The 60,948-nt window shown below is 42.7% G+C and overlaps 1 pseudogene; it reads right to left on the reverse strand.

Moving 5' to 3' along the window:
* Positions 1 to 24,233: 24,233 nt before the first annotated feature.
* Positions 24,234 to 59,785, reverse strand: LOC145813844 (uncharacterized; annotated as a pseudogene).
* Between the last annotated feature and the right edge of the window lie 1,163 nt (positions 59,786 to 60,948).

Raw genomic sequence — 60,948 nt, forward strand, 5'->3', positions numbered from 1 at the left:
CAGGAGTGAGCACGGTCTGGATTGGGATAAAATCAGGACCAATCCGTTATTACGGTTTTTGAAAAATTAGAACCAACTTAATCCGTGTAAATCGTTGAACCAATCCGAACTAAACACGGATTGGATCGGTTTAGGACCACGGATTTACATAATTAAATAACAAATATATATATATATATATAGAACATTTTAATTCTATAAAAACATAAACATAGTATCATATATTAGTTTCACAATAGCAACATGTCTTTTCATAATAGTGACATGCTGTTTTAGAATATAAGCAATCATAAGAAAACTGGTTCCACAGAAGTATTTAGACCATTACAAATTAAAATTAAAAACCAACAAATAAAAACAATAAAAGAAGATACTATGCGGGTTTAGATTTGAGTTTAGGTTTTATATGGAATAAGTGAAGATACTATGCGAGAGGGCGTACAATATAATTGTAGGCTCTTTATATACGGTCCGGATCGATTCCAATCCGGAACTGTGGGGTTCAATTTGAAACCAACTCGTGGACTACGGATTTTTAATTTTTCAATCTGGAACTGAACCACGGATTCAAAAAATAATCTAAATCTACCAGATTTGTAACAACCCCAACCTATGATTAACTACTAAACCACGATTAAAGATGCCTAATAAGTAATTAAATGAAATTTTGAATTAAGTGCATGTGTGTTGTATTATTTGTAGAATAATGCTTGGGACCCCCAAAAGGGGGTCACCCCTCACCCCCCTTTGCCACGTGGCAGGGGTTGATTGGTGGAGCAGGAAAAAAAAGAAAAAGAAAAAGAAAAGGTGACCAATGAGAGAGAGAGGGGGTCAAAGGGGGTGGAGAAAAAAGGGGAGATGGATCATTACTCTTATTTGTATTTCTATCTGTCTATCGTAGAAAGATTTGTTCATGTTTCAATTTGTTCTGCGAATTGAAGGCCTTATTGGCCACAGAACATGAAATTGACTTGGTTTATATGTTATTTGGAATTTTTAAAATTTTATGGTCAGTTGAATTGAAATTCGATTCGGAACGAAATAATTTGAATATAATAATTGCCATTACTTAACTTAATCAAAGCTTAATTAGAGCTCCCTAATCAAGCCTATATAAGGCGCAAGTAAGTCCTTGATTTCATTTTACACTCTCATTCCCTTATCCTTGAGCTAAAAAACGTGGGAGAGAGAGAGAAGGAAGAAAATTAAGATCAAAAGCTAAAAAAAGGGAGAATTGCTAGGAATTGTTGGAGAATTGAAGGGAATTTAGGAGTTTAAGCTTCTATGCTTGTGATTTAAGACTCTAGATAAGAATTTGGACCTTAAACTTTGTGCAAGAATTCTAGAGAATGAAGTGTTTATTCATGAGAATTGAGCTTAAATTAGGGAATTTGAGAGCATTCCATGCATGCATGCATGCATATTTTCCTACATTTTGAGTTTAATTGTTAAGAATTTTCACATGCATGTCCCAATTCTACCTTAGTTTTGAGAATTTATCATGTTTTTCCATCAATTTATGTTGGTTGATTATGATTTGGAAGCTTTGAACTCAATTCATTACTTACACGTTATGTTTCAAAGTTTTGAGTTTGAATTTGCACAATAAGCATGCTTTTGGGCTTTGATTTTGCGAAATGATTTTGAATTCTCAATGTTTTGCAAGTTTTGACATATTTCCTCAAGTTTTGGGGCCCAAAGGTTGCATTTTGAGACTTTGAATTTGAGTTTTGAAGCTTGAAGCAAATCTGGAAATTCTAGAATTCTGTTTATCCGTTCGAGCGACAGAACCTGCACTCGAGCGACCACTCTTTGTTTTGCACTCTCGCTCAAGCGACCAAAAGTTGGCTCGAGCGTAAAATGCATGCTTCCAGAAGTTTACACATTTTGCAGACCGCTCGAGCGACCAGAGTTGCTCTCGAGCAAAGACCTCAGTCTCACGCTCAAGTGGCCGTCGAGCTTGTCGAGTGGAAAAATCAAGCAACCAATATTTTTACAGAAGTTTACAGACCGTTCGAGTGAGGAAAGTTGCGCTCGAGCAATTACCCTTATTTTTTACTCTCCGCTCGAACAAAGAAAGCTACGCTCGAGCGAGAACCCTGTTTTTAACAAATTTAACCAAGTGTTGAACAACATGTTTTGGCATCCTCATTGCATCCTAGGCATTTCTAAACCATGATTAAGATATAATAATGAGGATAAGGACTAGAAACACACAAAGATAAGAAAGAATTAAGTTAACGAATTTCGAGTGTGTGGTTTAATATGTGTCTCTGTTATTTTTGTGTAGGTCACGCGTTGTAAATTATCTGATTTGTTTGCTCTGTCTGTTTGCTTTGGAGCCATCAGTGAGTAGTAACTTTGTAAAGTTATGTTCACGTTAAGTATTTTCTTATATGCTATGATAAGACAAGCAAATGATCTATTTTTCTGAAATGCTATATTCTGTATCAATGAATGATTGTCCATATATTGAAAAGTATTCGTGGCATCTTTAACACAAGGCCTTTGCCTAGGGGTAACAATACCGTAGTCTATGAGCACATGGCCCTCGCCCAGGGATAATAATACTGTGGTCTCATGGCCCTCTTCCGGGGGTAACAATGCCGTGGCTTAAGCATGTTATCTATTCCCGGCACCAGAGGTTCTTTTATGGAACTGGTCAAGTATGACCCTTAATGCTCTGCATCTGATTTGTTAGTGCTAATGGATGTACCATGTGTGATTAAGCACGAATTCTGATTTCTGTATATGATTTTGGACAAGAATAAGAATTATGACTTTGTTTATGCTTTCTAAATCTGTAATGGGACATCATTCATTTAACCTTTTACTCTGTTATTATTCACTGGGCTTTCGCTCACTATTTATATTATATATGTAGGTGAGCAAGTGCGTGACCAGGTCTAGCTGCTACTTGGAGAGTTTTTTGAGTTAGCCAGCCACTGTGCCTCTCGGGGAGGTTCTCGTTTGGAGAAGTCAAGTTTTGCAAATCATGATGAAGATGTTTTCGTTTCGTTTTGTTTATATGTACATTGGGCTCAGTCCCTTTTGATGATACTTGTACGGTGTTGCATGACTTATTTGAACTTTTGACATTATATATATATATAAATTTAAATTATCTATCTCATGTATATTTGCACAGCTCAATGGATGTTGTATCTTTGTATAATTGCTTCTGCAGCCCCTTTATTTGTATGATTTTCAGGTCAGAGGCCTTTGGTAATCCCAGAATTACTGGCTGGTTACAACGCTAAAGCTATAGGGGCGGGTTTGGGTCGTGACAGGATTGGATTGAACCGCATCGAATTACAGATTTTACAAATTTGTTACTCAATCCTAATGGATGGAGCTAGAATTATTGGGATTGAAAAGAAAAAGAAAAAGAAAAAGAAAGGGTATTAAACAAGTTTTGTTACGAGAATGATGGCATTTTCATAACTCATATTGAGTTTAGAGTCATTATATGAGATACAAATTAAAAATTAGAAATAGTAATAACCTTTATATAAAAATAAACCTTCTCAATTTTTTTGGAATGTCCTTGTCCAATTCCAATTCCAATTCCAATCCCTTTCCTTCTCATTGGGAAATGACAGAAATGCCCTATCAAGGTGAAGTGGACTATTTTATTTTTGGAGGGTACTTTTGTCCATTCAATAGTTAATTGAAGCCCATATTAAAACCCGACCCGAGTGATTGAAGCCTGACCCGAATCTGCACGTCTATATACACATCATGGGTCACATAGGTTACAGAGTAGAGCATCAGTGTTGAATAGAAACTGGAGAGAGAGAAGAGGAGAGAGAGGTAGGATGAGAGATGGCATCCCGGAAAGCAGCAGGGATGACATATGACATAGGTGGGCCCATAGAGGTTTTTGGCCCACCACTTAGAGCCCAACACACAGTTCAAACACTAAAGCCCAACATTACTGGAACCCAACGTTACACCAAGAACTAATAGCATGTAAACGCTTGTCAAGAGGAGAACCAGCCACGTAAGCAGACAAAGATCCTGCAGAGTTATTGCACCACACATCAGCCATTAATGAAGCCCCTGCAACATTAAATGCGATAATCCCTTCACGTCGGAGCAGGCAACCTCACCATGAACAAGGCAAGTTAGAGCATAAACTTTCGGCCAATGTGAAAGGTCGAAGTGGACAAGGAAATGATGAACGAAGAATATAAGAAGGCTTCCAAGACACAAAAATGTTAGGTGCCGTATCGTTATTCTCCTACCATTCACCATAAATTCCTCTATCTTCTAACTTGACGGTCGGAGGGTCCGCTGGGGGACTCCCGTTCCCCGCTGGGCTTTTGTGCAGGTACCCCGGTGGGCTTAGTGATCAGTGAACGACGTTGGAAGTGTGGGCTTGCGATTAGCAGAACTATCAGTTGGCGTCGTCTGTGGGAACATTATTCCGCGTGGCAATTGTGCTCATTGTTATCGAAGACCCGTTCCCGATAATCCTTCCTCGCTGGCCATCAAGGTGAATGGTCACAACGAGATCCATGGTTTCTCAACACAACATCGTCGACCCCCAAACCGACCCTACCAATCCAAACAACCCACCTTAGTATTTCACAGAACTCACCAACAGCATCAACCGCTTGGTCGAGCAAAACCAGGCCTTGATCAACGCTTTGCTCCAACGAAACCTCCCTATACCTCCTCCACCGCCACATGATGCCCCTCCCAATCGAGAACAAACACCGAGCCATCCTTTCCAGCAAGCTTACCTCTCCAATTTAGAGGGTCGGTAAGCTCCACCCCAAGACATAAACCCGCCACCTCGAGGTTTACATCCGTCCGGTCAAACACTTGCCCCTAAAGGAGAGGCTAGTAGTGTTCAGCCTCTACTGCCCTCGGGGGATGATAATGTTCCTATCTGGGATGCGGAACTTCGAGCCATGAAACTCCAACTTCAAGGAGTTACGCAGAACATACAGAATAAACCCTCCATAACAGCCAACTCCCTATTTGTCGCCTCCATCAGAGACAAACCCCTACCTCCCAAGTTCAAAATGCCCTCGAGCGACTCTTTCGACAGCACAACGGACCCAGTTGACCATTTGGAGACTTACAGAACCCTAATGATCCTCCATATTTTTCCTGATGAGATCATGTGTCGGGATTTCCCCGTGACGCTTAAGGGGTCGGTTTGACTGTGGTCTAGTTAGCTACCACCGGACTCCGTTTCTACTTTCCAACACCTAAGCGATTCCTTCCTGAGCCATTTCATTGGCACTCAACGCTAGCGGCGTCCGGCAAGACAGTTTCTTAACATCCGCCAGATGGAGGGGGAGTCGCTACGTAGTTTTATCACCCGTTTCAACACTGAAGCCCTACAAGTGGCGAAAAACGACGACAAGGTCATCCTCATGGCTTTCATGGCTGGTTTACGATCATCTGATTTCCTCTTCTCTCTCTCCAAAGACCCTCAACCTCCATGGCCACCCTCATTTCCAAAGCCCAAAAATATATTAACGCCGAAGACTCTCTGGCAGCTCGCCAAGATACTACAACTAAAAACCCAACCTCTAGGGAGAAGAGAAAGGAATCTGAAACCAGAACCACCCAATATACATAGCAAACCCCTCAGTATACCGACTGACCCGCTCCCCTTGATCGATCGACACTTACCCGACCGCCCAGTCGGTTCGAGCGGTATACTCCTCTTAATTCCCCCATAGAACAAGTCTTGAACCAGATCCAGCGAGATTACAACTTGAAATGGCCCTAACCCTCACGGTCTCCTTCAAACTGGCGAGATCAATCCAAGTACTTCCGTTTCCATCAGGACCACGGCTACAACACTAAGGAATGTGTTAATCTCAAAGACCAAGTAGAGAATCTGATACATCAGGGTCACCTCAGTCGGTTCACGGCAGCCTGTCCCCAACAGCAGCCAACGACCAAACCCACCGGGGGCCACTGCCGACAAATCTCTCCCCGACAACCCCCACAACCTAACCGAGACAATGATCGGCCCCCATTACAACCTTGACCCCAAGGCAACCCCCCCTCATCTTTCAAGCACTCCCAGGCGAAACTCTCGTCCTCTACTTAGCCGTGTCAAACACTGTAGTCAGCGCCACCCCCATCAGGGACGATAGCTCAGTACAACGTCCAATCTACTATATCAGCCGCGCTCTCAGAGGGGCGGAACAGAACTATCGTTTGTTGAAGAAAATGGCCCTCGCCTTGGTCATAGCCTTAAGATGCCTCTGGCCTTACTTCCAAGCTCACTCTATAGTGGTTCTCATTGACCAGCCTTTGAAAATGGTCATCCAACAGCTAGAGTTATCAGGCAGACTGATGCAGTGGTCCATCGAGCTCAGTCAATTTGAAATCTCTTATCGGCCTCGAACGCCGATCAAAGGACAGGCCGTTGCCAATTTTATCTTGGAATTCACAAATCTCACATCGAACGTGCCCCCTTTGCCAATGTAATTCAACTCCGAGACAGAAGACCCCCATTCCTAGACCCTTCATGTTGATAGGTCATCCCGCAAAGAAAGAAGTGGGGCCGGTCTTATCCTAACCACCCCCGAGGGCGGGTACTTCAAGTGCGCTCTTCGTTTCTTATTCGACGCGAGCAATAATGAAGCCGAATACGAGGCCTTGATAGTGAGTCTTCGTCTGGCCAGAGACATTGGTGTAAGCCATCTTCATGTGTTCAGTGATTCCCAACTGATCGTCGGGCAGATTACTGGGGAATTCGATACAAAGGAAGACACGATGCGGGCCTACAGGGACATTGCAGTCCCTCTTGTTCGCCTTTTCAATACTTTCCAGATCAAACATATCCATAGGTCAGAAAGCTCCAAGGCAGACGAAATGGCCCAATTAGCCTCGGCTGACCAGTCAGACCTTGACCATAGCATTCGCATTGAATACCTGACCCATCCGGCTACTTTGCCAAATTAGCAAGAGGTTCACTTCCTCAAAAACGAACCTATCCCATGGGCTACAGACATCCTTCTGTTTTTGACACAAGGGGAGTTGCCCGACGATAAATAGCAGGCCGCCAAAGTTAGATCCTGGTCATCTAATTACATCCTCATCAACGACCTACTGTACAAACGAGGATTCTCACGCCCATTCCTCAAGTGTCTCAGTCTTACTCAAGCAACCTATGTGATGAGAGAAGTCCACGAGCGCATCTGTGGCAATCATTTGGGGTGCAAGGTCTTTGGTTCATAAAATCCTTCGCACCGGCTACTTCTGGCCTACTCTTAACCAAGATGTCACCGAATTTGTACTCAAGTGCGATAAATGCCAATGCTTTGTCAACATCCTCTATGCTCCATCAACAAAGCTGATTACGTTCAGCAGTCCCTACCCCTTCGCCAAATGGGGCATCGACTTAGTCGGTCCCTTGCCCGCTGGTAGAGGCCAAACCAAGTTCGCTGTTGTTGCCATTGACTACTTCACCAAATGGGTGGAAGCAGAACCTCTTATAACAATCCCTGAACGAAACACCACCAGGTTATTTGGCAGTCGATCGTTTGCTGATTTGGAATCCCCTAAGCCATTGTTTTGGACAATGGCAAGTAATTCGACAATGCTAAGTTCAGGAAATTCTGTGCAGAGCTCCACATTAGGCCATGTTTCTCTTCCCTAGGTCATCCCCAAGCTAATGAGCAAGTTGAAGTCACTAATCACTCCACTATGAAGATCATAATATTAAGCTAGAAGCCGCTAAAGGACTCTGGGCTGAGGAATTACTGAACATGCTTTGGGCTTATCGGACGATTGCCTGAACCCCTACTGGGGAGACCCCTTTCAGCCTAACATACGGTGCTGAGGCCATCATCCCAGTGGAAATCAGCCTGCTGACCCCTTGGGTTTTACACCCGAATCCAGAACTAAACGAAGAGTTGCGTCGGGCTGACTTGGACCTGATTGAAGAACTCCGGGAGACAACTGTTGTGAAACGGGCGTCATATCAGCAGAAAATGAGAACACATTATAACCGCAAGGTCTGACCTTGAGAGTTCGCTGTGGGCGACCTAGTCTTGTGTGAAGCAACCCTTGCCACTAAAAATCCGACTGAGGGCAAGCTAGCAGCCAAATGGGAAGGACCCTATGTTGTTAAGGCTAGACCTCGCTCAGGCACTTACAGTCTCCAAGATATGGAAGGCAAAGACCTCCCCCATCCATGAAATGCCGAGCATTTAAAGCGTTACTTCCAGTGAAATGACGTCTCCTATTTTTGTATTTTTCAATTGTTGTATGTGCTCTTTTCCTGATCTGCACAATTTTTCATTTACGCTCTTTCCATACATGGTGTAAACTTGTGATCACAGACTGTGCCTTAAATGATAATAATCTGGCATCTCCATTATCTGTGTTGCATTTCAATGACAACTTTTTGACCAAGCTTTAGCCAGGCTGAGCATGAAGAACTCAATCGCGACTGAGATAACTAAAGCCTCAGCCTGACTGAGCCCTTCAAGCCTCAGCCAGACTGAGCGTGAAGAACTCAACCAGACTGAGATAACTAAAGGCTCAGCTCGATTGAGCCCTTCAAGCCTCAGCCAGACTGAGCATGAAGAACTCAGCCAGATGAGATAACTAAAGCCTCAGCCCGACTAAGCCCTTCAAGCCTCAACTAGACTAAGCATGAAGAATTCAGCCAGACTGAGATAACTAAAGCCTCAACCCGACTGAGCCTGTAACGCCCTCAAAATAATAACATTAAACCCATCAAATGAGACATTCATTGACATAAGAAATAACCACATTCTTCCATATATCAGAGTTTCATTACAAAAGTATTACATGTTAACAACAAAAGCAAATGCCCTATGGGCTTACAGCTTTCCAAGTTAACACTTGGTTACAACAAAAGAGTGCTAACTCATTTACACATTAAGCCCTTGGCTTGAATTTACATGTAATACATCAAAATAAACAAAACGACGAAAGTATGTCCGCCTCTAGCCTCCCAAGCTATGTCCTTGGAGGTGGCATGCTACCTGTACCTGAAAATGATATCTCATATAGGGTGAGCCACAGCCCAGTAGAAATATACTAAACCAACCATGAACAATGACTAAAAGATTGGCAATTGATAGATGACCAACACTGATACATTCACATAAATCACATATTTATGTCATACAACTTATGAGTCCAAGTTACCTTTTATTTTCTCTTTTTCAACAGATAAGCATGTTAGCTCTATCATCATTTCAACAGATATGTATAACAACAATATCCCATATTCACAGATAAGTATATAAGCTATATCCACATTCTCAACAGATATGTATAACAACAATATCCCATATTCACAGATAAGCATATAAGCTATATCCACATTCTCAACAGATATGTATAACAACAATATCCCATATTCACAGATAAGCATATAAGCTGTATCCACACTTCACAAAGATAAACATATGAGCTCTATCTTCACTTCTCTAGACAAGCATATGAGCTGTATCTACGGAGTTCATCCCCTATCTTCTTCCTACACTATCCGGTTTAGAGCTACATTCCTCATCTTCCCCTAAACCGCGGTGTACATCCCCCATCTCCTCCTCTACACATAACGTATACAAACACATTGGTTCTATATACAATCACTCAATACATACAGTTAATGTATTCTATCAACCGTCAAATTCCATGACACATTCCATTGATTAGTTTCCGTTTGCCTAATCATCATGCATTGTCTACAACAATCACGACTATCCTCCACCGATAGCCCAAAGCAATTATTTCTAAACAGAAAATAAATGCACAAATGGATATTCAATCAACATTTCAATTCGGTGTGTGATAACAATTCAACTACACCCTTTAACCCCATACATTTCCAATCTCAACAATTCCATTTCATCTCCTCATTTCTCACAATTAATTATCCCAATTAATCAAACAATGTAATTAGGTCATTCTTCATAATTAACATTTCAACCCTTAGGTCCCATTCTCATCAATGATTCAACATTTATTTCATTTCTCTATGCCGAACATGCTTCTAGGTTTATTATAAATAAAACCCCAACTTTTGTAAAATAACACAAAAGCCCCAAATTTTCACAAGATTACCAAACCAACCCCAACATCTCAAAATACCAAAATTTAAAGGCAAAATCCATAGAGAAGAGTAGGATATCCCTACCTCAAATTCGGAGCTCTAAGGGAGAAGAAGACAAAACCCAACGTGCTCCAAATCTCGAAATTTTCAGATTAAAAAGTAACCCTCGACAATCAACAACCTTTTTGTAAAGGCCAAAGGTGAGCAAATCACTCATACTAGATCAAAACCTAGAGAGAAGGTAGAGTTCTAGAGTGAGAGGCTCAACAATGGTGTTTTTGGAAAAGTAGGAGAGAGAAGAGAAAGTGAAAAAGTGATTTGAAAAGTCAAAACACGGAACTTAAACCCAGTCGACCCGCTCGAGCGTCAAACACCCCACTCGAGCGTCACTCACAGACTCCCGCTCGAGCGCCAACAATCCCGCTCGAGCGGCGAATACACACTCCCAGAACTTTTACAGAACCAGGTCTTCGCTCGAGCTTCCAACTCCCCGCTCGAGCGGCACTCACACAACCCCGCTCGAGCGGCCAACTCCACGCTCGAGCGTCCAACACTGCACAGGAAATACTGGATGGGTGCAATTCCCGCTCGAGCGCTAAAACCCCCGCTCGAGCGGACAGGCCAAAATCTGGGCAACTAGTTTTGGTTTCTAAACTCAACCAACCTGTAACAAACCTGCCCAACACATCCTATAACTCAAATATGAAGTAAAAAGGATGCAAACAAGATAATAATCAACTACCAACACCTACGGACACATGTCCGGATCACTATACAACAAGGGTAAACCCGGGATCGCTATAGAGCCCTTTAAGCCTTAGCCAGACTGAGCATGAAGAACTTAGCCAGACTGAGCATGAAGAACTCAACCAGACTGAGATACCTAAAGCCTCAGCTTGACTGAACCCTTCAAGCCTCAGCCTGACTGAGCGCGAAGAACTCATCCAGACCAAGTATGTAATTACAATCAGTCGCTGCCAAACTTGGTTGAAATCAGTCCATAATTATCCACTTTTACGGTTCGTACTATTTGTACAAGATAGCTTGCTTGTCTATTTTTACCAAATTTATCAAATTTCACATTCCCAATTTTTCTTATCCATTTTTATCCAATTCTACTCAGCCATTTTTTCCATTAAAACTTTACAAATCCAAGTAATAACAACAATAACAACACTAAGAGAACTCGTCGTTTTATTAACACACTTGCACTTTTATACAATTCATTACAAAAATTACATGTACAAAAAAAAAAATAAAAATTTACAACAATTAATCCCCCTCGCTGGATGCGAGATCTTCCTCTTCAATACCCTTATCCAAGGAAGTCTGGGCCATGTCGTCTTCCCTTACCTTCATGCTACTGAAGTCCACGTTTGGAAACTGCTCTTGTGCCTTATACGTGAAGCTTATCCAGCTACTGTCCCAGTGCTGGCTCATCTCGTGCTTCTAGAAATCTGATCGCTGAAAGCTTTGGATCACTTCTTCTTCACTCCTACCTTCAGCGGCCACTCCCGACGGCCTAGCACCCTCTTCCCTTTCCTTCGCCAAGCTCCGTGCGACCGCAACATTAATGGCCATCTGGAATTCGGCGGACCCCTTAAATTGCTCCACAGCAGCCACACATAAATTGGGGTACGCCGCCCTCTTAGATGCCAATTTGGCCCTCTCTTCTGCCAAGGCCTTCTCCAAGTCCGCAATTCGCCTATCTGCTTCTTCCTTCTTTTTAATCGCTTGGTCCCACAGCTCTTCATTGTTAACCAGGGCTTCCTCTAACATTTCCTTGGCAGTGGTATTGGCTCCTGGATTTTGCCTACCTTCTTCTGCTCGCCCACCAACTCAAACTCCAGCGATACCGCCTTGTGGCGCACCACTTCCAGCTCTGATTTGGTCTGGGCGAGCTCGGCAGCAGCACGATCTGCTAAGTAGTTCTGCACCACCGCCAGTATCTCTATCTTCTTTGCCCTCTGAGCATACTCCAGCCCCTTGGCACACGCATTCCGCGCGATTTTCCTCTAGCCCGCTGTCTCCGCTCTTAAATTTTGCAACTGTGCCTTCACCCCTTCCAGCTGGGCCCTTAGCAACTTTCCTTCCATCTTCGCGCGCTTTGCCTTGTTCATCAGGGTAGTTGCAAGGGTCGTCGCCTCCATCTGCGCTGAGCAGAACCCTCTCAGGAGGTTGGCGTCTGTTAATGGCGCCATCGATCGTATGGCCGCATCCTCCACTACTCCAACGAGACGGTCGGCAGCGACCCTGGCTTCCCTCCCTTCTTCTACCGATCGACCTGCCAGCGTGAGTGCGTGGTACATGGCAGTCTTCAGCGCGACACTCGTCTCTGGTTTGCTAACCCCAGCTTTCCCTTCACTAGGACTAGGGAATACTTCTGGTGCAGGCCCCACCGTCGTCACCATTTGGGCACTTGGGCCCATGTCTTCCTTCCCCACTTGGGTACTTGAGCCCATGTCTTCTTTCAACACTTGGGCACTTGGGCCCATGTTTTCTTTCACCACTTGGGCATTCTCCCTTTCTGGAGCTTTCTTCGCCCTCCACTCCTTCATCTTCTTTAAAACAGGGGCACCCTTACTCCCCTCTACCGCTGCCCTCTTTTTCTTCGTCTTCTTTAACATTGCCTCCACCTCCTGTTTGCCCCTCTTCTTCAGCGGGTCTACTGGGGACAGCAGTGGAGCAAAGTCAGTTAGGTCTTTGTCTCGTAATGGTTTGGGCCGTGGTTGGACCCCTCTCCCTCATCACCAGTTTAGACGCAGGCCCCAACTGTGTTTTTTTATACCTGTTCGCCTTGGCGAACACTCTCCACTATTCCACCTCCTCTACCTTCCTCCTTGCCTCCAATTCCTCCCGCGTAGAATCCTTCTTCGTTGGTTGTTGCCCCAAGCTCAAGGCAAACAGGGTTAAAGATCAGATCAGGTCGTCACACTTTGCATCCTCCTTCTCCCTCCACTCCCTCACCTGCTTCACCCTGTTCTCAGCCTCCACGTTTAGCCTTGGCTCTACTAACTTCGTGGGGACTTTCCATGTTGTGCGAACACTCCTCCCACTATTCGCCGACACATAGAACCATTTTAGCCTCCACCCCTTCACTGAAGATGGTAAGCCTGCCACTAGACCTCGGCCCGTCACCGCTTGTAAGGTCACTCACGTTTCTCGTTGGCCGGAGGCCTTGTAGTAAGAGAAAAATTCCTTCACTGACATAGCCGCCCCCCCAGTCGCCTGTGGCCATGTGATCACACAGGCCATTAGTATTTTCCAGGCATTGGGCATCAGCTACCCTGGCGTCACTTCCAGTCGGTTCAGTACGTCCACCACTATTTGGGAGAGCGGCAGCCTCAACCCCTCCCGCAATGCCTTTTCATACAACGTAAATTCTGTCAGCCATGCATCCGACGCCCTCTCCGTAGACGTGGGCAACCTCAGCTTTATCTCCGCCGAAATTTGGTACTTCCTTCGTATCTTCTCCAACTCCTCCGCCGTGAACGTAGACTTGTCAGCCTTGGTGTGCCAATGGTTCGGTTCCACTTGGCTAATTGGCCTAGCAGCTACGATCATCGTCGCTGGGCGAGTCCGCGCCGCTTGCCCAGCCCCCCTCTCCTCCCTCTCCTCTACTCTGTATTGTTCAGCCAACTCCACTACGTCGTCCTCTCCCAATGCCTCTAGCCTCATGGCTGGCACTTCATCTCGAGCCATCCCTCCTACGTGTCTGCGTATCACTTCGGATGTTGGCTCTAGGAAGTTCACAAAGTGTTGCAAAGGCGTGTCACACAAAACAAATGAGTTCACCTCTGGGATGTGTTGGTTTTTCGCGAAAAGATAAGTAAAACAAATAACTCCAAATGCTCACGGTTTGCCTATATTCCAAGGATCGGGATTAAATTTCGCCAGTTTGAAAAATTTCGAAAGCTTCCACCCTCGCCTTTTCCACGCCCTATATTAATCCCACCCTTTTGTTTCCTGCCAACGTATCACCTCCCTTATTACGGGATCATGCCACGTGTACGACCACGATTCATTACCCTCTTCCCCTTCCTTGTTTATTCCACTTCACATCACCATGTGCCCCGCCGCTCCTCGAGCCCTACGCACCGTCACTTTCTCCCTCGGCCCCCTTTGCGATCGGCCGTCCTCTCAGTCGGTCTTCTCGATCTGTATCCCTTTGCGGTCGGCCTTCCTCCCAGTCAGTCGGTCTTCTCGCTCGGTAACCCTTTGTGGTCGGCCCTCCTTACAGTCGGTCTTCTCGCTCGGTCCCTTTTTATGGTTGGCCTCCTCTCGGTCGGTCTTACCCCTCGGTCCCCCTTTGCGGTCGGCCTTCCTCTCGATCGGTCTTCTTTCCTGGTGGCCCTTCGCCGTCGGCCTTCTCTCACTCGGCCACCTACAATCCCCATCTTCTTCCTTATTCCCTTCGTTGGACTGAAGCTACACTTAGGAATGGGGGACTACTGACATAGATGGGCCCATTTTGGCCCACCACTTAGAACCCAACACACGGTTCAAACACTAAATCCCAACATTACTAGAACCCAACGTTACACCAAGAGCTAATAGCATCTAAACACTTGTCAAGATGAGAACCAGCCACGTAAGCAGACAAAGATCCTGCAGAGTTGTTGCACCACACATCAGCCATTAATGAAGCCCCTACAACATTAAATGCGATAGTCCCTTCATGTTGGAGCAGACAGCCTCACCATGAACAAGGAAAGCTAGAGCGTAGACTTTCGGCCAACGTGGTAGGTTGGAGTGGACAAGGAAATGATGAACGAAGAATATAAGAAGGCTTCCAAGACACAAAAAGGTTAGGTGCCCTATTGGTATTCTCCTACCATTTGCCATAAACTCCTTTCTCTTCTTACTTGACCATCGGAGGGTCTGCTAGGGGACTCTCGTTCCCTGTTGGGCTTTTGTGCAGGTACCCCGGTGGGCTCAGTGATCAGGGAACGACGTTGGAAGTGTGGGCTTGTGATTAGCAGCACTATCAACATACATAACGTACTCGAACATATGCGTGAACATGGTGAGGAACTACCTTAAAGAACCCTACAAATATGAAGCCTTAGTTCGCTAGAAGGTCCATTTCTCCGTCGCCAAATGGGTCGATAGCAAACCCCAAAAACCCAATAATTTCTTCTTCTTCATTCATCTGATTTTAATTGCAATCTCAGATCTTGGGCTTTTATTGATTTGTCCCATTTTACTTATTTGTTTGTTTGATTTCTTGATTACATTATGTGAAAGATGGGTTTTTGATTTGAGGGTTTCTATTAGTGATTTGATGAAAGGGACTTTTATTTGGAGAATGAAGATCATGATTTTAACAAATTGGGCATTGTAGATATCCTGGTTAACTGTGAAACATTTCACAATTGGAATCTTGTTTGAGGTTTGGGGAAAAGGGATTGGCTTTACAATTCTGTTCTGATTTTAGTTGCATTGTAATTTTGTGGAAAACTTTGCATGAGGATTTACGTATAGATATTCTTGGAATTTTTAGTTGTTCTGTCTTTTTATGGTAAAGAAAGGGAGAGTCTATCTATATATATATATATATATATTATATAGTGAAAATGATTTTACTTGATAAGCAATTGGTTGTTTTTGCATTACTTCTCTGATTCTTGATCAAGAAGGGCATTAACTTTGATTGCCCCTTTTAATTGAGATTGCGATAAGCCCATGGCACATTTGGACCTTAGTAGGCTTATCACCATGGTTTATCAAGTTAGGAATGGTCTCTTCTTGTCTTATGTTGCCCAACTTAAGTAGGTTGAGCCTCCTTCGATTTGCAACTCATGTTATTATTTTTCAATGGAGCTATTAACCTTGGTAACATTTTGATTTGTTCACACTCTTGAGGTAATTTAATACATATGTGGAGGGATAACACTTTTATCTTTGTAATTAGTAATTACGCAAAGATGTTTGGGTAGCGTTTTCGTTTTTGATTTATGTTTATAAAATTTTTATAAACTTTTTGTTTATTTTTTAAAAAATATAAATTATAAATACGTTTGGTTTGAACAAAATGTTTAAAATTTTTTTGAAAACATAAATTAAAAAATATGTTTGTTCAGGCCTAAAATATTTATATTTGTTTTTTATTATTTATGACAATGGGATCATACACATTACAATTGGAAAAAAATATTTAAAAAAAATTAATTGGGAAAAAAAATTTATTTGAAAAAAAAAGAATTGAAAAAAAAAATTAATTGGAAAAAAACTTAATTGAAAAAAAAATTTGTTAGTCAAATTTTAAAATTTCTGTTTAAAAATCAACGTGAACTTATTTTTTGAATTTATGTTTTTTTCTTAAATTTACAAATTGAGACAATTATTTATAAACTTAAAAAATTATCAAATATGTTTCTATGGCAAATTTTAAATTTTTTATAAATATAAATTAAAAATTAAAAACGAAATAGTTAGGTGTCGTTTGGTAACACTTACGTTTTCTGTTTTCTGTTTATATTTACAAAACTTTTAAAAACTCAAACAAAAACTTGTTTGGTAAAATTTTTGATTTATAAATCAGTAGTTTCAGTTTATAAATTTGGCCAAAAAATAAAATACAAAAAATGTGTTTCCGTTTTGAGTTTACAGTTTTTTTTTTACTACCCAACACTAGCCACCACTCGCCACCATTTTCCACCACCGTCTTCCGCCACCACCACCGACCACCCACCCCCCACCACCACTTGCCACCACCACTCACCACCCACCTGCCACCACCAGCCACCACTCGCTCGCCACCCACTCGCCACCATCACCCACCTCTCGCCACCGCCGCCACCCACCTGCTATCCACCTGCCACTACCTACCACCCGCCACTCGCCACCTACTTGCCACCACTACTCACAACCCACCTGCCACTACCATCCACCACTTGCCACCCACCACCACCAGCCATCTGCCACCCACTCGCCACCACCACCCACCACCACACCACCACCACCACCACCACTATCACCCGCCACCCACCTGCCACCACCCGCCACTACCACCACCCACTCGCTACCACCTACCACCCGCCACCACCCACCACCACCCGCCACCCACCTACTACCACCACCACCACCACCACCCGCCACCACCACCCACTCGCTACCACCCGCCACCGTCACCCACCCACCCACCCACCCACCATCACCGCTCACCACCACCCGCCATCCACTACCCACCTGCCACCACCACTATCACCCACTCGTTACCACCCAGCACCCGCCACCACCACCCATCCGCTACCACCCACCACTACCCCACATCCGCCACCCACCTGCCACCACCCACCACCACCATCACCACCACCCACCACCCGCTACCGTTACCCACCCACCACCACTAGCTACCCACCACCCACCATCACCACTTTCCACCACCGTTTTCTGCCGCCACTTGCCACCACTTGCTATTTCTCACTATTTTTTATATTTTTAAATTTTTTTAAACATTTTATCAATTACCAAACGCGTTTGTAGTTTATGTTTTTCTAAAAATAAATAAAAACCAATTTATAAAATTTTTATAAATATAAACTGAAAACGTAAACGTTACCAAACACACCCAGTAAACATGCCCTTCGTTTTGGCATGTAGAAAGCTTACAAATAGGGTATATTTTGAAAATTTTATGAGTGTGTTGTGGTAGTAGTATCTAATTTTTTTTTTTTTATTTTTTTTTTATCCATTGATTATTATCACATGACATGATATATAGCGTAGTGTGACAGTTTGCAAGTGAGACTTTTAATTCATCGTAGCTGGAGAAAGAAGTGATATATTTAACTCAGCATTTTATAAAAAGCTATGAAGTATTGATTGCACTATTGATTACATCACATTTTATCTCTCTAATTTTTATTCTTGTATCTGATTTTTACTTTTTATGTATATTTAAGAATCGTGTTTGGTTTTTGATGTAATTCAGTTTTTAAGATTTATGGTAAATTGTGTATATTAGGGGTAACTATTAGTTCAATTGTTAAGACTTGGCCTAATAACCTTAAGGTCATGAATTCAAGTCTTAAAGTCACCACTTTGTGCATTATGCCAAAGGTTAGGTGTATATTCAATATTTCTCCTTTCAAACACACATTAATATATACTTATTAGGCGTTATTTTTTTGGTGTATACGAGTATTGTATTAATTGTGTTCGTAACAATGCATGTATTTTCTTCCTTGCACACCTCATATTTCTCAGATATACATAACGTGTTTAGCATTTCCATTAACATTTCCTTATTTTACATATTTATCATCTTTTAACAAAATCAGTATCCAAATCATTGCGATACATTCTGTAGTGTATACCTGTTTCAAGGTTGTTGCACATCCTTTTTTTCATGTTATTTTCCGCGTTTGTGCCTTAGTACTGTGAACACTAATTGAACAAGTTGTCTTACTTTATGGTAAGGTGGTGACCTTAGACAAAAAAAAAAAAGTGTTGATTTAATGAATTTACAATTTTGAGGGTGTCCGTTGTCACTGCTGGAAATGAGGGTTTTAGCGGCGCTATAGGTCTCAAAAACGTCATCTAAACCTTTTGTGACGTTTTGCACCAAGCGCTGAAGATGCGGCCGTCGCTATAACTTTGTGACGCTTTAGAAACGTCGCTATATTACTATAGGGCTAAAAGTTCTACTATGTCATCACCAAGGTATTTAGCGACGTTTTTAAAATGTCGTCGTATCTCTTTTTAAAAAATCTAACCGTTGATATAATATTTAGTGACGTTTTTAGAAACGTTGTGATAGCCTCTTTTTTTAAAAAAAAAAATTGTGCTAATTTTATGTGATTGAACTAAAAAAATTGAAAAATAACACTAACATGAAATAATAACTCTCATTCAAATATCAAATACAACATTAGTTCACTTTCCCATTCAATTTAATATCCAATCACCATTAATCACAAAATAACATATTCACAAATCATGTGTTAACAAAGACATTAACAGAGAAAGAAGTGTTTAACTCAAATTGATTCAAATTGATGAGAGAGTTCACTGTAAGTCTTCATTGGTCTATATACCTGCATCAGAACATAAATTACAATCAGATTCACCAAAATAAACATAAATTCAAGAATTTGTAAACTTAATTTTCTTAATCACTTGATTGCATTTATTTATTTTTAATTGTTTAATTTTTTTGGTAAAGGTGGTTAGAGTTTTGCGCCTGACACAAATCTATGATTTAAGTTACAACTTTACTCCTTCAATAGTATTTAAACAAAAACTAGGGCTAAAACTTTTGTTTTCGTCCAGAATTGAAAAGAAGCTTTAAAAACAATTTAGATTTTAACAAAAGGCTCTGTTTGATGGATTTATTACATTTCTTTATTTATTATTTTTCCAAAAAAGACTAAAGCCCATCAATATAAACTTTAAGCCTATTGTTGGCATCTATAATTGAGCTCTATATTCCCTTTCTTATTTGAAATCCCAATTTTGTCCATTAACAAACAAAAGTTCATATGCCAGAATCCTCTCCTTAAAGAGGACCTACAAAAATTTTGTTGTGTTATAGAAATTAGGCTATCAAATCCTAAGGATTTTAACAACAGCAAATTATTTTCACAACCCCATCAACATAAACTATAAGCCTACTGTTGGCAAGTCGCCAACCAAAAAATGAAGGGGAAAACACTGACCAGCCCACATACCCTTCTCTCAAAATGCAATATTTATCACAATATCCAGTAACATAACTAAAATGGCGATGACTCAAAGGAGGAGAAAAGGCAAAAGTGAACCTGCAAGAGAGTCCAAGCATGCTGCAGTAATAGGGCAACCTTCCATGTTCAATAGAGAGAGCTTGTGCAAACCTGCAATGCACACAGAATAAGAGAGACTATTATTACAAAGAATTGCAACACTTGTTTGCTTTTCTTGTTGATAAATGAAAAGTGCTTTAATACACTATTGTAGAGAAAAACTATTCAAAAAACTATTCATGGAAATCACATATGCTCTGCAACATATTCGAAGATAAAAAACTCACTCACTTAGAATGACCAAGGCAAAAGGTCTGTATCTCATGAGCTCCATCTAAAGTCTTCTTTGGAAATAGGGTAACTTGTCACAAAATAACATTGTTGAAAACAAATTGAAATGGAATTCAATATTTAATAATTTATTTGTTTCAATGGGTAAGAATCGTCAATTACACGAATTTTAAAATCCCGATCAGCATTAATAATGAATCGTCCATTCGGTGAGAATTCTTGCAAAAACATAAAATTGTTTAGAAAAAGCCCAGCTTACAAGTAAAGGTCATTCATGCATCCACACAAATGTAGCCCTAATTTCAAAGACTTTTATGTAATAACTCATAAGAATTTAACAATGTGTATAGGAGTAAACAAAGAATACATATATATATATATATATATACCTCAAAAACATTGGCAGGAAAAATTGTAGAAAAAAGATAATGATAAAATCTATTATGTCCAATTTATTCCTGTTATTCATGGGAAAATGGAGGGAATAATCCATGATTCACCAAAAATAAAAACTAAAAAATAAAACTTAGCAGAAATGTTTAGGACAATAAACTTGGGTCTGGCCAATTCACAATCAATTTATATTCACCTCATCTATTTAACTTATGCTGCTATAGAATAGTTTTGAATTGAGGTTCTAATTTGAATGATCATAGAGATAACTTTCCAGCATCATGTATAAAGCTATTTTATATATTTGAAACTTGAACCAAATTCCTATGCAGCAAAAGGATTATAAGTATCAATTCAAAACAAAGTCATATATTGGTAAAAGATTTCCTTTCTCGTGTTATACAGTTGCAGGAAACCCATAATTATATTTAATCTGAATTGGGTTCAAGGAGGCAAAAGCATCGTTACCTCTACTAACAGTGTCAACTTTTTGTGGTCTGCAATGAAGAAAATTGAGGTTCAGGATTGATTCTTTTGGATGCAAATATCATATCATATTCAGATTCATATGAGAGAGAGAGAGAGAGAGAGAGAGAGAGAGAGAGAAAACAACCGATAACAGAAGTGACACAATGTGTACATGCATAAAACTCCCTACCCACACATCAAAATTTGTACATTATTATCTTGATTTTGAGTTCATGAAGTGTAAATAAATATTTTGAAAGCACATTGGTAAGGGCATTCAATTTCAAAATAAAGGCCAAATTGATTAAATGGTGAGTTCCTTAATAATTGTAGTCACACAGCAGGATAGACAATTTTTTCAAAAATATCCTTCTAGTTCTGGATAAAATCAACTGGAACAAAAATACAACCTGTTCTGGATAAATTAAGACATGCACACTATAGGCTTTTAATATAAGTTAGTATTCTACAAACACTGAAATTATCAATAGAAATATTTCAGCTCAGCCACATGCTTGCAACTGTGCACCTAATTACTATGTAAGCCCGAATTTATCAGGACTTCCATTGATATCATGCAAAATTTCAGCATGCATCACACACAGCTTAATATGACTGAGAAAAGTGTAGGAAATGAGTAAATGTAAGGGCACAGATCAACACTTACTGCACTCCACTATAGTTGGTGCAAACAAAGGTCCAGAAAGTAGTGCACACATATTGTGGCCACTAATTGAAGAACACATGTCAGCCATAGTATTGAACCAAACAAAGGACTTTTAGAATTATGAACAACCTTCGATGTGGAACTATAATTTCATTTGTTGAACCATAGAGGAACCAAAAATGAACTTATAGAATTGGAGCTGTAGCTGTTCATATGCAAATGGCACAGAAAGGTGAGGTGACAATTCAAGTATAGAAACAGAGAATGAGGTCTAGCATTGACTTTTGTATTAAATATTATGGAATCTCACAAAAATGAAAAGCTGCTGCACAGTATAAGACTGGAAGGTTTAGAGTTCAGATTGTATACTACTTGGAACCAATTGGGGTTCTCCGGGCTTTGCTGAGCAGCAAGAACTTCAACAAAACCTTCATTCTTGTAGCCACCCATGTTACTTGCGTATGCCCGTGAAAGGTGACGATTTAGAGATGCAGAATTGAATTGTGTAAGAACATAGATCTTTGATATGTTGCTGTTCAGGCAATTGCTGATCGGAATGTCAATCAGGTGATAATTTGCTCCTAAAGGAACAACTGGATTTCTCTTCTTTGTAAGAGGGTAAAGGCGAGTCCCAGCTCCACCTCCAAGTATAATTCCCAGAACACTCTGTGAAGAATACAAAACCACTTAATCATTCTCTTCCTCAAATCAACTCATTATAAAAATTAAAGTTTCTAAATATACATAAGCATAAAATTCCACCATACAAGTTTAAAAAAGAAAGAGCAGAGCAACAAAACCCACATTATCCAAGCATTTTTTACTAGGACATGAGGAACCCAAAGTCATGGATCCAATGCTACACATATTTCAGCTGATTTTACATAAACATCCAACAATGTAGTCCTCTGCATCACAATGATTGACCATGAAATTTGAAGATTTTAAGGTCCATAGTGAGGTTACCTTATTTTATTTTGAGCAAATGTGCCAAATTAGTGCAAAATTCCCAGAAATAAATGCATTCAGTAACCAATGAAAAGCAAAACACATTTAATGGTCCTTGAGAGCAACTCCAACCATACTCTTCATTTTTTACTAGTTAAAATACAAAAAAAGTAATCTTTATTTTGTCTAATCCTTTTTTTTGATCTACATACTTTATTTTACCGATTTACACCCACAAACTATTTAAAGAAACCTCCCAAAGCTTTTAAAATGTAGCTAGCCTTAAAAGGATTATGTTAAAATAGCTATTGTAATAACTAGTCTTAAAGAATTTTGTTAAAATAGTTATTGTAATAACTAACCGTTTGGATGACTAAAATATGATAATATTAGTATAATATTCTACAAGCAGAGTTTCATCCCATCCTCGTATGCCTTTTCTTATGCTTTCTTAGCAAGTAAACGGAGCACAGAAAACAGCAAAAGCATCAAGCAAAACACCAAGTTCTAAATTCTAATCTAACCATACTGACATTTTATAGTGTGATCTGCAAGAATATACTGTTCCATTCACTAAAAATTTTTAGTAATAAATGATTAATCTAAAAGAGAATGTAGTTCATTCCAAAAGACAAATAGTATCCTGGATCTATAACTAGTGACTACACAGTCAAATCAGTCAAATCTTACATTTTTGGGAATTCGGTTGCAAGTAGGCTGGCCCTGCTTGGATAGAATGATAATGCTGGCCATCATATCTAACTAGCTGAGTCCTGTTTCCGATATGTCCAATAATTTGCACACAGAAAAAGAAATATCCAGTAAGAAACATTTGCACTTAATACACTCTTCTGACGGGTATTTTAGTATCCAATCAAAGAGAACAAGTTGGAGAACAAAAGGCCCCCTTGTTTAGACTTAGGTATAGTATCAAAAATAAATAAATAAATAACAGATAATACTAAGAAAACATTAAACAAATGAAATTGTCATGCCCTGATGAAATTTTTTATGGGTCACAGATACATTTTTTTTTTTTTTTGGATCAACAACAAGGAACCCTTTATTGATGATGGAAAACCTTACAGAAAGGAAGAAAACATCAACAAAAAGAGAGGGATGATGCAAGCCATCACATGGCAGCACCAAACCAAGACCCTGTTGGTGAGAAACCAACAGAGAGAGCAACCTAGACAATACAGCAACCAATAGAGGCAGCAATATAGCATATACAAATCAAAATAGAGGCATGCAACCTAATCCAAATACAAACAAATCAAATAGAGGCATGCAACCTAGTGCTAGCAGAGGCCAAAAACAGCAACAGATACACAGTAGATTAGCATTAGATACAGAGTAGCAGACTAGCCACACAGTAGCAGAAAAATAGATTAACAGATACTGATACATAACGAAATTTTTTATGGGTCACAGATACTAAATACTTATTTCGGCATACCCTGATGAAATCAAATTGGTTCAAATTTTTTAGAAGACTTGCCATTTCAAATTTTGCTTCATTATTAAAGTCAAAAAAAATTATAAAAAGATATAGGAAGGAGAAAGAATAATTACCTCTGAAATTATTCAATAAGACATTTGATCGGGCTAGACGTTGGGTTGTTGTTGAACAATGCGAGACCATAACCAAATTGCCCCTTATCATGATCACTTAATTACTCAATTTTATAGCTATTCTATATCAACTTACTGCTACTTCACTAGTCGTCTAACAGAGTTGAGACTAGCAGATCCTAGAGAAAAACAGCTCTTTTGGTAGCCTGTCTCTTCCTTTTTTCCCGCTCTTCATAACTCAATGATGGATCAAAATTGCACAGTAAAGAGAGAGAGATGTTCAAATTAGGACTTAAAAAGAGCAATGTTTACATCAGCTTAGGTGAATCAAATATGAGAAAATAGGTATTTCAACAAGTAGAAAATTCAATCTCTCGAGAACTTATTGAGTAGTATGCGTCTCTAGGTGCATCACAGCAACGGTTTTACCCAACCTTGCTTTGAGAAGATACATTTAAGAAGCAGAATGTTTAACATGATTTAAAGGCACTAAAAAAACATCCAGAACAAGTGAAGTTTTTCAGTAAGAACGATATATTTTCCTAAAAATAAAAATGCCCAAGGCTGGACTAGGGAAACTGCCAATAGCCTATAAACAAAGCCACATGTTTCCTAAAAGTTGTAAAAGTCACACGCAAATTATCTTTGGAACATTAGCTGAGAGGATAGGCCTATTAATCTGTAATTTAATGATTCCAATTTCTCCTAAAAAATTATCGAAACCCTTTATTTAGCTTAAAATTTAAATAACAAACTATATTTGGATAGCAATGAAGGTGGTCAAGAATCACAATCTACCAGTTTCATTTTTTTTTGTTCACTTAAAACAAAAAATATGTTATCGTTTATTTTTGCGAAAGGCAATAACAAATAGCATGTTTGGTACATATGTTTTCAAAAAAAAAAAAACATGTTTGGTGATTGTGGGGGAGTGGCCAGAAAGTGTTTTGTAGAGGGGAAGGGGAGAATAGGCAGCAGGGGTTGCCGGAGGGCAAGGGAGAGGGAATGAAAACTTGTTTTTTTCAATCATTTTTTGACAAAAAAATTTGAAAATTGTTCCATTACCCCACAAAATGATAGAGTGTTTAACAATTGAAGGTTCTCTCTTATCATAGAAAATGATATAATCCACTACCTTGCTTTCCATATATGCGATGATGCCACACTCTTAACGAAACTGTCATCAGCACTGGATAACATGGATTTCAAAATGTCTTCTGATTCAGATGAAGGGAAATTCAAAACAGGAGAGGAAAGGAATGGATTAGTAACTGCATTAGACGAATTTGCATTGCTCGATCGATATCCACTGCCTCCTAAAAGAACCTGCAGATGCGCCTCACAAAGATCCCTTCCCAAGAGAGAGAGTGCCTGACTGTTGGGAATCGCAACTCTACGTAATCTGCGACGTCTCTGCATGTAATATATAGTTAAAGAAAACCTCAATTGGTACCGAACATGGTTCTAAGGTTAACCATACAGCAATTATGAATGATGTTTAATGCTAAGAAGGCAATAAATACACAATAAAACATTTCAAAGGATATCTTGAATAAATGTCCATGTTGCAGAGTGATATGGCTTAACATGTTGCTCACAACTTTTATGGAGCATATGGGACAAACCTGCAAGGAAACAGTGAAAGCAGTGTGAGTTTCTTGTGACCAGATGTTGATTGAAAAACACTATCATCAATCACTCCTAGGGGTAAGAATTATAAATAAAATAAACCTCCAAGAACAATCAAGATGTTCACTTCTGTCTAGTTTCATTTTTATTTTTTTCAGAGGGATTGATGAACAATATACAACATGGACCATCTCAATCAATATTTCACTTTCACACATCAGGAAGAAAATGAGGACTATTTAAATTTGTCTACAAAATATATGAAGTTTTCTTTGGGGCTTTCAAGAGACCAAGTGCCTCAAACTTTTTCATTCACATGCCTGTGCTTACCAGTTTTTTTAGAAGATGATATGATTGCAAGCATCACAAGGATAAAAGTAAACTCGGGAAGCCAGAAGGGAAGAGCCAGGTTAAGTTGAGAATTGTTGCCGTTCAAAGATATGGGAAGATAACACATACCACTAATAAGAGATGGTAGCAGGTTTCACCATCTGCGTGTTCAAGGAGTATGAACTGAGACCAAATTTTCAAAACACTGATTCAGCATTTTTCAAAACACTGATCCAAAACAAAGATAAATCACAAACAGAAAAACTAACCTTTGATCGAAGAAGACGAAGAGTCCCAAATCCATGGAGCTGTGCTTAAAATCGAACTTCGAAATCACAATCCCGAGATGAATCACTGACCTGTAGAAGAATCGAAGATGAATCACTGACCTGTAGAAGAATCGAAGAAGAATCACTGAGTAAAAGAGTGAAGAAGAATCTAGAGCCCTAAGGGCTTAAGACCTATATAGAGCCCTAAACAAAAGTATTCACTAAGCAAAACATTGATCCAAAACAGAGATAAATCACAAACAGAACAACTAACCTCTGATCGAAGAAGACGAAGAGTTCCAAATCCATGGAGATAAATCACGGAGCTGTGCTCAAAATTGAACTTCGAAATCGCAATCCCGAGATGAATCACCGAACTTAAGAAGAATCGAAGAAGAATCACTGAGTAAGAGACTAAAGAAGAATCGATCCTCTGAGAGAGAGATTTAGAGAAACAGATTCGATTCTCTGTGAGAGAGAAAGAGACAGCAAGAGAGTGAGTGAGACATGATTCAATCGTCTAGACGGCGGTGCTCAAAATAGGGTTTTCAAAATAAAGGTTTGGAAAGACAAAAGTGGGTGTGAAGAGAGACCGGATTTGAAGGCGCTTTTCAAACGTCTTCCACTCACAAAACGGTACCGTTTTAATTTATAACAAATGTGACGTTTAAAAAATACCGTTAATTGTTAGAAAAAGTGATGTTTATTTAAACACTGTTAAATAAACACCGTTAAATCCCTAATTTCCTGTAGTGTGTAGATATCTCATAACTTGCCTTATTTCATACACATGTAACTTGTAAGCAATGAAGTGTGCTTTACACATCGTCAACCTTCTAAGGATACATGCGTGATATAGCACCAAGAAGAAGAGAATGAGGAGAATAGAGAAGACAGAAAAATATGGCGAACACCATCCCAATCAATATATCACTTAATTAATATCTAAGAAAATTTGATAATATCAATACACTTAACCTTATATATATATGTGTGTGTGTTGTAGCACTATCTAATTAGGCAACAAAAAAAGATAAGGAAACTATGAAGCACGAACACGGACACGGACACGCATATGGACATGGACACAGACACAGAACACGGCAATTTCTAAAAAATAGGGATATGGACACGGCATGGGACATGGCAAATTTTTTAATTTTTTCATAAATATTTTTATTTTAATATACATTAATTATTTTATTTATTTATTATATTTTTTAAATAATGTGTTCCAATTAATTTTTTATTTTATTTTACATACATGTGTTTATTTTTTATATTAATATCTATAAGTATATATCATCTTATAATATGTATTATATATTATCTTATAAATATATTATATGTTATATAATAATTATTATATAATATATAATAATAATAGTTATTAACTATTATTATTATTATTATTATAGATAGATAGATAGATACGAATAGATATGAATCAAGAGATAGAGATATGAATCAAGTCAAGAAGATAAAATGATAGAGAGAGAGAGAGAGAGAGAGAGAGAGAGGCTTTTTGAAGTCGTTTGGGTGTTCGACTGTTCGATCGACTGATGGAGCTTCGATCTTCGACTGGATCGACCGGATGGAGCTTTGATTGAAGGTCTTCGATCTTCGACTGGATGGAGCTTCGACTGGATCGACTGGATGGAGCTTCGATCGAACATGATATCGCATGACAGGTTTGTCTCTTCACTCTTTTCCTTCACGCTCCCTCTCCTTTGTCTTTCCCTCCTCACTATGTCTCATGCCGTGTCCAGATCTAGACACGTGTTGCCTAAAAAAAACAATTAAATTAAAGGGACACGGCAGATGGCGTGTCCCGTACGTGTCCTTGGGTCCAACACCGCCACGCTGATGATTTTGCCGTGTCCATGCTTCATAGTAAGGAAACATAAAATAATAACTAAAATCCTAATGAAATAAGCTCTCCAGAATAAATAAATTTCCTAATCTTCTATAATGTCATACAATCACTACAAGAAATATGGGTTGTGGTGGCGTATTTTTAACAGCGTTTTTTTAAAATATCACTCCTTATAATATTTAATGGCGTTTCATAAACGTCACATTTTCTTTAAGTAAAACGATGCCGTTTCATAAATAGAAGACACTTATAAACGCCTTCAAATGGGTTATTTCTCACGCGCTTCCTCTCTCTCTCTCTGTTGTCTAAACCCCATTAATAGCTCGGAGCCATTTTGAACTCCATTGTCTCAAAATCGAAGTTGATCTCAAGAACGATTCAAATCGGTGAGCTCCAATCTCTCTCTCTCTCTCTCTCTCTCTCTCTGTGTTGTCTAAACCCTAATTGGATTCATAGATTCAGATCGGTCTCAGGGAAACAAATCAGTGATTCAGATCATTTCGAAGTTCGAAGTTCTCTCTTAAAATGGAAGTACATATCGGTGATTCCGATCATTTCGAAGTTCAAAGTTCTCTTTCGAAATCGAAGTTTAGATCATCTCAGATTGGTTATTCAGATCATTTTAGATCGGTGATTCAACCATTTCGAAGTTCTCTCTCGAAATCGAAATTGAAGTTCATATCAGCGATTCAGATTGGTGAGCTCCACTGTCTCTCTCTCTCTCTCTCTCTCTCTCTCTCTCAAGCTGAACTGATGGTGCAATGTCGATTTATGTGTGAGTGATTTTCTGACCACACTGCCCGTCTAGTAATTAGTTGGAGAGCACTGGCAGAATAGATGGCTTCAGCTAACCTGCAACAGAAAGAAAAGGCTCCGGCAGTGGCTCTTCCACCCGGGGGCACTCCGACGATTAAGTCAGTATATCTCTCAAAGATAATCAAGTGTTAAACTTACTGTTTAAAGCATAAAATTGTGTACCATAGACCCATGGGGGTGCTTTTCTTTTATAGTTTACTTAATCCAAGTCCCACTAGAAGCCTGACTTCTATGGACTCCAATTTAGTGCTTACTTTGGATTCCTCAAGAGATAAGGATAAACTCCCTAAGAGTTTTATCCTTATCTTAGCAACCCTTATCCATTATCCGCTTATCTCGGATTCCGATATCATCGTAGATAACCTCGGCCTCGCCGAGATGACCTCGGCGTCTCAACCAGGACACGTGGCATTTCGGCTGACATGTCGGTGTCACCTTGCCACGTGTTGGTATTCAGAAAATATATCCCCACAACTGCCCCCTAGGTTCTATTACCTCGGCATTCTGAGGTGATGGAACCTATATCTGTTTTATCTTCCAGTAAATTGGCTTAAGATTTGATAGCTGAGATCATTCATTTCTGGCCGACATGCTTTCCCTAAAAAATCAAAGATTTTTAAGAAACTTTTTACGCGCATGGGCTGTCATGCACTTCAATTCAACCGTTTTAGACACGCGTTTCTTTCTTACTGGTTCGTGCCTATGACGTGCCCATAAGTCATCTCTTTTTCATATGCGCCATCTGACATATGCGTTCTTTTAGGCGCATTGATTGCTTTTGCCGCCGTTTTCATTTTTTGACAAAATCTTTCCCCCTTTCTTTCGTTTCTTCACTTTTACGTCTGAGTTCTCTTGCTTTTTTCTCTCTCTAAAACTCTTTCTTTCAAATCCTCCATTGTTCAAGCTCCAGGCTCTGCAACTTCATTCGTCTCTCTGGTGAGGCTCTTGCTACTCTGTCACTTCTGTAACCGTCGTCTGTCTTCGGCGAACTTTATTCCGGCTTCAATTTCTCTGGTAAGCCACTATTCTTTATGTATTCAGTTTACTGATGTTCTTCTATCTTCTTGCTGCCATTACTGTTCTGTTTAAACTGTTAATTTCGTGAATCATATTTATTGTTCACTACTTCTTGCATTTTTGCCACTGTTCTTAGCCCTGTAGTTCTTGTTTTCTTTATGCTTTTGAGAATCCCATTTCTGTTCTTCATTCTGAAACTGCGTTCTGGTTTCTTGTTTCCTGTGTTGTTTTCCAGATCTCTGCCTTCAATTTTTGCTTTCAATCTTTGCCTTTATAGATTTAGGTTTGGGATTTGTCTATAGAACCTATCAATTCTTAGGAAAAAACTGAAACAATCCTTACCAGCAAATACCTAAGGTTTCGCCGAGGTCTCGATAACCCCTTAAGAGCATCTTCTTTTTGAAACCTAGCCCTCTGATTTTAGGCCGACGTTATGGGTATGTGGAGGCACAGGGTAGATACCCCGACCAAACTTGAGTACTTTAGGCGGGAGTTCTCCATCCCTGCCGATGTCCACCTGAGACTTGCTGGGGATGATGACTCCATGATGCCTACAGAAAACACCATGCCTCTTCCCATTGTAGCTTTTACTGAGTGCAGACTCCGGCTCCCACTCAACATTCTTTTCCGCGAGATCCTTCATTATTATAAGTTGAACCCCATGCAACTGGCAATCAATTCTTATCGAGTGATTTTTGGTATTATCGCTTTAGCTAGGCAGGAGAACGTTAGGATCACCCTTGCCAACATCCAATACTGTTATACCATGTGCGCCCTTAACCTGAAGGAAAAAGGTTACGTCTATTACCTCAAGCCGAGGTCCACTGAATTCAAAATCGTAGCCGACCTTCCAGACTCCAACAAGGGGGCTGGAAATGATTATGTTATTGCTTCGGGAAATTGGGAGTTTGGCGCAGACGAGGACGCCCATCTCTACCCTCTTCCCCGATCAGTTAAAGAGGGTAAGGGTAAGAGCCCAGTGTCAATACTTAGTTGTTTCTGTTCTAGTCTTCAATATTTTATCTGTTTCTAATGTCTGTTTCTTCTTGCAGACGTTCGCAAGCCAGCGAAAAACTTCCGCCAATCTTACGTTCCCAGTAAGGACCTGAAAAAACTCCTGGACTTGCCAGTTCACAAAAGAAAAACACCTTTTCTTCTCAACTTTATTCCTACATACAAATCGATTTTGCCCGACGTCCCCAAAAGAAAGAAGAAAAGCCTTTCTCCTCCTACTACCACAACTCAAACCGCCTCTACATCACGAACAGATCAAGAGTTAACATCTGACCCAACCAATCAACCATCTACTTCGGCCCCATACTTGGTCCCAATACAAGAACGAAAACGTCGGCGAAGACTTGTCAAAACTGCTGAGATGGGTCGCCCAAAGCCCGTTGCTCAAGACCTCCTTGCCGATCTCCCTGTTGACATCGATGCTCAGCCGACGCAAACCATGCCCCCACCAAAGCCGAAACGAACCAAGAAAGCCCAGCCAAAGGCTAAAGCCACTGAAGTTGAGGCTGAGGATACCTTGACAATTTCATAATTGGCAGGGAGTGAGAAGACGACTTCTGTTCCCAAAAAAAGGTCTGCTAAGACACAGCCATCATAGTCCACACAATCAAAGAAGCCGAGGTCATCGTCTGCGACGACCTCGGGGTCCAGAATACCAAAAGTCCCCTGGACGCCTGAAATTACTTTAGAAGATAAGCCTGTTCTTGCTAGAGATAGTGCCGACGACATTAATGTCGGCGTAGCACTCAGTACCGCCCTACTTCTCCCAGGTGATCTTGAGCGGAATGCCAAGATGAGTGAGTACGAGAACTATGCCTTTATGCTCCAACGTTCTGTCCAAGTAAGTGTCTTTACATGGAAACTTGTCTTCTCTTTTACTTTGTAAAATTTTGTAATAATTTTTGCCCTGTGCTCTTTCAGGCCATTCAACATGCCCACTCTCTCTCTATGCAAGCTTTTGAAAACAGGGCAAAGTTGGCCGATATGAAGAGGGAGGTTTCTGCCCTTAAAAAGGAGAACAAAACTCTTCAATCAAAAATGAAAAAACTGGAAGACCAGGCTGAGGCTGCCACCAAAGCCCAAACCCTAGCCGAAGAAAAGGCCGAATCTGCTGAGGCCATCAAGAAGGTTGCCGAGGCCGAGAAGAGAGAAGTTGAGGACAAAAAGGCCCAAGCCGAAAAGGAACTTCTGGAGGCCTTGGCCACTAAAGACGCTGAAATCAAAGCGGCTGACGAAAAAGCCTATGCCCAAGGAATGGCCGATGTTACAGAGGAATACAAATTACAAGTTAGGCAGGCATGCAACAGGGGCTTTTCCCTTGATTGGATGTCCCTGGCCAAAAAGCTCAATATTCTTGAAGATTCACCTCTGCACAAGGCCGAAGCTATTCCTCTCCCATTCCCTCCTGTAGACACCCCATTTTTGACCGTCCTCAAGACTTGGACATCACCGTTTGAACACACGGTGATTATCCATGTTTGTGTTCGTTTGGAGTTCCCGGAGGTCTTGGCTACGCGCCTTGCCTCAGGATCTCCGAACTTGACTGTTTAGTGTCTGGTTTCACACCAAACACTTGTGTTTTGCCTTGGAAGGGGAGGGAATGCCTTGTGAGACATTCCCACACACCACCGGCAGTAGCTAGGGGTCACCGGCTGGTTTTTGCTTCCATCGGCAATCTTTTCTGCCGGTCGGCACATTTTGTTGCCGGTCGGCACATTTTGTTGCCGGTCGGCACTCTTTTTTGTCAAAATGACATTTTTGGGCAGCCGACCACTGTTCATCTACTTTATGTAGATATTTTGTGCCAGCTGTGATAGCTGGCACCAACTCGGCCTCCCTCCATACACGTGTATGGAGGGATCTCCCTCTAAGCAAGCTTGTTGTATAAGCTTTGCAAGAGGAGTTCTATAAGAGGAAGGCGCTCCTCTTGGCTCTAGGTTAGAGACTTGGAAGCAAAAACCAGAGGTTCTACATATAGATACATCCTATCTCTATATCTCCCTCTCTCTCCTCCTTTGTGTGTGTTTCTTGGCCTAAAAGTGTGTTTTTACCTTACTTTTGCACCAATACACACACTATTACACCTAGCTCCGAGATTGAGGGACTTGGGAGGTTGATTATTGAGTTTTTGGACTAATTTTGATCAAAAGAAGAGGGCTGGACCATTTGTTCTTCAAAGGATCTTCAAGGGTGAGCACTTTACTTTAGATTCTCCAAACTTGCAATAGTTTTTAACCTATCTTGCTTGCTGATTTAGCTTTTGTGCATAACATAAAAAAGGCTTACATTTTCATGCTTTAGAACTTTCATTAAGGTTGTTTTGTGGTTTGAGTGCAAACTCACCTTGTTAGGCTTTATTTGGCCCCTTTTGTGCTTCCCTTGTGAGGCCTTGTTTTCTTGAGTGTGTTGGTCTTTTCACCACTAAAAACCAGTTGATTTTCAGTGATAAAGAAGGTGGTTTGAGGTCTTGCATAGGAGAGGGACACCCCTCTCCCTTGGTCCCTCTTTTGTCCTCATTTATGGCTTAATATGGTAGCATGTATGCTCAGTTGTTTATGACTGCTTTTCAGAGGTTTTTTGGGTGTTTTGGATCATGTTATACCTCTGTCCTATGTTGGGTTTATTGGCCTTTTACATGAATAACATACTTGCTTTGAAATCCTATTACTTGGCTTAAAGAGTGCCATGTTGTAACACATCATTTGAGCATGATTTTGGTTCGGCACTAAGAAGTTTTTAGCATTGTTTTTCCATGCTTAAAGTCTGTTGGTTATCAATTTGGTCATGTTTGACATGTTTGTTATGGTTGCTATGCATCTTGGCTTGTGAGCCCTCAAGTGCATGAGTCATAAGTATGCCTTAGTTGGTCTACTTTGATGAGTTGAAGTTGTTTGCCATGTCATTTCAGTCTATAAATCATGCTAGCATGCTTGCATTCATCGTTCCTTTCATGCTTAGAAGATGTGCCCTTTTTATGCTTTGAAATGAATATTATGCATGCCTAAGTATTTGAGCCTTCAAGGTTGCCATATCATTGGGTTTTAGGGCTGATTTCAGTGTATTCAAACTCCGTTTTGGTTGCATAGCTCATACCATGTTGGCTTGGGGTAGTGATAGTAAGATGCTCCTTTGTTGTGCCTTAACTTTGGGCCTATTAGTGTGTATGCTTCCATGCTTGATTGTCCATTACTTTGGCATCTTTGGCCACTGTTTTGGGGTGTGGTCGAGGCCTCCCATTTCAACCTAAATCGACTCTTGTTTATGGCTACATGTTTGAATTGTTGCCTCTAGTTATATGCTTGCATTGTGCCATGTTTGCATCTCATTTTAGGTTGCATTGTATCGCATTTTGCATGCTTAATACATCACCTTTGCATGTTTGGTTTGCATTGCATTTGGCATGTTTTGCATTTTAACTTCATGTTGCATCTTTAAGTCAAGCTTGTATACATGCATTCCATTGTTTGGTTTGGGGTGTCAAACCAAACTCGAGGGGCGAGGAATGTTTGTACTTCAAGTGACAAAACACGTCTCAACCCTCGGTCGCCAATCCCCTTGACTCTAACATGATAGGTTCTTGGCATTCATATATTTGTTGCATGCATCTTTACATCAAGTGGCAAATTTGATCCCTTGAGCTATCATGCACCATTGATGGCTCGAGGATCGAGGGCCATGCTTCCCTGAGCTCAAAGCATGATAGGAAGCATGACCATGCTTGCATATGCCTGAAATCCCATGCCATACTGTCTGTGCTCTGTTTGCTATCAAAACTGTCTTATGCAGGAGGTTTTTGCCGACCGGCATAATTCTGCGCCGGCCGGCAATCTGTTTACAGCCGATAGCTCCAAAAACGGCCGGTGGAGATTGTGCATTGCCGGTGGGAATTTCCCCTAGCCGGTGGTACTCTGCAGCATGTAAGGAACCTGTCCTGGGGCTTTGGAAATTTTCAGAGAAGCAGGGCAGTATAAACAGAGGTGGCAGTGGTGTGGTACGGGTTTTTCAGGCGAGCCGGGTTTCGAGCATGCATCATTCGCGCATCCCGAGGCAGAGGCTGTGGTCATCCTTTTCCTTTCTTTTTGCATTTCTCCTATTAAGCAAATTAGAAATTCTGTAATAATTTTATTTGCTTATTATTTGGACTGTAATATTTATTTGTACCCTCCGAGCGAGGGCAAATCTGTAATAAGTGTGCGTGAGTGTGTGTATGTCTTCCAATCCCCACTTCTTTCTTCCCTTTTATTTACCTGCTTATGATGGTAGACTAGGGCATATTTTAAAGTTAGCATACCTTATGCAATGCATGCGTGCATTCATACATTTGTCCTGCATGCACCGGGCTCGGTACATCATGCTAACTGCATTTGTATTTCAAATTTCAAATTGAATACGTGAATCAATTGGTTGCATTTCACATGCCATATTTAGGTTAGCCGAGCCTACTCTAATTGCATCTTGCATGTGTTGCATTAGTCAACTTGACATGGACTAGGACACGCATGTTTGCTAACTAGTTTATTGTTTTGGCACGGAGTACGATGTAAGTATTTATGTTTTAGCATCCTGCATGCATGTGAGTGTTGCCATGACAGTATGTTTACCATGCGGCTAAATGCTTATATGATAAATTGTTTGAATGCCTGTGGGTGAAGGTTAGATTGTTTGAGTTGGAGAAACTCGTTGAAATCCGTATTTTAGCCTACTTGTGAGTAGCAAATTTCAAAGTGTTTTCTAAAACAAACGGATATGCAATGCTTATTTCCAAATTAGGCAATCTAGTCTATACTTGTTTACTGCGCACATAACATAGTAATTCTAGGCTAACAATTGGAATAAGAACACATAATGTTTTCAAAAACGGGTATCACGGTTAGTAGAGGCCGATCTTCGGATCGGGCGAGAGGGGGTGCTCATAGCTGACCTTCCCCAATCGTACCCTAGCTCCCGAGCCGAGAAACTCCGGTGATGACGGACATGTGGCCTTTGGCACCGAGTCAGGGTTTCCTAAATTCCCCCATAAAAATATTTAGGTGGCGACTCTGTATCTGGCAAAGCAGTCCATGTTTGGCACTTCTTTTCAAAAAAATCTATTTCTCAAAAACGATTTGCCAGATTTGGACTCTTTGGTTCAAGATTAAGAACCGTGACTACAAATCGAGTCCGAACTGTAGCGAGGGCCCCACGCGGGCGCGTCTACAATTTTTGGCGACTCTGCTGGGGAAAATTAGAGAGCTTGACTCGAACTCGTGATATCCCATTTTGACTTCATCTATGTGTCTCTTTGCATTGCATTTGCATTGGTGCGCCTAGGAACACAGTGTTTGCCATCTGCCATTCCAGAACGGTTCGCCGGAGGCTTGTCTTGTCAAGGCATGACCATAAGGCTGACCGGTTATGGGCTCTGACAGCATGGGAACACAAACCCCGGTTTACCGGGGCACCCTTTTCGACCATTCGACCTAGTGCATATTCGGATCCGTAGTGACCATCCCAAATTAGGACAGGCTGCTTACCCGATGTTAGGTTGTTTGAGAACCGCTGCGTGCATAGTGAAACCCTAGCTCCTAACAAAATAGGACAGGGAAACCCTACCCTAACATAGGGGTGTTTTGGCTCTCTTTACTTGCTATGTGCTTTTAGAGTGTTGCTCTACAGGAACGTGCATATCAGTTTGCAAGATTGAGTATTAGGCCTGAGGGTATCAGCGTCAGTTTATGAGAATCAGTTATCTGCGGGTATCAGGGTTCAGTTTTGGGAACAGAAATTTGGGGAACAGTGATCAGTATCGAGGAACAGTGTGTTCGGCTTACCGACTATATATTATGAATATCCAACTGTGTATTGTGCGTTTATTTTATGTCGTTATGCTGTCCGGCTGTTAGTTTATTTACTGCTTTATTTATCTTTTTGCTAGGTAGTTTAGCATCATTGCTTCCAACCCGGTAGATATTCCCCAAGCACTCTGGATCAGAGGTCGTCGGCTCCATCGATCTGAGGATCTGATAGAAGGACAACCGGTGTACCACTCTCTACCCCCGATTACTAAACGGAAGGCAACTAGGCAGAGGGCATCGGTTCAACAGTCAGTACAAAGGGCTTTATCTACCCCACATGTGTACAGTAGGAATCAGGATCCTGTTTCACCCACAGAAAGGGAACATATACCAACAATTCAGTCAGAACAGAGCAGCATGGCTAGTCTAGAAGAGATGGTGCGCCAACTCCAAGAAAGCATGAAAATGATGCAACAGGATGCTGTCCGACAGGCAGAATTCGCCAGACAACAAGCCACAGTTATGGGTGAGCAAGCGGAGTTAATTGTGAGATTGCAGCAGCAAACTGGGGCGTCAGCTTCACAGCAAGTCCCTCCCCCACTAAGGGTTCCAATACCCGAAGAGACGCCAAACGCCCGGAATGTCCAAGAAGATACAGACATCCCAACGGGGCCGGCTCCACCCCCGATTCTGCCTCAACAATCCAAGGCACCCACTCCTATCAATCTATCGGATTCTCTCTTCGAGTCCGAGGTAGACCCCGTGGCATTAAAAATGCACAAGCTTGAAAAGCTATTCAAGAAATCTCAAGGTGTGAAGTCCATTCCGGACATTGGAGACGGATACACTGACGCAGCCGTGACGCTGCCAGATCAGTTTAAGATGCCACAAATTGATCGTTTTGACGGATCTGAGGATCCCATGGTACACCTGCGACTATTTTCAGACGTCCTAAGGCCAATGGGCCTCACTAGATTGCAGAAGCTGTCTTTATTTGGCCGGACCCTGTCGGGTGTAGCGGCCCAGTATGCCAAATTGGAGGATGATATCAAGAGAAGTTGGGACGAGATGGCTGAGACCTTCATCCTGTAGTACTCGTATAACACACAAATCGAGATCACGACCCGGGATCTCGAGACAACGAGGCAAGAAACCAAGGAGAGCTTCTCAGAATTTGTAACCAGATGGCGGGCTAAGGCTTCGATGATGACCTTAAGACCCACGGACAAAGACCAGATTCAGATGATTGTGCGCAATCTTCAGCCGAAGCTAATGCAAAAGATGATTGTAATCCCCTTCCCTACCTTTGCTGATCTGCATGAAATGGGGGTGCAGATCGAGGATGCCATATGACAAGGATTGATTGATAATGACCGGGAGCAACCCCGCAGAACTTTCAATCGTAATACTAATGCAGGCCCGAGTGGAGCTACAACTACCAGGACCTCCGAAGTAAGTATGGTCACCACCAATCCTTCCCCGAGAACTATGGCAGCCACACCATTCTCCGGTGCGTCCGGAAGCAACCCACAAACAGCCAAATACCCTCCAAAAAATACCAGAACCTTCGCTCCACTTTATATGCCCCTGTCCAAAGCTTTGGGGGTTTTGATCAGAAAAGGACATCTGAAGCCCCTAGAGCCGCGGCCCTTACCGGAAAGACTTCCCGCTGCCCACAATCCAGCCAAGTATTGTGCGTTCCATCAGCAGCACGGTCACGATACCGACCTGTGTTTTCGATTGCGCCATGAGATCCAAGATCTCATTGATAATGGGGTGATTTTACCTCCTGAGAAACCCAATGTTACTACAAATCCTCTCCCCACACATAACCAAGCTCCACCACCCAAAAGAATCAATTTCATCCACATTGGGGTCGCATCCTACGATCCTAGTATCTATATCACACCCTCCTACCTGCCTAAGCCGGAGGTTTCCCTTCCTGATTGCACCGATTTGTGCATGATGGACGTCTCCATAACCCAACCCAAGCCAGTGGTGGTGACCATCGAGAGCAGGAGGGAGAAGACTCCGAAGGAAAAGGGGGTTGTCAAGCCAGAGTCTGCGGAATCTGGGAGTGATGTTGGGAACGCTTACAGTCCGAGTGACTACATTTCACCAGTGGGCCAGAATAGACCAGATGTCGAATTTCCAGCCGGGGGAGAGCTGTGTGCAATCCAAGGGGACAGTCCAGGACAGGGAACGGATGATTTGACAGCTGTGGAAGAGGATCTTGCCAAGTTCCAGTTTTACGATAACCAAGATCCAGAAGACTCAGCCATCAACTGGTTCGATTATGAAGAATCGGCGGAGGCCACGGGATGGTTGGACGATCAGCCAGATGTGGTAGAAGGGTTTCAGTCAGAACAAGGCCCGGCAGGGGCAGAAATGTCAATAACAGCCGGGATGGTTGAAAAGCAGAATACATCGCCGGAGAGCGCCGGTGTCGAGAGTTTCGCTCGGGAATGGAGCATTTTGAGTACAGGGATCATTGAGTAATCTACTACATTGACACAGTCAGAACAGGAAAGATTCGAAAATTCTGAGAGGATCAGGAAGGCAAAAGGCCACGTGGGGGTTGAGACTGCCACAAGTACAGAAATGGAGAATGCTGTGAGCATAGGGATAAAAGGTACTGCAAGTATCGGGACAGTTATGCCAGAACCGGACGGGTGCCTGTCAGCTGCAGATGGCATGTGGTGGGAAGACGATGATCTATGTCTTGCCCACACGGACAAGGATTAGGAGGGTGACCAACCAGATGATACCTGGTATATCGGCGAAGTCGATCACATGACTAGGAGTGGACGGTATTTCAAGCCTCCACACCTAGATCAACCAGAGGCGTCTGGAAAAGATAAGGAGGCAGAGAAGCAAAAGGAAAAGCAACTCGAGGATGAGGCCGTATTGAGACAATTGAAAAAGATACAAGCAGACATCTCCATCTGGGGACTGCTTATGGCTTCTCGAGTACATAGACAAGCCGTCCTTACAGCCATGGACAAAGCCAAGCTTTCTATAGACACCACGCCCGAACAGCTGGTGGGCTTAGTCTTTTCGGGAGGAAGTTCCCCGGCATTGAGTTTTTCTGACAAAGAACTGCCACCCGAGGGTGCGAACCATAACAAGCGACTCTACATCTCTGTGGAGTGCAGAGATAAAAGGATACCCGTGGTGCTTGTTGACACGGGGTCCGCAATCAACGTCTGCCCGGCAAGGACAGCTTATGCGATTGGTTTGAAAGTCGCGGATTTTGTGCCAACGGCCCAAGTGATTCGGGCGTATGACAACACAAGCCGGGAAGTAATGGGAACGGTTAAGATTCAAACAAAGGTTGGGCCGGGACAGCATGGGATAGATTTCCATGTCTTGGAGGTTCCTGCAACTTTCAACCTGCTTCTAGGGCGGCCGTGGCTGCATCAGGCAAAGGCAGTCTCCTCCACCCTACATCAAGTGGTGAAATACCCCTATGGGAAGGGAGTAGCCATCGTCTTCGGAAACTTATCGATTCATCCGCCGCCAGAAGTATCCACGCCTGTTTTAGAAATTGAACACGGTATGGAAGATGTGTTCATATCGGGTTTTACCTTGGCTGAGGCTCGGGTTGTTCAGGACATTATGGCTGCTAGTGAAGGGGTATATGTTAGTGCTCAGGCAGTCTATCTCATGAACAACTCCAACATATCCCCGGGATGGGATTGGGCAAGAGCGGCCGGAAAGGCGTCGCAGCATTGGCCGAAGTGCCGCACAACCCTCATACCTTTGGATTGGGTTATCTACCCACCAAAGAGGACTGGATAAGGAAAGGAAAGGAAATGGCCGGAAGAGCCAGAGCAAAGAAGGCTGGGAAGCCTTTCGAGTTGATGCATAGGCCCATTCAGGGTACCCTAAACGGACGCTTCGTCCGGGAGGGGGAGGACTTTCCGTTTTGTGGCTTCCCAGAGCCATGGCTGAACGTGGAAAAGAAACGCGTGCCAGGTTTCGAGATCTTCTTTGACCTGCAGCTACCTGAGAATGACGACGTCGAAGGGGAGGCAAATCTATCGGTTGAGGCTGAGCAAAGTAAGGAAGTGCCGTCTGAGGATGCTGAAAATGAAATGGGGGCAGCACTGGCGTGTTTGCTTTCAGATCCTCCGATCGAACAGAAGTGCTTAGGAGATAGCTCCTCCGTATGTGTGATCGGGAACGAAACGGCTGCGAGCCTACCAACAACTATTTTGGATGCATCCATCGCACCCTCTCTCATCTGGCAATATGAAGAAGGATTTTTTTCCAGCAGCACCAGGTCAGGTAGTGAGCCGGAATCTGATTCCACCGAGTCCTGTGAGTCGGAATCAGGTTCCAGCTTGACTGAGTCTGAGTCCAGTATTCCTGGGGGTGATAACCCAGATACCACAGTCCTGTCTAGGTCGTCATTTTCTTTCTCTTTTGAGTCTGTTGTAACAGAAGAATCAGATGGCTCAGAAGTGTTTAATGAGAACGACGTGGATGTGGTTTCTGAGTATTTTTCTGTGCCTTTGATTTATTGCTTAAATCAGGATTTTCAAAATTTTGATGAAAACGACGAGGAAGAAATTCCTCCGGTTTTGCAACGATTAATTGATCAAGAGCAAGAAAGATTTGTTAAACCCTTAGTGGATGAAATCACTACCGTGAATGTTGGTGCTGAGAAGGACCCGCGGCTGGTCCAGATCGGGTCCACGTTGTCTTCAGAGGAACGCGAGCGCTTAGTCGCTTTATTAAAAGATTTCAAAGACGTTTTCGCGTGGTCCTACGAAGACATGCCTGGAATCGATCCTAAGATTGTACAGCACCGGATCCCTCTTGATCCCGAGGCCCGACCTATCAAGCAGAAGCTCAGAAGGATCCACCCTGATTGGGCCATTAAGATCAAGGAAGAGGTCACCAAGCAAATTGATGCAGGCTTCCTGCTGGTATCCAAATACCCGACTTGGTTGGCCAACATTGTTCCGGTGCCGAAGAAGGATGGCAGAATTCGGGTCTGTGTGGACTTCAGAGATTTGAACAGGGCCAGTCCGAAGGACGACTTTCCCTTGCCGCACATTGATGAATTGGTGGATTTCACGGCAGGACACGCCTTGCTTTCGTTTATGGATGGCTTTTCAGGCTATAATCAGATAGTAATGGCACCCGAAGACCGGGAGAAGACTGCATTCACTACCCCGTGTGGTACATATTGTTATAGAGTGATGCCATTTGGGTTGAAGAACGCTGGAGCTACTTATCAACGGGCAGCAACCACGATCTTGCATGACATGATCCATAAAGAGGTCGAGCTGTACGTGGACGACATGATTGTCAAGTCCAAAGAAAGAGAGGGCCACTACACCGCCTTACAAAAGTTCTTCCAAAGGATCAGAGAGTTTCAGCTGCGGTTGAATCCCCAGAAGTGTACATTCGGTGTTACAGCGGGGAAGATGCTAGGGTTTCTGATTACACAAAGGGGCATCGAGGTCGACCCTTCCAAAATCAAGGCCATCTTAGAAATGCCACCACCAAGGACTGAAAAGGAGGTGCGAGGCTTTATGGGTAAAGTGCAATTCATAAGACGGTTTATCTTTAAATTAACCTTGACTTGTGAACCACTTTTTGGTCTCCTGAAGAAAGGAAAAAAGTTCCAATGGGACGGCCGATGTCAAGCAGCTTTTGAACAGATCAAAGAGTATCTACAGAACCCGCCCGTGTTGTCACCGCCAGAGCCGGGGAGACCGTTGATATTGTATCTTTCAATAACTGAGACTACCATAGGCTGTATGCTCGCACAAGAGTCAGAAGACAAAGTGGAAAGGGCCATCTACTATCTGAGCAAGAAGATGCTGGATTACGAGACCCGCTACACCCCACTGGAGAAGGCTTGTTTGGCCTTGGTATGGGCTACCAGGAAGCTGCGGTACTACTTGTTAGCTCATTCTGTAATGTTGGTTTCACGCTTGGATCCCATCAAATATCTTTTCGAGAAACCGGCACTTACGGGTAGACTAGCTCGTTGGCTGCTGTTGCTCTCTGAATTTGATTTGAAGTATGTAACACACAAGTTAGTAAAAGGAAGAGCGGTAGCGGAGTTCCTTGCCGACCACCCGGTTGAGGGGGATGAAGCGGTTGAGTACCTATTCCCAGATGAAGCCATTCTGCACATCGAAGATGAAACTTGGATGATGTACTTTGACGGAGCGTCAAACCAATATGGGTATGGGATAGAAGTGTTGCTGATAGCGCCGGACGATTCCCGTATCCCTTTAGCATTCAAGCTCCGGTTCAAAGTCTCGAACAATGAAGCAGAGTATGAGGCATGTATTGCCGGCCTAGAAGCAGCCCCAGAACTAGGAGCAAGACGGTTGGACGTCATTGGGGACTCGAACCTTGTTGTATCTCAAGCAAAAGGAGACTGGAAAGTCAAAGAGAAAAGGATGATAATTTACCACCAAACCTTGGATTTGTTAATTCCTCGATTTGAGAAGCTAAATTTCACCCACCTAGTAAGAGAGAACAACAGGTTCACCGATTCACTAGCAACTCTATCTTCCATGATAGACATCCCGTCCGGAGTCCGGATGCGTCCAGTCATTATTGATCAGAAGTTTGCGCCAGCATACGAATCAATTTCTGCCATAGATGAGGCTCAAGACGACAACCCCTGGTATTACGACATTTGGAACTTCTTGGAAAAGGAGACGTATCCACTAGGGGCAAATGCCAAGGATAAGAGGGCAATCAGAAGAATGGATGTTCAGTTCATCATCTGCGGGGGTAAGCCGTAGAAAAGGGGTCATCTGGGAATGCATAAGCTCTGTGTAGAAGCTGAAGAGTCGAAGTGCCTGATGGAGGCCATCCATGGAGGGGAGTGCGGTGCGCACATGAATGGAGTAATGCTGGCCATAAAGATCCTCAAACAGGGTTACTACTGGTCAACCATGGAGGAGGATTGTATCGGCTTTGTTCGGCGATGCCACAAATGCCAGATCCATGCAAACCGTATGAACATCCCACCGTCCAAGCTGTACAACATGACGTCCCCATGGCCATTTTCCGTTTGGGGAATTGATGTGATCAGAGCTGTTACCCCGAAGGGGTCGAATGGACATGAGTATATCCTGGTAGTGATAGATTATTTCACAAAGTGGGTCGAGGCCCAATCATACGCGGTGTTGAAGGCGTCGCACGTCGCAAAGTTCATCAGAAACAACATCATCTGTCGCTACGGGGTGCCAAACGAGATTATTTCGGATAATGGATCCCACTTTAAGAAAGAAGTGGTCGACTTGTTGAGGAAGTATAACGTGGCTTTTCATAAGTCATCTACATACCGGTCGCAAACCAACGGAGCAGTTGAGGCCGCCAACAAGAACATCAAGCACATACTGCGGAAGATGGTGGAAACCTACCGGGATTGGCCAGATAAGTTACCGTTTGCTCTGTGGGGCTACAGGACTTCAATTAGAACTTCTACCGGAGCGACTCCGTATTCGTTGGTTTATGGAATGGAGGCCGTTCTACCTATCGAAATTGAAGTTCCGTCTTTACGGGTATTGGCTGAGTGTCAGATCGCTGAGGCAGATTGGCAGCAGAGTAGGTTTGAGGAACTCATGCTCTTTGACGAGAGAAGGCTGAAAGCACTGTACCACGTCCAAAGTTATCAACGGAGAATTGCATGGGCTTTCAACAAGAAGGTTAAGTCTAGAAATCTAAAAGAAGGGGATTTGGTGCTCAAGGACAACCGAGCTCCCATCCACGACCCAAGGGGCAAGTTCAGACCCAATTAGACCGGTCCCTACATCGTCAAAGCTATCTAGTCAGGTGGAGCTGTGGTTCTGATGGACTTAGATGGCTTGGAATTCTCCCAACCGATCAACATGGACAAGTTGAAGAAATATTACCCTTGAGAGGCTCGCTAGGCCGAAAACCCGAAAGGGCGACCTAGGCAAAAGTCAGAGCACAAAAAATTAGAAAATATAAAAACTGAGCTCGCAAAGCAGAAAACCCGCAAAGGGCGGCCTTGGCAAAAGGAGAGTGAAAATACTCGAGTGAACCTAAACCTGAACTACGTAAGGCTTGATTCCCATGTTTGGGATACGTAGGCAGCTTCATCCTGAAGTTCAGCCATAACACTTCCCCGATCAACTTTGTCCATTTGATCATCTCAGTCATCTTTGTCTATCAGCATCCATCGGAATCTCCAACGCAGTGCTTTTCAGACTAGGGGCAATTTTCTGTTGCTGTGCACTGCGGTGCTCTTCAGACTAGGGGCAACTTTCCAGTTGCAGAGATCTGGGGTTGTGCATCTCAGTGACAGATCTCAGGCATGTCCAGTTCTGATCCATATCGAAAATATTTTTGAGAAGTTTTAATAAAGCCGATTTCATTCGAATAATCTTTTTACAACTTTGACCATTTTTGGACCAAAAGCGGAAAATTTTCAGTACCACAACCTTCAATTTCATTGATTTCAAAACAGAGTTCTCCTGCTCTTGCATACAATCGAAGTTTCTTTTTATTACATTCATAAAGAAAACTTGAAAGTACTAATAAAGCAATAAATCTAGGGCATAGTCAAGTCAGGTGTTCCTGCGCCCCCTCCCAGAGCTGGTCGAAGCCTCTGATGCCAAGCTGGGCCCAATTTGTGCTTCTTCATTAAGCCAATCCACGCACTCGTCAGACAAAGTGCAACTGAAAGTAGGAGCGGGAGCCAGGAGTTCTCTCATCCTCCATGCGGTGGCCTGCCAAGCAAGCTGTGCACCTCGGGCTGGGAATGCAGCAGGATACTCTGTCCCCTCTGGCGGGCAGGTCTGGTCATGGCCAAATTGGCGTCGAATCCGAAATGGAAAGTAGAATACACAGTGAGTAAGGCCAACCAATTGAATCCCAGTCTGCCGGGGCATATTGTAACTCATTGCCGGAAGGTTCAGCCAAGGGCACCGCCAGGCAATACGGTCTGCGGACAAACAGCATATCCAAGCGAACCACCATCCCTCATCCAAGGCATTGACTAGACGGTGTCGGAAGAAGTAGCCGTGAGCTGAATATGCCGGGCAAGAGTCCACAACCTGCAGTTTGTCCATCAACCATACCTGGGGAGGGATGAAAAACGAGAGATTAAAGAATAGAGAGATGTACGAGGAGAGAAAAGTGAGAATAGGGTTTTGTGAAAAAAAAAAAAAAAACGAGCTTGAGGGCCGAGTGATGTGAGCAATACATAAATGCGAGATTGGGTGGGAAATATTACCTGTAGTAGTAGTGGACTCCCTGCTAATCTGGTCGTCTCATGACGATAAAAGGCGTCTAAGCCCATTAACGTCTCGGCCAGAGTCATCGCAATGCAGCTCTTGCCCTCCTTCAAGCCTTGGGCAACCTCAATCAGCCGGACACTAGCCCCTCCAGAGCCTGAGACAAATAGAAAATGGGATAGCATGCACAAACAGAGGGCATGTCGCCGGAAGCCTTGCCAGTGATGGTTATTGCGATCACCAGCATCAGAAAATCGATCGGTCAAACTCGGAATGTCCAGCATCCCGTCACAAATCAGAGACCGAGTGTCACGCATACTGAGTCCACACATTCGCCCTAAGGATTGGGCATGGCCAAAATTAAGTTGGGGCAGGAGCTCCTCATTGCGCTCGAACTCCATTAAGGCTCGGAAATCTTCAAAGGTAGGACATATCTCTTGCCCGGCGAAGCTAAAGACATGTGTCACCGGATTCCAAAACCTTGCCGCAGCTTGAAGGAACGGGAGGTGCAACGGGGTACGACCCAAAGTGAATAGTGCATTTATGCCGAAACCCCAGAAATTTAACTTTTCCGAGCCATCTAAGCTAGCAATCCAAGCTGTGAGATTTTGAGCAAGAAACTCTTCCATCAGAGCAAATCAGTGTGGAATTGAGAGAAACTACGAAGTTGGGGTTTTTTTGGAGGAGATAAGGTTGGGTGGAGGACAGGTGTCGACATTCTGGTGATTCCCTCATTCATAGCCGGCCGGCCAAAAACTCTGCCGACTGGCCATCACATTTTGCCGATCGAACAAATTTTTGGCCGATGGCCATTCCTTGCGGCCGGTGGCCTCTGACCCTGGCCGATGGGTTTCCTCCTGGTTCCCTGAACTGTTTATGCTAGGGATTGGGGAACTCCACCACCTCCGATCCCTTCCCGGGTGATCGACTCTTGCGAAGTCACGCCTGTTTGCTTGTCGAGTTTTTGAATTTGCTTATCGAGTTGTATTTCACTCTCTTTGAGTTTTTGATTCATTTATCGAGTTGTACTCACGCTTGTTTGGTCCTATCATGTCTTTGTACATTTGCTTATCGAGTTGTAAGTCGATTCACTACCTGATTATTACGATGCGAATACTTAGTGTTCAAAATGAGTTCATTTTTCATTCACATTGTGGTGTGATACCTTGCGATGCGATGCATAGAAAGTTTACAAACGCAAACATCTTTTGGATAAAATGGTTGTTTCATTCCCGTCACGTGATTTGCAAAAGTGTGTAAAATTTGAGAAAGAATAAAACCTGCCCGACGCAGTGCAATGTGCTTAAACTACTAGTAAAAAGGAAAGTAAAACATAGAATGACAGGGTAGCCAAGTCTCGGGATGGATACCAGCAAAACTCCCTTTGCGGTCAACGCACCTTCCATGCCTTTGTTCGGGCAACGACGCGGTTTCGCACCTTCGTTACTTAAGACCATACGGGAAGCACACTTTTGAAACATGGACCTTCGAGTTGACCTCAGGCCATAACTTCTGCCAATGATGCTCGATACGTACGAAAAACGTTCCTTCCCGTATCCTTTTCATGTCTTGAGGATTCCCACAAATCGTTTCGATTGCGCTGAGTTACAGTGTTTTACATCCCTGCATTATGAATGATATGTCTTCACTCACATATGCTCACGCATGTTAATTACATCACCTGCGTAGACCGCATGTTTGTAATCACTTTCTTTACCTGCGTAGACCGCATGTTTGTAATCAATTTCTTTACTTGCGTAGACCGCATGTCGATTTCATTACCTGCGTAGACCGCATGTTTGTAATCAATTTTATTACTTGTGTAGACCGCATGTTAATTACATCACCTGCATAGACCGCATGTTTGTAATCAATTTTATTACTTGCGTAGACCGCATGTTAATTACATCACCTGCGTAGACCGCATGTTTGTAATCACTTTCTTTGCCTGCGTAGACCGCATGTTTATAACCAATTTTATTACTTACGTAGACCGCATGTTAATTACATCACCTGCGTAGACCGCATGTTTGTAATCAATTTTATTACTTGCGTAGACCGCATGTTAATTACATCACCTGCGTAGACCGTATGTTTGTAATCAATTTCTTTACTTGCATAGACCGCATGTTAATTTCATTACCTGTGTAGACCGCATGTTTGTAATCAATTTCTTTACTTGCGTAGACCGCATGTTAATTACATTACCTGCGTAGACCGCATGTTTGTAATCAATTTCTTTACTTGCGTAGACCGCATGTCGATTTCATTACCTGCGTAGACTGCATGTTTGTAATCAATTTCTTTACTTGCGTAGACCGCATGTCGATTTCATTACCTGCGTAGACCGCATGTTTGTAATCACTTTCTTTACTAGCCTAGACCGCATGTCGATTTCATCACCTGCGTAGACCGCATGTTTGTAATCAATTCCATTACCTGCGTAGACCGCATGTTTTGCTTGCGTAGACCGCATGATTAATCAATTTCATTACTTGTGTAGACCGCATGTTTTGCTTGCGTAGACCGTATGATTAATCAATTTCATTACCTGCGTAGACCGCATGTTTTACTTGCGTAGACCGCATTATTGTTCAATTTCATTACTTGCGTAGACCGCATATTCTACTTGCGTAGACCGCATGACTGTCCAACTTCATTGCTTGCGTAGACCGCATTATTGTTCAATTTCATTACTTGCGTAGACCGCATGTTTCGACTTACGTAGACCGCATACTTATGTTCAATTTCACTGCCTGCGTAGACCGCATGCTCATGATCAATTTCATTGCCTGCGTAGACCGCATGTTCCACTTACACATCTGTATCTTCACAGCATTATTATGCTCCCCACTTGCTTTGCATTGTCACGCATTCCGAGTATGCTATTATGTATGTTCCTAACAATATTGTACCTGTTAAGTTTGTTTTCTTTGCAGGCACGATATTGTATGTACGGTTCATTTGAGGCTGGTGCAACCAGACGAGCCGCACAGGTATTGTATCCTCCGAGTGAGGCGTATTGAGAATTGCATAATTCTCTTACATCTTTCCTGCATTGTAGTGTAGTTCGGTGTATGCTAGCTTAAAATTGTCGCATGTGTGCTTCGTTACAGCTTTCTTTGCATGATCATAAGTTATGCTCGGCTCTGTGCATTGTCTTGCATTTTGCCCCTGCCTTCGGGCGCATATCTTGTTTGTCTTGCATGTTTGTCTGAGTCTTCGGCCTTGTCAAAAATGGGTCGTCTCTGGGCTTTGACATTCACTCCTGTCATTGTTATGACTTTCGAGTTCTGTCAAAGAGAGGCAACTGTAGACACCCCATTTTTGACCGTCCTCAAGACTTGGACATCACCGTTTGAACACTCGGTGATTATCCATGTTTGTGTTCGTTTGGAGTTCCCGGAGGTCTCGGCTACGCGCCTTGCCTCAGAATCTCCGAACTTGACTGTTTAGTGTCTGGTTTCACACCAAACACTTGTGTTTTGCCTTGGAAGGGGAGGGAATGCCTTGTGAGACATTCCCACACACCACCGGCAGTGGCTAGGGGTCACCGGCTGGTTTTTGCTTCCATCGGAAATCTTTTCTGCCGGTCGGCACATTTTGTTGCCGGTCGGCACTCTTTTTTGTCAAAATGACATTTTTGGGCAGCCGACCACTGTTCATCTACATTAAGTAGATATTTTGTGCCAGCTGGGATAGCTGGCACCAACTCTGCCTCCCTCCATACACGTGTATGGAGGGATCTCCCTCTAAGCAAGCTTGTTGTATAAGCTTTGCAAGAGGAGTTCTATAAGAGGAAGGCTCTCCTCTTGGCTCTAGGTTAGAGACTTGGAAGCAAAAACCAGAGGTTCTACATATAGATACATCCTATCTCTATATCTCCCTCTCTCTCCTCCTTTGTGTGTGTTTCTTGGCCTAAAAGTGTGTTTTTACCTTACTTTTGCACCAATACACACACTATTACACCTAGCTCCGAGATTGAGGGACTTGGGAGGTTGATTCTTGAGTTTTTAGATTGATTTTGATCAAAAGAAGAGGGCTGGACCATTTGTTCTTCAAAGGATCTTCAAGGGTGAGCACTTTACTTTAGATTCCCCAAACTTGCAATAGTTTTTAACCTATCTTGCTTGCTGATTTAGCTTTTGTGCATAACATAAAAAAGGCTTACATTTTCATGCTTTAGAACTTTCATTAAGGTTGTTTTGTGGTTTGAGTGCAAACTCACCTTGTTAGGCTTTATTTGGCCCCTTTTGTGCTTCCCTTGTGAGGCCATGTTTGCTTGAGTGTGTTGGTCTTTTCACCACTAAAAAGCAGTTTATTTTCAGTGATAAAGAAGGTGGTTTGAGGTCTTTCATAGGGGAGGGACACCCCTCTCCCTTGGTCCCTCTTTTGTCCTCATTTATGGCTTAATATGGTAGCATGTATGCTCAGTTGTTTATGACTGCTTTTCAGAGGTTTTTTTGGGTGTTTTGGATCATGTTATACCTTTGTCCTATGTTGGGTTTATTGGCCTTTTACATGAATAACATACTTGCTTTGAAATCCTATTACTTGGCTTAAAGAGTGCCATGTTGTAACACATCATTTGAGCATGATTTTGGTTCGGCACTAAGAAGTTTTTAGCATTGTTTTTCCATGCTTAAAGTCTGTTGGTTATCAATTTGGTCATGTTTGACATGTTTGTTATGGTTGCTATGCATCTTGGCTTGTGAGCCCTCAAGTGCATGAGTCATAAGTATGCCTTAGTTGGTCTACTTTGATGAGTTGAAGTTGTTTGCCATGTCATTTCAGTCTATAAATCATGCTAGCATGCTTGCATTCATCGTTCCTTTCATGCTTAGAAGATGTGCCCTTTTTATGCTTTGAAATGAATATTATGCATGCCTAAGTATTTGAGCCTTCAAGGTTGCCATATCATTGGGTTTTAGGGCTGATTTCAGTGTATTCACTGTTTTGGGGTGTGGCCGAGGCCTCCCATTTCAGCCTAAATCCACTCTTGTTTATGGCTACATGTTTGAATTGTTGCCTCTAGTTATATGCTTGCATTGTGCCATGTTTGCATCTCATTTTAGGTTGCATTGTATCGCATTTTGCATGCTTAATACATCACCTTTGCATGTTTGGTTTGCATTGCATTTGGCATGTTTTGCATTTTAACTTCATGTTGCATCTTTAAGTCAAGCTTGTATACATGCATTCCATTGTTTGGTTTGGGGTGTCAAACCAAACTCGAGGGGCGAGGAGTGTTTGTACTTCAAGTAAGAAAACACGTCTCAACCCTCGGTCGCCAATCCCCTTGACTCTAACATGATAGGGTCTTGGAATTCATATATTTGTTGCATGCATCTTTACATCAAGTGGCAAATTTGATCCCTTGAGCAATCATGCACCATTGATGGCTCGAGGATCGAGGGCCATGCTTCCCTGAGCTCAAAGCATGATAGGAAGCATGACCATGCTTACATATGCCTGAAATCCCATGCCATACTGTCTGTCCTCTGTTTGCTATCAAAACTGTCTTCTGCAGGAGGTTTTTGCCGACCGGCATAATTCTGCGCCGGCCGGCAATCTGTTTACAGCCGATAGCTCCAAAAACAGCCGGTGGAGATTGTGCACTGCCGGTGGGAATTTCCCCTAGCCGGTGGTACTCTGCAGCATGCAAGGAACCTGTCCTGGGGCTTTGGAAATTTTCAGAGAAGCAGGGCAGTATAAACAGAGGTGGCAGTGGTGTGGTACGGGTTTTCCAGGCGAGCCGGGTTCCGAGCATGCATCATTCGCGCATCCCGAGGCAGAGGCTGCGGCCATCCCTTTCCTTTCTTTTTGCATTTCTCCTATTAAGCAAATTAGAAATTCTGTAATAATTTTATTTGCTTATTATTTGGACTGTAATATTTATTTGTACCCTCCGAGCGAGGGCAAATCTGTAATAAGTGTGCGTGAGTGTGTGTATGTCTTCCAATCCCCACTTCTTTCTTCCCTTTTATTTACCTGCTTATGATGGTAGACTAGGGCATATTTTAAAGTTAGCATACCTTATGCAATGCATGCGTGCATTCATACATTTGTCCTGCATGCACCGGGCTCGGTACATCATGCTAACTGCATTTGTATTTCAAATTCCAAATTGAATACGTGAATCAATTGGTTGCATTTCACATGCCATATTTAGGTTAGCCGAGCCTACTCTAATTGCATCTTGCATGTGTTGCATTAGTCAACTTGACATGGACTAGGACACGCATGTTTGCTAACTAGTTTATTGTTTTGGCACGGAGTACGATGTAAGTATTTATGTTTTAGCATCCTGCATGCATGTGAGTAGGGGTGTGCATAATACCGCTGAAACCGCCGAAACCGCCAAAACCGCACCGAACCGCACCGCCAAGGCAAATTCGTTATTATTTGTCAATCGAACCGCCGGTTTTTGATAAGAAAAATGGCAAATTCTAGTGACACTTTTATCAATCTGCCGGTTTCTATTTTTCTTCTAAACCGCACCGACCCGCACCGCTATTAAATCATGTTTTATAAGATTCTAAAAATTCTTTTTTACTTAAGTTTGCTTGTTGTTCTATACCTTAGAATATAGTATTACATTACTGCTCGAGGGGAATTTTATGTATTGTATTTGATCATTGTAGCTTCCATAGATGCTTGTAATGAACTGATGGCATAGTCGTTGATATTATCATATTGTTGCTACACTTGCTGCATCAGAAGAAAGTTTCGCAAGATGCTTAACATCACGGTATCTCTCTTTTTTTTTACTCTTTGATTTAAGTTTTGTAATTTGAATTATATTTTTTACAAACCGCCAATCCGCCCGAACCGCCAAGGCAAATCCGCCATTATTTGCCAACCGAACCGCCGGTTTTAGATAAGGAAAATGGCAAATTCTAGTGACACTTTTATCAATCCGCCACCCGCCATACGGTTTCTATTTTTCTCTCAAACCGCACCGACCCGCACCGCGCACACCCCTACATGTGAGTGTTGCCATGACAGTATGTTTGCCATGCGGCTAAATGCTTATATGATAAATTGTTTGAATGCATGTGGGTGAAGGTTAGATTGTTTGAGTTGGAGAAACTTGTTGAAATCCGTATTTTAGCCTACTTGCGAGTAGCAAATTCCAAAGTGTTTTCTAAAACAAACGGATATGCAATGCTTATTTCCAAATTAGGCAATCTAGTCTATACTTGTTTGCTGCGCGCATAACATAGTAATTCTAGGCTAACAATTGGAATAAGAACACATAATGTTTTCAAAAACGGGTATCACGGTTAGTAGAGGCTGATCTTCAGATCGGGCGAGAGGGGGTGCTCATAGCTGACCTTCCCCAATCGTACCCTAGCTCCCGAGCCGAGAAACTTCGGTGATGACGGACATGTGGCCTTCGGCACCGAGTCAGGGTTTCCTAAACTCCCCCATAAAAATATTTAGGTGGCGACTCTGTATCTGGCAAAACAGTCCATGTTTGGCACTTCTTTTCAAAAAAAATCTATTTCTCAAAAACGATTTGCCAGATTTGGACTCTTTGGTTCAAGATTAAGAACCGTGGCTACAAATCGAGTCCGAACTGTAGCGAGGGCCCCACGCGGGTGCGTCTACACCTCCTCCTCCTCCACCTCCAAGTCAAGCTGAAGAAGAATCTGGATCTGAGTCTGAAGATGAGGAGGAAGGTGAGGATGAGGCTTTAGTAAGGAAATCCAAGGAGGCTGTTGGGTCTAAGTCTCCTTCTCTGAATCAGTAGGTTTTGGACTTGACTCAAGATGATGATGGTGATGTAGTTGCCAAGGAAACTACTCCTGAACAGGCCTCATCTGACGTTCCTCCAGTCGAAAAAAGTCTTGATGAAACCCTTGCGCAGATTGATGCTGAAATCGAGGCGGAAAAGACTACTGAAGTAGCTTTCTAGGAATCAGCCGAGGTAGTTCTCCAAGAATCGGCCGAGGTCCAGTCTCAAATTGCGCCTGAAGTAGAAGAATCATAACTTTGATGTCCCTCTTTTCTTGTCTTTTGTACTTTTTTGTTTTCTGGACAATAGAAGCTTCTTTGTGCGGCCGATGTGCCTTCTGTTTGTGTTGAATATTTTAACATAACTATCTTTCTTTGAATGACTGCATTCTTTTTTTGCCTTTTCTTTGACTGCCTCTGTTTGATTCTATACTTAGAATTTTTTTGTATGCCTTTCATACTTTGCCTCCTTTGTGTAACCTTCTCGGGGTTACATACCTTGGGTATAATAGCTACAAAACTTTTACTTCGGCAAGATACTGACCTGCAAACTTTTCATAAATTCTAACAAGTGTGAAACATAAACTACTCATTGTTAACTTTGCAAACTTTTTCTCAAGTTTCAACAAGTGTTTAAACGGTGATCTCGGTCTAGCCTACTTGTAAATTGCTACAAATTTCAATAAGGATTAACATAACAAGTACTAAACAATAATCTATTTGTAAATTGCTACGAATTTCAACAAGTGTTTAAACAACATACTTAGCTTTTTCCTCAACCTGTAAATTGCAGCAAATTTCAACAGATGATCACATGTCGGCTTAACGTTATCTTGTAAATTGCTACAAATTTCAACAAGTGTTAAGCATCTTCTTTGGTTTAACCAACCTGTAGATTGCTACAAGTGTTTAGCAATAACCTCGGCTTTGCTTCAACTCATAAATTGCTACAAATTTAAACAAGCGAAGAGAAACAGTAATCTTGGCTTAACTTCAACTTGTAAATTGTTACAAATTTCAACAAGTGAAGACAAGGAACTATCTCAGCTTAACTTCAACTTGTAAATTGCTACAAATTTCAACTTGTAAATTGCTACAAATTTCAACAAGTGAAGATAAGGAACCATCTCAGCTTAACTTCAACTTGTAAATTGCTACAAATTTCAACAAGTGAAGATAAGAAACCATCTCGGCTTAACTTCAACTTGTAAATTGCTACAAATTTCAACAAGTGAAGATAAGGAACCATCTCAACTTAACTTCAACTTGTAAATTGCTACAAATTTTAACAAGTGAATTAAGTGTCTCTGTCTTCTCTTTGCCCCCAATGTGAACCTGAGTTCTACTTGGGTTCTCATTATTTATGTCTCCAAAAACACCAATATGTAACTTTATCAATCATATGTGTTTAAAGAAAAGGGAAAAGATTTTATTGATGACATCGGCCAAAAATAATGCACATCTAATGATAGAAGAATTTCAGATTACTAGTGTTCCAAGGTCTTGGCAGTGCTTTACCCTCGTTATCTTCAAGCCGATAAGCTCCATTGCCTAATACCGAAGTAATTCTGTAGGGTCCTTCCCAGTTTGGGCCAAGCTTGCCCTCTCTGGGATCCTTCTTGTTGCCGACGACTTTTCTCGAGACTAGGTCACCGACTTGAAAATCTCTTGGATTGACCTTCTTATTGTAAGCTCTGGCAAGCTATTGCTGGTATACTGCGAGCTGAATTGCAGCTTTCTCTCTTCGTTCTTCCAAAAGATCCAGATTTCGGGCTAAGAGTATGTCATTTGTCCCGTTCTCAACTCCCTGGGTTCGGATCCCTGGGATGCCGACTTCCAGTGGAATGACTGTTTCTGTGCCATAAGTCATGGCAAAGGGGGATTCCCCTGTTGATCTTCTCGGCGTAGTCCGATATGCCCAAAGCACGTTGGGCAATTCGTCTACCCACTTTCCTTTTGCTGTCTGCAACCTCTTCTTTATTCCATCCAAAATTACTTTGTTGGATGCTTCTGCTTGCCCATTACTTTGGGGGAAAACTTGGTGTTGAAAAGTAATTCTTGATCTTGAATTTTGCACAAAAGTTCTTGATGAGTTTGCTGTCAAACTGTGTTCCGTTGTCGGCAACTATTGCTCTTGGAATGCCAAATCTAGTGATGATGTTTCTCCATATAAAGTTCTTGACGTCCACATCTCGGATTTTGGCAAGAGGTTCTGCCTCTATCCATTTCGTAAAGTAATCTGTTGCTACCAGTAAGTATTTTCTCTGCCCAGTTGCCTGGGGAAGTTGCACAACAAGATCCATGCCCCATTGGGCAAACGGCCAAGGGCTGGATACTGGGTTTAGGTCAGCAGCTGGCTGATGTATCAAAGGTGCAAACCTTTGGCATTGTTCACACTTCTTCACGTAGGCTTCATCATCCTTTTGCATGTAGGGCCACCAATACCCCTGGGTAATGGCCCTGTGGGCTAATGATCTACCCCCAGCATGGCTTCCACAAATTCCTCCATGAATTTCATGTAGGAAATCTTCAACCTGCAAAGGGTGTACGCACCTTAAAAGGGGTCCAGTGAAGGATCTTCTGTAGAGGTGTCCATCTGCTGTCAGACTGAATCTTGCCGATTTCAATCTGACTTTGTGTGCCTCCTTACGATCTTCTGGCAGCTTTCCTTCTTTCAGGAATGCAACAACTGCATCCATCCAGCTTGCCCCCATGTCCACACACATTGCTTCCTATTCTGCGCTTTGTGGTTCTACGCTCGGGCCCGACATATAGTCGATCATAATTGTCCTTGTTTTTCCAGTCTGCATTGAACTTGCCAGGTTAGCCAACGCGTCGGCGTGGGTGTTGTCATCTCGGCTAACTTGGAGTAGTCGGCAGTTCTGAAATAGGGCTGCCAATCTGATGACCTCTTTTCCATATGCCGACATCCTTTCGTCTCTAGCTGTAAATTCTCCTGTTGATTGGTTAACAATAAGCTGTGAATCACAAAAAACGATTACCTCATCTGCCTCTGCTGCTGCTGCCAGTTTTAGCCCTGCAATTAATGCTTCGTATTCCGTTTCATTATTTGAGGCCTTGAACCCCAAACAAATGAACTGTTCTACTATTTCTCCATCTGGAGATATCAGCAGTACTCCTGCCCCCGCTCCTTGTCGGTTCGAACTTCTATCGACAAACAGTCTAAATGAGTCGCCGATGTAGACGCTGCAGGGTCTGAGTTTTTCCTTCCTTTGCTCTTTTGCCTTAGGATGGGATTCTCCTTGCTTGTTGGGACAATGCTCATCTTGGCTCAACGGAGCCCGATGTTCAATGGTTTCAGGCGTGAATTCTGCCACGCAGTCGGCCAAAACTTAGCCCTTTATTGTTGTTCTAGGCCTGAACTCCAGGTCATACTGGCCCGAGGCAACTGCCCATCTTGCGATTCTTCCTGTTAAGTCTACTTGTTGCAACAGGGACTTCAGTGGGTGCTCTGTGAGCACTACAATCTTGTGCGCCTGAAAGTAATGGTTTAATTTTTTTGAGGCCATTACTAAGGCCAGCATTAATTTCTCTAGTGGTAGATGCCTTGTTTCTGCGTCAGCCAAGGTTTTACTTACATAATAAACAGCCTTTTGTTCTCCTTGTTCTTCTCGGATTAGCACTGCACTTACTGCGTGTTCTGACACAGCTAAGTACAAAAACAGCTCTTCCCCAAGTTCAGGTGTCGAGAGGACCGGAGCCGTGGTCAGATATTTCTTTAGGTCGGCCAAAGCGGCCTCACATTCCTCAGTCCATAGGAAGTCCGTGGTCTTCTTCACCAGGTTGAAGAAGGGTTTACATTTGTCTAAGTTTCAGCTTATGAACCTGTTTAGGGCTGCGGCCCTTCTAGTAAGCATTTGTACCTGTTTTGCCAATGTTGGGCTCTGTAGGTCTAGGATGGCCTTGATCTGATCTGGGCTGACCTCTATGCCCTTCCTTGTTACCAGGTACCCCAGAAATTTACCAGATCCAACTCCAAACGCACACTTTGATGCGTTGAGTCGGAGCCGATATGTTTTGAGGATCTTGAATACCTCTTTTAGGTCGGCAAGATGACTCTTAGGCTCCTTGGTCTTCACGACCATGTCATCGATGTAAACTTCTACTGTTTGGCCAATCAGGTGTTTGAACATTTTGGTTACCTGCCTTTGGTAAGTTGCTTCTGTGTTTTTCAACCCAAAAGGCATTACCTTGTAACAATACAGTCCTTTCGGGGTGATAAACGCTGTCATTTCTTTGTCTGGAGGGTACATGGCTATCTGGTGGTATCCTCTGTAAGCGTCCAGGAAGCTCATCCTTCCATGTCCAGATGTGGCGTCTACCAACTGGTCAATCTTGGGTAGAGGAAAGCAGTCTTTGGGACAAGCTTTGTTCAGGCTTGTAAAATCTACGCAGACCCGCCATTTACCGTTCTTCTTCTTTACCACTACTGTGTTGGATAGCCATGTCGGGTAATGAACTTCTCGGATGGCCCTGGCCTTCAGAAGTCTGTCCACCTCTTCTTCTACTGCTTCGACGTGCATCAACGTCGGTCTTCTGGCTCGTTGAATCATAGGTTTTGCCGACCTGTCGACATTCAGTCTATGGCAAGTGACCTCGGGGTCAATGCCAGGCATTTCATAAGTTGTCCAGGCAAACACCTCAATGTTGGCTCCTAAAAAAGTCTCCAACTCTTTTTCCTCTTCTTCGGCTAAGCCCAAGCCGAGAAGAAAGAAGCGTTCTTCGTCTCCATCCTAGACGAGGATTTTCTTTAGCGCCTTTTCGCTCTTCTCGACTGGTTCTTTGCCGACGTCTTCTAGTACTTCCACGTCCTCATCTTCAATTTCTGCCTTTTTTGGCTCTCGAACACTGCAAGTAGACTTCATTGCTGCCATGGAGCAACTTTTTGCCTGCAGTTGATCTCCTTTGACTTCTTCAATCCCATGCTCTGTTGGGAACCGCAGTAGTTGATGCAATGTTGAGGGAACTGCCCCCATTGCATGCAACCATGGTCTTCCCAAGATGATGTTATATGGTGAAGGTGTGTCAATCACCATGAATTCTGTCGTGATCTTCTTAGTGCCAGCTTGTACTTCCAAGCTTGTTGCGCCCAGTGGCCACGTCGGCGTTCCATTGAAGCCGACCATCGGGCCATTCGATTGCTCCATGTCGTCTGGGTGAAGGCCTAGCTCCTTGTAACATCTAACGTACATGATGTCACAAGAGCTGCCTTGATCTATTAGGATGCGTTTCACTTGGAACTCCCTAACCTGGAGGGATACTACCAAGGCATCATTATGCGGATGCTGGACCATCTCTAGGTCAGCTTCAGTGAAGGATATCATCGGTCCTCGGCACTCTTCAGGCCGAGGTCTTTTATGTCCGACCTGGTTCACGTGCTGCAGGTGTTTTACTCTTTGGGTTTCTCCCCGAATGTTGCTTTCGTTCACTTTTGAGTGAATTACATTAACCACCCTAGGTCCCCCTCCCTGTGGTTGCTGTGCTGGGGGAGGCGGGGCCGCTGGTGCTTGAGGCAATCTTGCCTGCTCTCCTCTTGTCCTAGCTTCGTTGACGAGGTCCCTCAGATGGCCTTGCCTTACTAAGTCCTCTAAGTATGCTTTTAGGGCTCTGCAGCCCTGAGTTGGGTGTCGTTCTTCATTGTGGTAGGCACAACGCCTACCAACGTTCCTTCCCATGTATTTCCCTAGGGCCTTTGCTGGTGCTCTAAAATAAGGTTGATTTCGAATTTGTTCCAGGACTTTGTGTACTGGGATTCGGAACACAGTCGTCACTGCCTGTTTACCCCTCAATTCTATCTCCGATTTGTTAAATCCATTGTCACCTCGGCTTCGCTTCGGCTCGCCGTTCCCTTTTTCCTGCTTTACCTCCTTATTCCCTGATGTGTCCTCCTCAGCTTTGGCATATTTCTCAATTCTCGCCATGAGCTCTTCCATGCCTTTTGGCAAAGTTTTTGCCAAAGACTTCCGTAGTGGACAATTGTCTTTTAGGCCTTTTTTGAATGACACAACCGCTACTTCTTGATTACATTCTGGTATTTGATTGAACACCTCATAGTACCTTTTCGCATAGGCCCTAAGGCCTTCGTCTTTGTTGATCTTCAGAGCCATCAATGCGTCCACCCTTAATGGCTGCAGTTTGTTCGTCACAAACCTGGCCACAAACATCTCGGCTAGGCCTTCCCAAGTCTTTACGCTTCCCTTCGGCAGTTTATGGAACCAGTCTGATGCAATTTCCCCAAAGGACGAGGGGAATACTTTGCAGAGCAACGGCTCGTTCCCACTATATAATGCCATCGAATTCAGGTATAGCCCGACGTGGAAGTTGGGATCTGACTTACCATCATATATTTGGAACCTCGGTATACTGAATCGCTTTGGTGCTTGAAATTTGTCCAGTTCCACCGAGAATGGTGTCCTCGGCTTAACTAGGGAAGTTACCTCGGCTTCAGCATTCTGTTGCTTCCTCTTGAGGTAATCTCTCAAGTCTTCTTTACTCCTTCCTGGAGCTCGGCTATCTCTGGACTTCAATCTCTTCGGTACACTACTTTTGGCCTCGTGGTGGGCTCGTTTTGATCTCTCTCCATGTGTTGTGTCAAAGCAAAGCGCCTGCCCTTGAACATGTCGATGTTCTTTGGGTTCTGGGTCCTTCGTGTGATACGTTCTTCGGGACTCCTCTCGTCTCGGCTCCTCTCGTCCGCCTTCCCTGGAAGGTCGGTGAGAGTGCCTTCCGCTCCTGGTGTGCTGAGGGACTTCGGGGATTGTTCTTCTTCCTCCCTTCTGGGTGTTAGTTGCTGGCATCGGCGTATCCTGCAGCGGGTATGATGGCTGCAGGACATTGTTTTGCATCATGAAGTTGACCACTGATTGTAGGTCTGCCAATTTGTTTGCCAAGTCTTTTACTTCCTCATCCCTCCGTAGGTACCTATCCTTCCATACCTGAAGGTTATCTTCGTTATAATACTTGCTTTGGTCTGTCCTCTTTGAAGCGTCGCCCTCCTGGCCGACGTCTTTCTCTGCGTGGCCTTGGTTATGAGTTTCTGCATTGTGATTGTCTCCTTCAACGTCAAGGTCAATTGGTCTGCCAC

Source organism: Camellia sinensis, chromosome 15 (assembly GCF_055761805.1).
Source record: "Camellia sinensis isolate YWXY chromosome 15, ASM5576180v1, whole genome shotgun sequence".
NCBI classification, from domain to species: domain Eukaryota; kingdom Viridiplantae; phylum Streptophyta; class Magnoliopsida; order Ericales; family Theaceae; genus Camellia; species Camellia sinensis.